General features: G+C 39.8%; 2 protein-coding genes across 3 annotated transcripts; both read right to left on the minus strand.

Moving 5' to 3' along the window:
- Positions 1-19,202: 19,202 nt before the first annotated feature.
- Positions 19,203-21,264, minus strand: LOC131499058 (zinc finger protein 420-like). 2 transcript variants are annotated; one of them, XM_058706758.1, is made up of 2 exons: positions 20,987-21,264; positions 19,203-20,902 (listed from the first exon to the last, which is right to left on the minus strand). In XM_058706758.1, the coding sequence occupies exons 1-2, from the start codon at positions 21,103-21,105 to the stop codon at positions 19,219-19,221; spliced, it is 1,803 nt and encodes a 600-aa protein (XP_058562741.1). In that variant the 5' UTR covers positions 21,106-21,264; the 3' UTR covers positions 19,203-19,218. The 2 variants fall into 2 exon arrangements, with proteins under 2 accessions (XP_058562741.1, XP_058562740.1); XM_058706757.1 differs by having other exon boundaries at positions 19,203-21,264.
- A 155-nt stretch (positions 21,265-21,419) lies between these two features.
- LOC131500121 (KRAB domain-containing protein 5-like) lies at positions 21,420-41,710 on the minus strand. The gene is made up of 5 exons (XM_058708872.1): positions 41,696-41,710; positions 37,032-37,158; positions 36,434-36,529; positions 21,531-21,938; positions 21,420-21,484 (listed from the first exon to the last, which is right to left on the minus strand). Exons 1-5 carry the CDS (start codon positions 41,708-41,710, stop codon positions 21,420-21,422), a joined length of 711 nt encoding a protein of 236 aa, XP_058564855.1.
- Between the last annotated feature and the right edge of the window lie 30,379 nt (positions 41,711-72,089).

The following is a 72,089-nucleotide window of genomic DNA, read 5'->3' on the forward strand; positions in this document are numbered from 1 at the left end:
GTGGGAATGCAAATTGGTGCAGCCACTCTGGAAAACAGTGTGGAGGTTCCTCAGAAAATTAAAAATAGACCTACCCTATGACCCAGCAATAGCACTGCTAGGAATTTACCCAAGGGATACAGGAGTACTGATGCATAGGGGCACTTGTACCCCAATGTTTATAGCAGCACTCTCAACAATAGCCAAATTGTGGAAAGAGCCTAAATGTCCATCAACTGATGAATGGATAAAGAAATTGTGGTTTATATACACAATGGAGTACTACATGGCAATGAGAAAGAACAAAATATGGCCCTTTGTAGCAACATGGATGGAACTGGAGAGTGTTATGCTAAGTGAAATAAGCCATACAGAGAAAGACAGATACCATATGTTTTCGCTCTTAGGTGGATCCTGAGAAACAACAGAAACCCATGGGGGAGAGGAAGAAAAAAAAAAAAAGGAGGTTAGAGTGGGAGAGAGCCAAAGCATAAGAGACTCTTAAAAACTGAGAACAAACTGAGGGTTGATGGGGGATCGGAGGCGGGGGAGGGTGGGTGATGGGAATTGAGGAGGGCACCTTTTGGGATGAGCACTGTGTGTTGTATGGAAACCAATTTGACAATAAATTTCATATATTGGGGGAAAAAAAGAAATAATAGCAGAAATCTTGGTAATCCTGGAAGGAAACAGACTTCCAGATCCAGGAGGAGCAAAATGGATAAAAACAAAAAACTTCCTCTAGGAGACTCCTAGACTTCCTCTAGGAGACTCATTCAGACATAACTCACCTGCAGATTGACAATGAGGAAATGAAGAAACACATAGCATGCAATGGATGTCAAAAGAAAGTCAGAGTGGCAATACTTCTATCAGACAAACAAGACTTTTTTGTTCTTCTATTGTATTTATCCTGCTTGGTGTCATAGTAATGCTGGTCTCACAGGATAGTTTGGAATGTGGTCCTGATCTTCCACGCTTTATAGGATTTTGAAAAGATTACCTTTAGCTATTATTTTTTTTAATGTCAGTTAGAATTGACCATGGAATGCATTGATCTTGGGCTTTTCTGTGCTGAGAGATTTTTGATTCTGAATTTAACTTTCATTCTTCTTTTACCTATAAGAAGATTTCTAAATTTGTGGGCTTAAGGTTCACAATTTAATCTTAGTAACATTTTTAGGAATTAAGTGGAATTTTTTTAATGTTCATTTATTTCTGAGAGAAAGAGAGAGAGAGAGAGCAGGCAGAGAAGGCGCAGAGAAAGAGGGAGACACAGAATCAGAAGCAGGCTCTAGACTCTGAGCTCTGAACACAGTGCCTGACCCATGGGTCAAACTCACTAACCCTGTGATCAGGACCTGAGCTGAAGTTGGATGCCCAACTGACTGAGCCACCCAAGAGCCCCAGAGGATTTCTTTTCTAAGTTACTTGTTAGGATACAATTGTTTATATAGTTGAAGCATTATCAATTTGTTATTTTTCTGGTTAAACTGGGCATTACTTTCAATGTTATGTTATTTTTTATTCTGGTCTCTATTTTATTTAGTTCTGATTTATCTTTCTAAATAAAATGATTTCAGATTTCCATTTGTTATTTCTTCTCCTACTAAATTTCAGCTGTCTTCCTTTTCTCGATCCTTTTGGTGTAATGTTGTTGACTTCAATGTTTTCATTATTTGAAGCATTTATTTAAAAAATAAATTTTTAAAATTTAAAACCTTAAAAAATAGGAAAATCGAAAGTAGTGAAAAACCTACCAGGAATGAAACAAGCAATGACCAAAATAATATAAAATAAAAATAAGGATTCTTTAGAGTTTTCTAAAGATCATATCATCTGTGAACAGAGGTTTGTTTTTTTTTTTTTTTTTTTTTTTTTTTTTCAGTTTGTAGCCTTCTTTAGAGTAGTGTATTCCTTTGATTCGGTAACCTGGCAATGCTGGTACCACAGAGTATTTTCATATTTTCTCTTTTCACTTCTTGGAAATACTTGAAGAGATTTAAAGTACTTTCTCATGAGCTGTTTGTTTGAATTCTCCAATGAATTCATCAGACATAGGACTTTTCCTTATTTGGAGTTAGTTTGATTTTTTTGCTTTTCGTTTGTTTTGCATGGTTATTATTACTCTTTAAGTCTACATATTTGTCAGCAGTAGTGATTTTTTTTTCAATGGAGTACAGGTCCTTCTACCATTTTTTTTAATTCATTCTCATCCCTTGGTATATATTTGTGGGCATGTAAGTATCCTCTATTGCCGCTCATAATTATTTTTATTTCAGTCGTATCAGTTATAATATGTCTGCTTTCACTTCACTGCTGCCTTTAGTTAGTCTTTTCTCTTTCATTTTGACTTGATTGAAAGGTCTATCAATTTTGTTCATCTTTTCTGAATGCCAACACTTCCTATGGTTGATATGGTCTTAGTTTTACTGTATCCTGTCTTAAGGATTTCAGTTTTATGTTTAAGTTTCCTTCTGTGGTGATTTTGGGCTCATGTGGTACTTTTCTTCATTATTCGAGGTATAGGAAAATGATTTGCACGATAGCATGACAATACTACAGAATTATCTATTAGGCTATATGGTCAGTGTCTTCTGTGCAAGGTTATGTGTCCATGGAGAAATGAAGTCCTGATGATTCATTCTCAAACATTTGGCTGACGTTTTCTGATTGATTCTAAGGATGCATAATAGAAGTCTTCAGTATATTCATCTGAGAGTAGTAAGTAGGATGATTTTACTTTTCTGTTATTTGATCTCTTTCAGCTGTATCTTCACAATGCACCCAGAATTTCCTGCCAAAGCCATGCTTAGAACCTTCTCTCCAAAAAGTGTCAGTGGGTGAACATAGTACCTATGAGAATTTACACTTAATGATAGACTGGGACAACGATGGGGAGATTGAAGGGCATCAAACATATCATGACGGACATTTCCAAATGGAGACATCTGCCCATGAGAAGAATCTCACTGCCCCATATGGTGAAGGATATAAAGCATTTTGCAAAACCTCCCCTTGTAAGTTAGCTACTTCTACAAAGCAGTGTGTTTCCGTCACCAAAAACTCAAGTCAAAGATTCATATTTATTTGTCGAAACAAAATTTGGAAAATTTGGGAAGTTACCTCATTCAGGTGGAAAATAAGTATTTGAACCAATTTGAAAATAGGATTGAAATGACCTTTCAATCAACTCTTTCTGAAAACCAGATATTTAAAAATAAAGAAGAAAGTGTTAAGGGGTGTCAATTTGACACAAAGAAGTCAACCCTACAAAACTATGAGAGTATTTTCAATGGACATAGAATTGCTCCTTGTAGTGAATCTGAGAAAACATTTAACCAGGGCTCAAATGTTAACAAATGTCTGCGTACTCATTTGCCAGACAGCCATTTTGAATGTCATAGACGTAAGGAAGTCTTGTCTCAAAGATCTAAACGTATTATACAGAAGAGTACACATATGAGAGAAAATCCTTATAAATATAATGAATGTGGGAAAGATCTCGAGCAGTCTTCTGATGGTGATCATCAGACGATGTGTGAGGGGAAACACCCATACACATGTTATAAATCTAGAAGTGTGTTTAGTCAGTCACAAAGACTAAATACACATGAGACAATTGGTACTGGAGAGAAAAGGTACACGGGTAAGGACTGTGGCATAGTCTTTCATTGGCAGTCAACACAATCTCAACATCAACAAATGCATGCTGGAGAAAAATCATACAAATGTAGAGTGTGGTAAAGCCTTTAAGGACTGGTCATCACTAAATAGAACTGGGCAAATCCATAATAGAGAAAGACTTGACAAATGTCAACAATGTGGCAAGGTGTTTACCAGGCACTCAATTCTTATTCGCCATCTCAGAATTCATACTGGAGAGAAACCTTACAAATGTAAGGAATGTGGCAAGACCATTACCGGACACTCAATCCTTACTCAACATCTCAGAACTCATACTGGAGAGAAACCTTACCAATGGAAGGAATGTGGCAAGGCCTTTAGCCAGCCCTCAATCCTTACTCCACATCACAGAATTCACATTGGAGAGAAACCTGATAATGTAAAAAGAATGTAAGTCAGTCCCTATAAGTGGTGCCCAGCCCTTACGGGACATCAGAGAATTCCTATTGGAGAGTAACCATAAATATGTAAAGAATGTGCAAGCTCTCCCTGCAAGTCACATCTTACTCCACCTTCTAGCTATCACATAGTAGCCAAAGTGTGAAATGGAAAGTGGCCACACCTTTACCTGGAACTCAACTTTTGTTCGATATCACAAAAGACACCCTAGATGCAAACCCTAGATGTGATGAGTGAACAAAGACCCTCATTTTAAATATACACTTTAGGAAACACAAGAGACTGCATGTAAGAAAGTCACTGGAAAGGTAGATTTACAAAAGTATTTTATTGAACATCAAATGTCAATGTTACAGAAATCAAGTAGAAAGGAGTACACCAGTCACTCTATTCAGACATTGCTTCAAAATACTTAAGGAATAATACAGAGTTAGACACTTGGAAAACATATATGCTATTCTGTTTCAAAAGATCTAGGGGATAGGTTTTTGCATAGGTATACTTAATTTGAAAATGTGCTTTTTTTTTTTTTTTTTTACATTGACCCTATTTGGGATTTGTAACTAGCAAGTATTAATGTATTCCTACTCTCAAATCACTTCAGAATATTCATTTCTTCCCAGTGGGTGTGTGAAGCCATGTGGCTGACTGTTGTTGCAACAAAGGTATGAGATGCCCTTCTTCATTAGGCGGGACCCAGGCATGTCTAATTTTCCCAGAAGATAAAGGACAGTATGATGCACAACATCTGAAACAAATCTAAATGGAGATGCTGTTTGTGGTTATACCATTGATGTAAGTTGTCCTGAGACAGGTGTTGAGAACACCATTTTCCATTTATTAACTCTAAACACTTCCTGCATATTAGAAAGGAAATGTTTTACGATAAGGTCTTAAAGGCAAAGAGGTGGCAGTCCAGTGCACTGATACATCTTTATAACAGCAATAGTCAGAGCATCTGAGTTGATGTGGCTGCATTGAAGACATCTTCACAGATGGCAGCCAGAGCCTAGCTACCTCTTCCCCCAAATGGCATAAATTGTACATCCACATCTCTCAACAATTACCTCCGGCCCTACACTTACGGAAATCACTACTCCCCTTTCATTACATCAACACATAAATGCTTTTTTACCACTTGTATTCTAAATTTTGAACAACGATTTGTTGAGTCGAGTGGATTTTAAATGCGTAAATTGGTCTGTGTGAACTTAATATATTATAATTAATAAAACGTAATGGTTTTTAATGTATTAACATGGATGTGTAGTGAATGAACTGTGATCCCACCAGCAATGGGATGGGCTAACCATCCTCTTGTATTTAAGGCTGTAGGTAACTGATGGAATCTATAACTCATTTCCTAACACAACGACATAACACACCCAGTAATCCGTTTTCTCCACGGCCTTAGGATTTACATAATGTATCATTATTTTCCCCCTCGTTTATCCATGATACCATTTTCTCCTCTTTGTGAATACTGTGATGTTATTATGGATATATCACAGATTCTTCAGGGTTACTGTTGACCTTTTACCTAAGGTACTCCGTGAAACCCTATGTGGCATTCATTTTGCACAGCCAGTACATATGTTTTTAAGTTTATTTATTTAATCTGAAAGACAGAGAGCATAAGCATAGGAGGGGCAAAGTAGTGAGGAGAGAATCCCAAGCAACTCTGCTGTCAGCACACAGCCAGACACAGCCTTCAGACCCATTAACTATGGGATCAAGAGCCACATGTTTAACCTACTGAGGCATTCAGGTGCCCCTAGCCAGGAGTTTTACAGGGTCTTGACTGACACCAGCCCCTCTCACTAGTACATTCCTTAGACAACACCCTACAGACTCACAAGATAATGTAACTTTTGATAGGACATTTTTATCTGCTGTTGTGAGCAACTGGGTCTGATTTTCCCGGTGCTTACCCCTCTGTGTCCCCTACAGAAGGCACAGAGGTTGCTTAAACCTGTTTTAGTCTGAATAGTGAAATCTGGGCTTAGTGAGGGTCTCTAAAGCATGCCTCCATGGCAGCTAAGACAGCTATGTGCCCCCAGTCATGGCGGGGGTGGGGGGGGTGTTGTTTTCATGTGTATATGAAGTAAACATGTACATATGCTAGTACTGGGTATGTAATAGATACCCCATAAGTAGGAGAAACAAATTCCAATAGCAGTGATAATGTAGCCCAGATGACACACAGAAAACATACAAGGTAAAGAATTAGCATGGTGGATTCTGCATGTGGAGGAAACACCTGTCCCAGGTTGCACAACTGAGAATGCATATAGAAACATAACTTCTACTTGTTTTATTTCCCAGTTGTCACCATATCTCCAGTGCTATGTTTGTTCATTTTTGGTGCCAGATTTGTAGACATCACAAACATTCTTCTGTGCCTGTGTTGTGGTGAGAGTGTCCTCACTAGCTGCTTAGTTGAGATGAGAGATGTAAGACCGTGGGTATTCAGACCTGTAGCGCTGGGATGCAGGGTGGGAATATGAGTAAAACATGATGAAGCCATAATCCTCAGAGAGAAAGATAAGCCTTATGAAAATAAAATCTGAAGGACTCTTTCTAATGCAGGGAAATACCTGGAGGTGGCTCCCTTTAGTCACCCAGGGTCCTAGACAGCTCTTGGTGATGTCATCGGATGAATAAGTGTCATGGAGATAAGGAATTGGCAAATATTCTGGGTTTCTGAAGATTGGGGATGTCCTCCTTTATGATTCTTCATGATGACACTGAATTCCTTTCTCTTACTGAGGCCCAGAAGCTGTCAGATGACAATGATTACTGGTTTGCCTAGGTGTAGATCAGAGGCAGTGGATGGAGGAGGGGAATTAGATGATGCAAACGTTTTGGGCATAGCTTTAAAATGTCACATAGCAGAGTAGGTTTTGGAGATGAAGAAGACTTCTGGACACTGTAATGGGATCAGCAGGATGTGTGCTGTGGTTGTTTCCTTCCCCTATGTTCATCTGTTTTGTTTCCGAAATTCCACATACGAGGGAATTCATTTGTCTTTCTCTGGCTGACCGAGTTCACTTATCCTAATTAATTCTAGTTCCACGCACAACATTGCAGATGGCAAGATGTCCTTCTTTTGGATGGCTGCGTAATATTCCATTGCGTATATATACCACATCTTCTTTATCCATTCAACCCTCCATGGACATTTGGACTCTTTCCATAATTTCGCTATGTTGATAGGGCTGCTATAAATATGGGGGTGCACATGCCCCTTCGAATCTGTATTTTTTTTCTAATCTGTATTTTTGTATTCTTTGGATACATCCTAGCAGTATAATGGCTATGTCGTAGGGGGGTTCTATTTTTCCCTTTTTGAGGAAACTCCATATTGTCTTCCAAATTAGCAGTACCAGAATGCATTCATACCAAGAGTGAATGAGGGTTCCCCTCTCTTGGCATTTTCACCGACATCTGTTGTTTCCTGAATTCTTAATTTAGGCATTCTGACAGGTGTGAGGTGGCAGCTCACTGTGGTTTTGACTTGCATTTCCTTGATGATGAGGGATGTTGAGCATCTTTTCATATGTCTGTTGGCCATCTGGATGGGTTCTTTGGAAAAATGTCTACTCGTGTCTTCTCATTTCTTACCTGCGTTATTTATTTTTGGAGTGTTGGTTTTGATAACCTGTGTATAGGCTTGGTTTACTTGCCCACTAATTGGGATGTCATTTCCAAATATCTTTTCTAATCTCTAGGTTGTCTTTCAGTTTTGCTGATTGTTGCTTTCGCTGTGCAGAAGGTTTTTATCTTGATGAGGTCATAATGCTTCATTTTTGCTTTTGTTTTCCTTGCCTTTGCCAACATGTCTAGTAAGAAGTTTTTGTGGCCGAGGTCAAAGAGGTTGTTCCCTGTGTCCTCCTGTAAGATTTTGATGGTTTCCTGTGTCACATTTAGGTCTTTCATTTGTATTGAATTTATTTTTGTGTATGGTATAAGAAAGGGGTCCAGTTTCTTTGCTTTTTAAGTTTAATTGTTTATTTTGAGAGAGAGGGAGCATAAGCAGGGGAGCGCTGAGAGGGAGGGGAAGTGAGAAGGAGAGAGAGAAGATTCCAAAAGGGATCATCCACACCAACAGCACAGAGCCTGACACAAAGCCACAACCCACGAATGACGAGATCATGACCTGAGCTGAAATCCAGACTCAGATGCCCAACCAACAGAGCCAATCAGATACCCCAGAAGATGGTCTACTTTCATTTTTCTGCATGTCACTGTCGTTTTCCCAACACCAATTGTTGAAGACACTGTCTTCTTTCCTTGAATATTCTTTCCTGCATTGTCAAAGATTTGTTGACCATATAGCCGTGGATCCCCTTCTGGGTTTTCTATTCTGTTCCATTGATCTACTTGTCTGTTTCTGTGCCAATTCCATACTGTCTTGCTGATTACAGCTTTGTAACATAGTTTGAACTCCAGAATTGTGGGTCTTCCTGCTTTTCTTTGCTTTTTCAACAACACTTTGGCTATTTATGTTTTCTTCTGGTTCCATACACATTTAGAATGGATTCTTTCAGCTCTGAAAAAAAAAAAAAGATCAGTGTGGTTTTCCTAAGGATTGCATTCAGTGCATACATTGCTTTGCAGAGTATAGACATTTGAAGAATATTTGTTATTCCAAGCCATGAGCATGCAATGCTTTTCCATTTCTTTGTGTCATTTTCAGCTTCATTCAGAAGTTTTCTATAGTTTTTAGAGTACAAATATTTTACCTCTTTGGTTAACTTTATTCCTAGGTTTCATGTGTTTTTTGTGGCAATTATAAATAGAATTGATCTCTTTCTTTATTTTTAAATTCTTTTTTTAATTTACATCCAGGTTAGTTAGCATATAGTGTTCTAATGATTTGAGGAGTAGATTCCAGTGATTCATCCGCTATGATAAACCCAGTTCTCCTCCCAGCAAGTGTCCTCCATAATGCTCACTATCCATTTTGCCCATGCCCACATTGCAACCCCTCCAGCAATCCTCAATTTGTTCTCTGCATGTAAGAGTGTCTTGTGTTTTTCCCCCTCCTTGTTTTGATATTATTTTTGCTTCCCTTCCCTGATGTTCATCTGTTTCGTATCTTAAATGCCTCCTATGAGTGAAGTCATAGGATATTTGCCTTTCTCTGACTGGCAAATTTTGCTGAGCATAATACCCTCTAGTTCCGTCCTTATAGTTGCGGATGGAAGATTTCATTCTTTGTGATTGGTGAATAATACTCCAGTGTGTGTGTGTGTGTGTGTGTGTGTGTGTGCGTGTGTGTGTGTGCATGCGTACACACACCCCACATCTTATTTATCCATTCATCCGTCAATGGACATTTGGGCTCTGGAATAGATTTCTTGGTTTCTCCTTCTCCTGCTTCATGACTAGTGTATAGTTATGCAAATGATTTCTGTGTTTTGACTTTATATCTTACAACTTTGATGAATTCATATATCTGTTCTAACAGTTTTTTGGTGGAGTCTTTGGGGTTTTCTACATAGAATATCATGTTTTCTGTGAAGAGTGATAGTTATATTGCTTTCACGCCAATTTGTATGTCTTGTTTTTCTTTTTGTGGTCTGATTTCTGAGGTTAGGACTTCCAGTACTATGTTGAACAAGTGGTGAGAGTGGACATCCCTGTTTTGTTCCTGACCTTAGAGGAAAAGCTTTCACATTTTCCGCAGTAAGGATGATATTAGCTGCGGGTCTTTCATACATGGCCTTTCTGATTGTTGAAGTGTGTTCCATTTATCCCTACTTTCTTCAGGGTTTTTATCAAGAAAAGATGCTATATTTTGTCAACTGCTCTCTATAAACCTTCCTTTGTAATGATAGTAGCCACTACATTAATTAATTGTATTTTTGGATTTTCACCTATTTTTTTATACTTTTGGATAACAATTTTCAACTGAGTACTTTTGAAGAGACTGTAGGGTGTTTGTTCTTGTTGTTTATTTACTTTTGAGAGACACAGAATCCCAAGCAGAATCCAGGCTCTGAGCTCTCAGCATGGATCCAGACGTAGATCTTAAACACACACTATAACATCATGACCGGAGCTGACTTCGGACGCTCAACCAACTGAGCCACCCAGGCACCCAGAAGACTGTATTAGTTTTAATTCAAATAGGAATCAGTCATATGTCAATTGTCAATAACATTATATGTGTATTTGTTGTGTCAATATTACCCATACATTTTCGGTATATGACTTATCCTGTTTGTTTCTTTTCATGGTAATTTGTCAAAGGTTATTTCACCATGGGTAGCCTCTCATATGGTATTCTTGTCATCACCTATTTGAGGGTGAATTTATATTCTTTTTGTGTAGCAAACAGGTTTTTGAATTTAAGGTAATTTTTTTTACCTTGGGTTGGTAATCTTATTTATGTGAGTTCTTCCTTCCAAAACCCTGGGAAATGAGTATGATATGTTCATTTATCGAGGAGGGTTTGGTTGCTGGGTGAGCCTTCCTGGGAGTAGAGATTTTTTCTCTTCTTTTGCATTATCTTAAAAATAATATTAAGAATAATATTGGATGTGAGGGCACAAGTATACACAGCAGAGTGGGAGATAGTAAGAAGGCTGAAATAGAGGCTCTGAGGAAAATTTGATGGGCCAATCATTTGCATTTGTGTATTTGGTCAATTTGAATGTGTAGACTATCAATGGACATCCCAGAAACGGAAGATGAGATGTGACATATTACCTTGGAGGCACAGTTTGAACCATAAAGGTGAAACTGCCTCCCCAAACTGTAAGTCCTTTCTCTCTTCTATGTGAGTTTGAATGTCAGGAAAGAATGAATGCCAACTTGGGCCGCCCAGCAGGTAGAAAAGTCAGGAACTCTGTTCTCAAAAAGGAAGATCAGAGACTAGCAGTGGAGCTATGGAGAACAATTTTGTGGTGTAAGAGGTAATTTTTGACAGAATCTGAAGGGACAAGTCTCTGTTAGACTCTTCATGCTCCATGTAGGCAGAGGTACTATTGGTGATCCATATTGTGGGGCAGCTGAGCTATGTACCCACAATACTAGGTCTGAAGTATGAAACCGGCAACTGGGAACATGAGAAGTTCCACTAGAGAGGTGGGACTGATGGTTGGCTTATGAGTTTCTACTACACAGGGTTGTCCTGGGTAGCCAGACCCCACTCCCCATCCTTCTCTGCGGTCCTGTGCATTGTGGGAAGGGCCTCATCTGGCTGCTGGAGGGCTTAACCTGCATTCTCTTTGTGAACATGTGGCAACTTTGGCAACAGGAAAGACAGAATTGGGAGAGGACATCAAAAACTCTTGGTGTGATAAGGCGGTCTGGGTGACTCAGTCAGTTGAGTGTCCATCTTTGACTCAAGTCATGATTTAGCAGTTTGTGGCATTGGGGGCTGCTTGGGGCTCTGTGCTGTCAGCCCAGAGTCTGGAGCCTGCTTCAGATTCTGTGTCTCCTTGTCTCTCTACCCCTAACCCATGTGCACTCTGTCTTTGTCTCTCTCAAAAATAAATAAACATTAAAAAGAAGAAGAAAAACTCTGGGTATGGTTACAACATTGTTCAGAGGGAGGACTGGTCTGGACATAGACTCTGGTGTCAGTTTATCAAAAATGTGAACTCAGGAAAAAAAAATTAAATTAAATTAAAAAATGTGAACTCAGGTGTGTGGGCTTGGTTGAGATGGGTTACAAGGCTGGTGCTCTGGAGAGCTGGGATGGTGGGAAAAGGAGCACATGAATGCAGGTTTTGGCCCTGGAGGAGCTGTTGGTGCCGCCCATCCTTTGTGCACATGTACAACATTTGTTGGGGAAACTGTCGGTGCAGGAGGTGTGGAGAGCCTTTACCAAGGGTGAAGTCTGGGCAAGGGAGGGCAGAGTCACTCTGGTGTCCTAGGTGCCTGTGCAAAGGGGATGGTGAGATGCTGGGAAAGGTGTCATCCTGAGTCTTCTGCCCAAGTTGCAAGGGGGCAAGGTGTTCAAGCCACGTGTGAAAAGCGATCAAAATAAAAAGAGGTACTGTGTAGGGTTCAAAGATGAACTGATGTACATTCCAGTTTTCAAAACTTCATTTGGCTCTTTGATTTGTCTATTCAAATAGGCATGGTCTATCTGTAGGAAGTTGTGGTAAGGTTTTTACAGAGACGATGTGGAAACAAAGCAAGGGCAGTGTTTGATTGGATATATCTTAAGCATTTCCCTTCTTTTTGGGAGTCCTAACTGAATGCAATTATTTGCTCATATTTTTTTCCATTCAAGTGCAATACTGAGAATTAAGTTGTGGTTTCCCTAGAGAGGCTACCAAAGCATTAGAGCCTCCTCAGGTTATGGCTTCACTATTTATTTAACAGTGGAAACACATTTGGTAGGATACTACCAGATTTATGTTTTTTATTGTTGTTTTTGCTATCATTGTGTTTTTTGTTTTTCTTTTCTTTTCATTGTTCTTTTTTTCTTTTTTTGAGAAAGAGAGAGAGAGAGAGAGAGAGAGGACAAGCAGGGTTAGAGCGGCAGAGGATAGAGAGAGTCTTACCAGGGACCATGCTCAGAGTGGGGCCCAATTCACGACTGGATCCCACAACCCTGGGAATATGAGCTGGGATCCAAATTCCAATTAGTTTTCATCTGACTGAACCACTAGGGCACCTTGTTTGTTTGTTTGTTTGTTTGTTTGTTTGAATCCATTTACCAGTGTGATTTAGCAAGTGTCCACCCATTGTAAGAATGGTTCTTATGGTACAACAATCCCATGTCCCAGAACCACCCAATTAAGTCACATGTATACGAAGCAAAGATCCACATTTCAACGTGTGTGTGATAACAGAAGACAGATACATTCAACCGTGCAGTTGTATAAAAAAGTGTTTCCACATGGAGGTTTCCCTTACAATTACCTTGGGATATGAGGTGTTTCTGTGTTGCAGTAGATCCGTTTCTACCTGTGTGAAAATATCACCATCATGTAGCATGGTTAAGGAAAGCATTTGATAAGGTCGATGTGACAATACTTATGTAAACGTTGAACCAAGTGCAAAATATTTTAGTGTCTTTGTGTTAAACAATTACAAATGCAATTTACATACACTGTGAAACTGCATAGTAGTCAGGATCCACCTCAACCTGACAAACTGTTATGAAGATCGATCTATTATTGATGTAGGTAATTAATGGAGATTTTTACTTGATTTAAATACTTTATGAGTTTATCATTTTCATCTGACAATTAATGACATGTATATATGTAGTTATTTCTATAACTACCATAATCCATTGCATACATTGAGGAGGTATAAAAACATAATTCTGTTGTTAATAAGCCTGAAATCCAGTGGACTTGGGTAAGCTTTCTGTGGAGGACACTCTAATGTTAAAATCAAGATTCATCAGGCATTGGATCTACTTGGGAACATCTACAAGAGCAGTCACTTCCAGGACCATTCAGGTTGTTGGCAGAATCCATTTTGTTACCATGGTTTCCACATGATCTCCATGGGCACACCTTGTGCATGGTATGTCCAAAGAAGAAAAAAGTGTTGAGTCTCACTGTTTACTCAAGATTTCAACTGTGGTCCTTCATTGTCTATTCAGTTGAAAGGATTACTGGGTGTTTTATAGAAGTAAGGTTTTTGCCTCATGGGCTGAAATTCAAAACCGTTCACAATTGTGAAATCAGAGAATTAATGGGTAGAATGAATTCATGACATACAATGGACCCTGCAATTGTCATCTCCCCCAGCTCCACCCCTCTCCTCCTTTCTGTCCCACATTGTGACCTCAATCTCTCCACTCCTGGAGCCTCTAGATATCCATGAACCCTGACTCTTTCTCTGCAAATGACACTTCTAGTCTTCACTGCTCTTCTCAGTCCATCAGATGCATTTTTTAATTTGGCTATGTTTATTTAATTTTGAGAAAGTTTGAGCAGAGGAGGGGCAGAGAGTGAGGGGGACAGAGGATCTGAAGTGGGCTCAGCCCTGACGTGGGGTAAAAACCCATAAACCGTTAGATCAAAACCTGCACCAATGTTGGACACTCCACCTACTGAGGCACCCCAGCACCTATATTTCTTTCTCATTTAAAAAAGAAAATAACATGTTCATTTGCTTTTGAGAAAGCATGAGCAAGGGACAGGTAAAAGGAGAGAGCGGCAGAGGATCCGAAGCTGGCTCTGCATGACAGCAGCGAGCCCTATGCATCAGGTGTATTTAAACCTCTATACCAACAAAGAATGTTTCATGTGATCCCAGAGCCCTCATCCCGAATTTTCTCCCCTTCCACTGCCCCTAAATACTCCATTCTCCATTCTTTCCTCCCTCCCCATTCCAATACGTCAGCCCACTTCTTGTGTATTTTATGTCCACAGCTCTCGTATACCAGCCAACATTTATCAGGAGTCTTTAGTTTCCTCATGACCCTGCACTTATTATCCCCAACCCTACACTTCTTGACTCTTTCTCATGATCCCTCTAGTCTCCTGATGCCCACCGTTCTCCCAGCTCTCAAGGTCCCCGTTCACCAATGCTAACTCCCTGTGCCCATGATGTTTCCTAGGCATCATCTTTCCTTTCCACTCTTTCTCTGGTTGAGCACTGACTTCTCTCTGGACTCCATTCACAGGCAACTACCTCCTTTCCATCCCTATGTTCTTTAACCCTTCATAGACAGAAAATGTTTGTATGCTCTCAACCCAACCTTGCCACGTCACTGCCTTTAGCCAATTAATTTGTCATCCATTATCCCCCTCCTTCCTAGGATTTCTTTTACCCTCTCATTCTCCCCACCCATATAGCCCAGCCTTACTGTCCCTGCCTACACTCCACTCCCAACCTCAAACTGGTAGTGCACCTTAACCCCTCAGTCATATTTCACAACCTAGTGCCTTTTAGCCTTAGTGTGGGTTACATAGTGTGTGTTAAATAAATATGCCCGAGTGCTAACCCTCAGTACCTGTAATAGTACCCTTATCGGGCAGTATGCTCTTGGCTTTACGTTAAAATGAGGTCATGCTAGATATGGATCAATTTTACTCCAATGACTGGTATCCTTATAAGAAAAGAAAAATGAAGACAAACACAGAACAAGGTGTGATGATGAAGGCAGTGGTGGAGTGAGATACATCGACAAGCCAAGCCAGGCCAGGGACAGCTGGCAGTCCCCAGGAGTTAGAAAGAGCCAAGTCTCACTTCTTGGGGTACAGTGTGGCCCTGCCAACTGCTCGCTTCAGACTTCAAGAACCCACAGAACTGTGAGACAGTAATTCCTCAGTGTGCTTAGACTAAGAGACCAATGCGGCATTGCTCATTTTAGCCAGCCTATATTGTATATATGCAGCATATTATCTACGCAACTGACTATGGACACAAGTTATTTTCATGTCTTGGTTATTATGAATAATGGGGCATGTTGCTTAGTTTTTACATATTTGTGAGTTTTCTAGTTTTGTCGTTTTACCTGACTCTAGTTTCATGCCATTGTGGTTGAAAAGCTGCTTGATGGGATTTCACTCATAAGTTTATTAAGACTTGCTTTGTGTGCCAACATATAATCTATACTGGAGAATGTTCTGTGTCCGTGTGAGAAGAATGTGTTTTCTGTTGCTGTTGGATGCAATGTTGTAAGTCCGTCTGCTGAATGTCCTTGAAGTCCGATGTTTCCACATTGATGTTGTGTCTGACTACGCAATCCATTATTGAAAGTGCAGTGCTGAAGTCCTGCTGTATACATATACAGGTGCTTTTATGTGTGGGGCGGGGGATAAATATTTATACAAGTTCCATCCTTTGGTGGAATTCATTCCTTTATTTTTGGAGTTTTGTTCTTAGCAAAAGCAGCTTATATTTATTTCAAAAAACTATAAAAGTTGACTATATATCTATAAAAGAAAATTAATTTAAAAATAATTGATGCGTATGTATGCAAATGTGACCAGATCAACACAATTCAATGCACAATAAGACTATTATGTAACTCGTGGAACAAAAAACAAGACACAACTAAATGGTTTGTCAATACAAATGCTACACACATTTACAAACCTACAGCTGTAATGCAACACAAAGAAATCCTAAGTACATGGTATAGCTACCTTTCTCCTACATTAAAGGAGTGAATGTCTTCTATGTAGTAAAGAGACATATGATGTATAAAAACCTTAGTCACATGTAATTTAACCTAAAATGTGGGACCCAAGTGGAATGTAAGGTTAGCTTATGGGAAGATGTACATTTCAGAAAGAACTCAACTTGAAATAAATCTGCTATATTGACACGGTGACCCATAAAAAACCCATCATTGCAAATGTATACACAGAACTGCCCAGAAATATCAGAAATCTTACTGAGAGGTATTATGGTTGAAATAAAAAATAACTTGCTTGATGGGTTTAAAAGAGCAGATAACAATGAAATTCATATAATATGTGAGTGAAAAAAACTGCAAGATATAATAGCATGTTTGAAAAGTGAATAATCTGGGAAAGATGTATTAGTCTGTACAAGTTGGTTTTGATGAACTATTGGCTGCTTTTGCAGTAAATTACCAAGATTGTCATTGCAACAATATTTTCCCACACACTTCAAAATCTGGAAGCAATAGTCTTTCTCACATTGTCATTTAGTGTTCTTTTTTTTTTTCCCCCAGCCCTCTAAAGGTAGCAATCCGTTTTTGAATACCAAGTAGACATTTCGAGGAGTCATAAGATACAGATGTTCAGAACATAACACAAACTACAATTCAGGCATCTGCACAAACACCACCCACACTTATGGAAAAAGGTGTTTCTTTTCAATGTGTCAGTACATGAGTTAAAGAACCATACTATTATTGTCTTCTAAAACCAAAACGGGGGCAAACTTTGCTGCCATTCTGCCAAACAGCACATTAACTAAAAACTCTGCACAAACTGACCCTTTTGTTTAATACTGACCTTTGCCATGTCTTATTATAGTCCTTGCATTCAAGTCTATTTTGTCTGAAGGATAGCTACCCCATTTCTTTGGGTTTCCAATGGCATGCAATATCATTTTGAATATTTGCACTTTCAGGCTGAGTGTGTTCTGAAAGCAGATGGGAGTCCCATGAAGGCAGCATAGCATTGGGTCTTGGATCTCTTTCCATTCAGCCAATCTCTATCTTTTGATTGGGGAATTTAGTCCCTTTATATTTAAAGGAAGTATTGCTCCAGGCATGGAGTTACTGTTGTCATTCTTCTCATGGTTTTCTGGCTACTTTAGAATTCTTGCTCCCTTTCTTCTCCATTTTCTCTTTACCTTTGTGATCTGATGATTTTCAAGAATAGTAAACCTTGATTCTTCTCTCTTTATCTTTTGGGTATCAATTAACAGTTTTGCTTGGTGGTTACCATGAGGACTCAGAAGACATGACAGTCTATTTTAAATTATGTACAGCTTAGGGGCGCCTGGGTGGCGCAGTCGGTTAAGCGTCCGACTTCAACCAGGTCACGATCTCGCGGTCCGTGAGTTCGAGCCCCGCATCAGGCTCTGGGCTGATGGCTCAGAGCCTGGAGCCTGTTTCCGATTCTGTGTCTCCCTCTCTCTCTGCCCCTCCCCCGTTCATGCTCTGTCTCTCTCTGTCCCAAAAATAAATAAAAAACGTTGAACAAAAAAAAATTTTAAATTATGTACAGCTTAATTTTGCCTACTGAAATTCTTTCAGGCCTGAGGTGATTCTTCAAACATGTGAATGTAGAATCCTAGCCATCTTAGGAAGGTTTTGCTCTTCTCTTTCTGATATCTGTGAACATTTCTTCCTTTCAATCACATCAGTTGATATTCTGTACTTGTAACTATCGCTATGATGAACCTGCAGCACGTTTTTCAGTGGACTGACCCTCTTTCCCTTAAAGACCATTTAGTACAACTTTTTATTTGTAATACACACTTGTAGTTGAAATAAATGGACAATGGTATCCTGAACACCTCTTTCATGATCATTACAGCAAGGTTAGAGGCACAGAAAGTATCTCCATTTAGATTTGATTCAACTCTTCTTCACCTTCCATGGAAAATTACATATGTATGAGTCCCACCTAAGAAAGAAGGGAACTCATATCATTGATGTAGCAAGACTCAGCCATGTACATTCACACACCCACTAGGAATAAATGAATTTTCTGAAGTGATTTGAGAATAAGAAGTATATTGATGTTTACTAGTCACAAATCTTAAAAAGGTTAATGTAAAAACATTGAGATTATACCTATGCAAAAATCCATCCCTTTTATCATTTAAAGCATAATAGCATATACATTATCTAAATGTTTAACTTTGTATTATTCCTTCTAGTAAGTATTTTGATGTAATGTCTGAATACACTGACTTATTGCTTTCTGCTGTGAATCCTGTGACACGTGTTGACATTTTATGTTCAGTTACATATGTTTTTAAACGTACTTTTCTTTCAACTTACTTTCCTTTTGGTACTCTCTGATGTTTTCCAAATGGTGTATTTATGAAGAAGGGCTTTCCTCATGCATTCGGTTTGTATGGTTTCAACTCAGCATGCATTTAGGGATATTGAATAAGGATTGAACACCAGATGAAAGCTTTGTCATTCAATTTACATTTTAGAGATTTCCTCTTATAAGGGAATTATGATGTTGAATAAGTTAGGACTTCCACCTAGGGGTGTGCCACATTCATCACATTTTCAATGTTCCTCCTATGTATGAACAATGTGATGGTGAGTAAGGCTTGAGCCAAGTGAAACGTTTCACCACATTCTCTACAATTGTAAGGTGTCTCTCAAGTATGAATTTGGTGGTGTGGAATGAGGCTTGAGCACCATTAAAGGGCTTCCCAGATTCTTTTTTTTTGTGTAAAATCATCTTTATAACACATTCTCTGACAAGATATCAGGGATCAGCATTGGTTAAAGTCTTGCCACCTTGTTTACTTGGGTATCATTAATCCTCAATGTGGATTCTGTGATGTGGAGTAGCGTTGAGCCCTCCTTAAGAGTTCTCTCGCTCTTGGGGTGCCTGGGTGGCTCAGTCAGTGAAGCATCCAACTTCGCCTCATGTCATGATATAGCAGTTTATGGGTTGGAGTCCTGCATCAGGCTCTGAGCTGTCTGTGCCGAAACCTCGGAGCCTGGAACCTGCTTTTCCTTTTGTGTGTGTGTCTGCCTCTGCACCCTCCCACTCATTCTGTCGAAGAAAAACTTTTTAAAAAGTGGGGGGAAAATTCCTTCACAGTCTTAAACTCTGTAACATTTGCTCCAAGATGATTTCTGTAATCTTGAATAAAGGATGATTGGTGATTAAAGCCTTTTGCACACGGTACATTGGTAAGGTTGGCTGAAGTATGAATTCTGTGATGTTGATGAAGTTCTGAGCATTTGGTAAAGCCCTTGCCACATATCTGACATTGGTAAGGTTTCTCTCCAGTATGAATTCTGTGATGGACTTTAAGTTTTGACTTAATCCTAAAGGCTTTTCCACATTGTTGACATTGGAAAGGTTTCTCTCCAGTATGAATTCTGTGATGGTAATTAAGGTTTGACTTCAACCTAAAGGCCTTGCCACATTCTTGACATTTGTGAGGTTTCTCTCCACTATGAATTCTCTGATGCTGACTAAGGGATGCTTGCTGGCTAAAGACCTTGCCACATACCTGACATTTGTAAGGTTTCTCTCCAGTATGAATTACATGATGCTGAGTAAGTGTTCTTCGCTGGCTAAAGACCTTTCCACATTCTTGACATTTGTAAGGTTTCTCTCCCGTATGCATTCTGTGATGCCGAGTAAGGGATGATAGCCGCATAAAGGCTCTGCCACATTCTTGACATTGGTAAGGTTTCTCTCCAATATGGATTTTGTGATGCTGAGTAAGCCTTGAAGGTAAATTAAAGGTTTTGCTGCATTTGTTACATTGGTAAGGTTTCCGTCCGGTATGAATTATGCGATGTAGAAAAAGGGTTGAGTATCTGCTAAAGGCCTTACCACATTCTTTACATTTGTAAGGTTTCTCTCCGGTATGAATTATGTGATGTTGAGTAAGCTGTGAGTACGCTTTATAGGCCTTGCCACATTCTTTACATTTGTGGGGTTTCTCTCCAGTATGAATTCTGTGATGTTCAGTAAGTTGTGAGGAACAGTTAAAGGCTTTTCCACATTCTTGACATTGATAAGGTTTCTCCCCAGTATGGATTCTGTGATGCTGAGTAAGGGATGATGGGTGGCTAAAGGACTTGCCACATTCTTGACAGTTGTGAGGTCTCTCTCCAGTATGAATTCTGTGATGTCGACTAAGGGATGATTGCTGGGGAAAGGCCTTGCCACATTCCTGACATTTGTAAGGTTTCTCTCCAGTATGTATTCTGTGATGCTGAGGAAGGGATGATCGGTGGCTAAAGGCCTTGCCACATTCTTGACATTTGTAAGGTTTCTCTCCAGTATGTATTCTGTGATGCTGAGGAAGGGATGATCGGTGGCTAAAGGCCTTGCCACATTCTTGACATTTGTAAGGTTTCTCTCCAGTATGTATTCTGTGATGCTGAGGAAGGGATGATCGGTGGCTAAAGGCCTTGCCACATTCTTGACATTTGTAAGGTTTCTCTCCAGTATGTATTCTGTGATGCTTAGTAAGGGATGATTGCTGCTTAAAGGTCTTGCCACATTCTTGACATTTGTAAGGTTTCTCTCCAGTATGCATTCTGTGATGTTTAATAAGGTATGAGTGACATTTAAAGGCCTTGCCACATTCTTGACATTCATAAGGTTTCTCTCCAGTGTGGATTCTTTGATGCTGAGTAAGCAATGATTGCTGGCTAAAGGCCTTGCCACATTGCTGACATTTGTAAGGTTTCTGTGCAGTACGGATTCGCCTGTCTGAATGGAGTGATGACCCATCCTTAAAGGTTTGACCACCTTCTTCACAGTTGTCAATTTTCTTTGCAGTATGCGTTTGCTGATGTTGAGATAGTGTCGAGTGCCTGTCAAAGGTTTTGCCACATTCCTTGCCAATGTACCTTTTCTCTCCAGTACCACTTGTCTTATACGTATTTAGGCTTAATGATTGATTAAACATGTTCCCAGATTCATTATATGTGTATGGGTTTCCATCCCCATGAATCCTCTGATGATCAGCAATACTGGAGGACTGCTTCAGAGCTTTCCCACATTCATCATATTTAGAAGTAATTTCTCCCCTCTGTGTACTCTTACTATTAGTATATTTGGAGTTTGGATAAAACACTTCCTCATCTTTATTAGATTCAAAATGATTTTCTTGCAGAGTCCTCAGACGTTTGCTAACATGAGAGCCCTGGTTAGACTGCGCCTCAGATTCACTGTATTGAGCCAGTGTATCTCCAATGAAAACGGACTGGTAATGTTGTAGGGTCACCTCCTCTGTGAAGCACCTCCCAAATTGAGACGTCCTAGGCCTTTCATCTTCATTTTTGAATCTTTGAGTTTTAGAAATATTTGACTGAAAGGTCAATCCAATCCCACTTTCACAATGGTTCACAGCATTGTTTTCAGTGTGGATGGGGTAACTTTCCAAATGTTCCAAATTTTCTTTGCACAAATATGTATGTTTGCATGTTTGATTGGAACTTCTGCTTACAGATGCACACTGCTTTGCACAAATAGTGGATGTAAAAAGGGCGGTTTTCCAAGATGTTTTATGTCCTTCATCATTTGGGGTCATGAGGTTCTTATTATGGGCGGTCATCTCAATTGGACTACGTCCTTCATGAAACTTCTGATGTGCTTCATTCTTTCTACCACTGTCCCAGTTTATCATTAAGTGTAAATTCTCAAGGGCATGATGTTTCCATGTACCCAGTGACACATTTTGGGAAGAGGCTTCTATGCATGGCTTTGGCAGGAAATTCTGGGTGCCATGTGAAGATATAGCTGAAAGATAGCAAATAACAAAAAAGGAACATCATTCCAATTACTACTTTCACATGAAGGTACTGACAACTTCTAATATACAACCTTCAAATCAGTCTGAGAATGTCAGGAAGATGGTTGAGAAGGATTCATCGGGACTTCATTCTTCCTTGACACAGAAGATTACACACAACATGAAAACGTAGCCTAATAGATCATTCTGTACTTGTTTAATGGTGTAGCACAAATCATATTCCTGTGTCACAAAGAATCAGGAAATTACCCTATGAGCTAAAATTTAGAAGGAAGCACATTTAATTTAAAAGTCAAACAGAAATTATGAAAATACGATATAGCAAAAGTAGGAATAAAACAACAGGACAAGTTTGTTTTCAGAAGTAACCCAAAAATTGGACAGACCTATAACACCGTCAAGTAAGGATGAAAAATTGAAGTTCACCTAAAATCAGAATTGAAGAACTAAAACAAGACACAGTACATGTGATATCATAGAAATAAAAGTAATCATAATTGGGAAAAAGGATAATTACATGCTAACAAATAGGTATCCAAAAAAAAAAAAAGTACCTATTTCAAATAAGGTATAACCTACCTGACATCATCATGGAGAAAAAAATGTAATGAAAGAGGAACCTGGGTGGCTTAGTCGGTTGAGCATCCAACTCTTCATTTTGGCTCAGGTCATGATCTTAGGGTCATGTGATGGACACCCGTATCAGGCTCTACCCTAAGCACGAAGTCTGTTTAAGATTCTCTCTATCTCTCCCTCTGCTTTCTCTCCCACTCACTGACTCTCACACTCAAAAAAAAAAAGAAAAGAAAAGAAAAGAAAAAAGTCAACAGATCTACAACTACTAAGTACTTTAACACTGTAATAAATAAAGTCCCAATGGGACACCTGGGTGGCTCAGTTGGGTAAGCATCAGACTTCAGCTCAGGCCATGATCTCACAGTGCGTGAGTTCGAGCCCCTCATCGGGCTCTGTGCTGACAGGTTAGAGCCTTGAGCCTGCTTCGGATTCTGTGTCTCCCTCTCTCTGCTACCCTCCCCTGCTCATGCTCTGTCTCTTTCTGTCTCTCCCTGTCTCAAAAATAAATAAAAACATTAAAAATGGTTTTTTAATTAAAAATAAATTTAAAAAATAAACTCCCAGCAAGGAAAACTCTTATGCCACATGAATTCACAGAATAATTCATAGACACACATGACAAAGTACTTGAAATCGCCCCAGACATTTCTAGGGAGTGAAGAGAAGGGAGATTATGAAAACCCTTGATCATACCAGCCTTAACAGGTTATCAAAGCTGAAGGAAGATGCCAGAAGTATAGAAGACTATGAATTACCATCTGTGGGGAATATTCATGCAAGTGCGCCATAAAACTAAGCAAATAGGGGAGCCTGGGAGCCTAAGTTGGTGAAGCACCCGACCCTTGACTTCAGCTCAGGTCATGACTTCAGTCGTGAGATCAGGCCCCATGTCCAGCTCATTACAAACTGAAAAACCTGCTTGGGATCCTCTTTCCTCCTCACTCTCTGCCCCTCCCATTGTCCTCTTCCTTCCTCTCCCTCTCAAAACAAATAAACAAATGAAAAACAAACTGAATCAAAAGCACATTTTACCATTTTACGACATAATCAACTGGGAATTCTTCCTGAAATTCAAGAGTGTTTCACCATATGGAAAACTATCGAGTTGGGACTGCACATTACAGACTAAAGATCACAAAGAGAGGATTATCTTAATTGATACAGGACAGGAAGTGAGCATATTGGACACCATTTCATGATTAAAGATATTCAATAAGGAAGAATCCAAGGAAACTACTTCATCCTAATAAAGATCATGTATGTGTGAAAAGCTGAAATCCAACATAATCGATGAGAAGGCCAAAAGCGCCTCCTATAGGATCACAAATAAGATATTGAAGCAACTTTCCCATGTCCATTCCACACAGTACTGGCACTATTCAGAACAATTAGGAAAAAAATACATAAAAGGAAACCAAATTGGGGGCGCTAGGTTGGCTCACTTAATTGTCTGACTCTTGGTTTTCAACCTGGCACTATGTGAGTTTGAGCCCCACATCAGGCTCCATGCTGACAGCACAGAGCTTGTTGGGGTTCTCTCTGTCTCTCTCTCTCCCTTTCTCTCTGCTTCTCCCGACTCCCACTTTCTCAAAATAAATAAACTTAAAACAATTCTAAAATGGAAACAACTTGGAAGAGAAAAAGCAAAATTATCACTGTTAGAGGATGACATTATCTATACAAAATCCAGGAAACTTTTTTTTTGGTAATCATTATTATTCATTTTTTCCTAATTTTTCTACTAGACCCTCCACTTTCAATTTTTTATGCTATAAATGATTGAGTTAATTATTGTATTTCACCTTTTTCTTTTATTACACCTCAATCAACAAAAGAATGAAGAAATTTAGCTAAAATTCTGTAAAAGGAAATGCTAAAGAAAAATAAGAAAGAAGTAAAACGAAGACCCAAATAAACATAACATTGAAAGTAATTCCATTTCTCCAATACAACAAACAAACTTAACAATACTTTAAATATATTTACAGTGAAAAAAAAACCCACCAACGAAAAAGAAAAATGGAAAAGAAAACGAGGCAACAGTTACACACAGAAACATATAGTGTGATAAACGATTCCTAAAGCAAACATACACTAACATATTAGACAATTTGGAAAAGACCAAGACCACATGCCTTCACTGGTCAATGGACCAAACTTTTAAACAAGTAATTCCTTGGATGCCCCGGTGGCTCAGTTGGTTTAGCATCCAACTGTTGGTTTTGGCTCAGGTCATGATCTCACTTTGTGAGTTCCAGCCCCACACTGGGCTCTGCACTGATAGTGGGCATCCTTCTTGGGATTCTCTCTATCTCTATCTCTCCTTACCTCTTCCTTCTTATCTCTCCTCTCAAAATAAATAGTTATTAAAAAGGTAATGGAGAACATTATATTTTTTTAAAAAAGCAATTGCTGATAAAATTCATCAAAATTCTACAAATAATAGAATACAGGGAACCCATTGAAAATCATTCTAGGTGGCAGGCATTACCCTGGTACCCAAGAGGACATAACCACAATACAAGAACAAAAAAAGGCTAGTTTGTCAAATATAAATATTGCTACACTGGCCTTCTTTTGACATCCATTTGCATGATAACGTTTCTCTAGCCCCTCACGTTCAACTGGCAGACAACTTCAGGTCTAAATTGAGTCTTTTGTAGGCAGCAGATTAATCGGTTTGGGTTTTTTTTAATCCATTCAGACACCCTATGTGTTTTGATTGGAGTGCATAGTACATTTCCCTTCAAAGGAATTATTGACTAGATACCTATTTGCTACCATTTTATTATTACTTTTGGCATTGTTTCTGGAGATTGTTTTCTGATACTTTCTTGTCTTTCTCACTTTTGGTCTCTCCTCTGAAGTCAAATACTATCCTTAAACATGTCTTGGAGGGCTGTTCCAGTGGTCACAAACTCCTTTAGTTTCTGTTTGACTGAAAATCTCTCTCTCTCCTCTAGTCTGAATGATAGTCTTCCTGGATAGACTGTTCTTGGCTGCCTATTTTTCCCCTTTCAGCATTTTGAATCTGTCATGTCCCTCCCTCAGGGTTGCCAAGTTTCTGTTGAGAAATCTTGAGCTGGCCTTATACTTTTCAGGATGGGTGAAATACTTCCTCTGTGTTGCTGCTTTTAAGATTTTGTCATTATCACCATAGTTTGCTAATTGGATTCCAAGATGTCTTGGTGTTGGCCTCCTTTTGGTGATTTCAATGGAGTTCTGTGCCTCCTGAATCTGCAGGTCTGTTTCCTTCAACTGATTAGGGATGCTTTTTTCTATTATTCCCTGAAGTAACTTTTCTGACGCCCTTGCTCATCTTCTTCTGTGACCCCTGTAATATAAATCTCATCACTTTTGAGGGAGTCCCTGATTTCCTAAGGCTATTTCATGTTGCATAGTTCTACTCTGTCTCTCTGTCTCTCTCTTCCTTAAGTTTCACTATTTTCCATTATTTTGTCTTTAAGGCCACCAATTTGCTGCTCTCATTCTTCCAACATGCTGTTCATTGAATCAAGTGCGTTTCTCATCTCATTTATTGCATTTTACATCACTCTTCCTTTGCTAAGCCTCTTATCTCTGTAGTAAGAGCCTCACTGCTGTCTTCTTTTCACAAGCTCAGTGAGAATCCTTATGACAGTTGCCTTCAATTTTCCATTTGGAATGTTACTGATACAGTGTTTCACTGAAATCTCTGGCCACGGCCATATCTTGTTGTTTCATTTTGGAAAAATTCTTCCATCTTGGCATTTTGTCTACATCTCCACCACCCTCTGTATGTTAAAATAGCCACTTATGTCTCCTGCTCTATCTTTGACGCCAGTGGTGTGCAGAAGCTCTCCTGCCAGTGTTTGGACCCTGTCCTCAATGGGGCGAGTTTTGACTGGTTATGCTGTGGTCTGCTTGTGAGATGAGACCAGACGTCAACTCTACCAGAACTGAGGCCATGCAGAACTGTGTGGTCACATGTGGTGTGGGCAGCAGATTATGCAGGTCCCCTGAGGTAGGGGCCAACCTTGCTGGGATTGAGTCAGGCTTGACTGAGAAGGGCAGTTCCACCAGAGCATAGGGGCTTGGGGCTTGTTGTAAGCAAGGCGGGCAGCCAGTGTCCTCGCTGAGCCCTTTCTCTCAGGGTGCTCTGTGTTCATGCTGAGGAACATGGGAAGGAAATGGAACCAGTCAGCTCCTTTGTTCCCCATCATGCACCTCATTGAAGGGCCCCTAGAATATCAAATAATCTCACTCATCTGTGCCCCAAATGCTCTTCACATTGCTGTTTCCATGCTGTCTACCCCCAGGTTGTGAGCCTACCTTCTGTCCAAGACAGAGCAGTACCTTCCTGGATCTTTCCCAGCTAAGCCGGTCGACCTTGAAAACTTGAGGCTTGAAGCCACACTGTAAGAATGCACAAAATGCAGGCCTTCTCCTTTTCCAAGACAATGACATTAGGGAAATGTTCTCCTTGTGCATTCTTCTTTGAGCGCCACTCTCTCTCATCCTTCTCCACAACCACAGCTCCCTGCTTTCAGCAGCACTATAATCTGTTGCTCCCCCAGCCAAATCTCTATACTTCCTACAATCTTCGATGTGCCTCTTCTCTCACATTAGCTGGGTAATTCCTCTGTCAGTCTTAAGGTTGCTTGTTGGGATACTTAGGACGGTTTAGTGGTTATCTAGATGTGTTTGTGGGATGTGAGGAGGGTAGGGTACTCCTAGTCTGTCACGATACTATCTTCTTCTCGGAAGAATCCCTATTTTTTTTAAATTTTAAATTATTATCTTTTGAGACAGAGTGTTTGTGCAAGTAAGTTAAGGGCACAGGGAGGCAGAGACTCTCAAGCAAGCTGCATGTTAGGTGTGTAACCTGAGGCAGGTCTTCATCCCATGACCCTGGGATCATGACCTGAGCCAAAAACAACAGTCAGACATTCCACCAACTGAGCCACCCAAGTGCCCCTAAAGAATCCTCATTTCGAAAAACCTGCTAAAACTCAAGCAAATTTTACAAAATTGGAGATCACAAACCCAACAAATAAGAATTCATGGTTTATACACAACAAAGAACAATCCCCCCCCCAAATATAATTATAGTTACAGTAGCATCACAAAGAATAAACTACTTAAGACTTGACATAATGCTAGAGGTCAAAACTGGTGCAGAGAAAACTATAAAATACTGTGAAGGAATTGAAAGAAGAAGTAAGTGAAAACACATCCATGTTCTTACATTGGAATACTTCAAATTATCCAACTGTCACTATACTCAAAGTGATCTACTGATTTCATGCGACCTCCATCAAATTCCCAATGACATTTTTGGCAGAAAGATCACAACCAAATGGAACATTCACATGGGTATGGCAGGATAATATATACCCACAATAATCTTGAAACATAAAGAGTATTCTGGTGGCACCAAACTTCCTAATTTACAACATACCACAAAATCAGTTGTCAAAAAGTACTACAGAAGAAAACAGACACAGAATAATAAAAAAGTGATGGTGAGCTATGCGTGCACTTGAATGTCAATGTGACACTGTCAGTGTGATGTATGAAAACAAACAGAGTGTCTTCTTAAAACTCACATTCTGATTTCAAATTTTATGTGGGGTCTGAGTTTCTACATTTCTCACAAACCTGAAACTCATGCCAACATCTTCACTTCAAGAGCCACACTTCTATATTCCAAGAAAAAAAAAGCACAGAAGAAATCATGGAGGACTTTGAACTTGAAGAATAATGAGGAAATTACTAAGCCTCATATCATGAACAGAAGCAACTATTCTCCTTAAACACTTACTACACAGTACAGACCATTCTAACAGTTTTGCATGAATTCGCCCATCTATCCCAGTAATCTATGAGAACAATAGTGTTGTTTTTCATCTTTCAAAAGAATATCTGGCAAAATTGCAATAATAGTATAATATGTGTCTTTATCCAGATTATCCGACTTTAAATTCATCTAAGAGGAACACACCAACCATTATACAGAGACAATCCTAAAAGTACGTTTACCGAAAGTTTCAACGTGGTGATGGTCATGCAAATATATTAAAGCCATGAAACTGAGTAACATAAGAGAAAAGTGAAGATTCCACATAAAATACAAAAATTACCAATTGAATACAAAAGAATAAAAGTGATAGAATGAAAAATGTTTACTCTCCCTGAAACTAAGAAATGTTTTCAGTGACATACAGATTATACAACTATTTGTGGAGAAAGGTTTTTGTGACTCGCAAATACACCACAAACACACACACTCAGAAATACAGAGGAGGACAGAAGGAGGGGAAGATGGCAGTGTAGGAGATGCTGGGCTCACCGCGTCCTGCTGATCACTTAGATTCCACCCACATCTGCCTAAATAACCCAGAAAACTGCCACAAGACTAGCAGAATGGACTCTCTGGAGCCAAGCGTAGACAGGAGGCCCACAGAAGAGGGTAGGAAGGGCGGAGAGGCGGTGCGCACTACATGGACTGGTGGGAGGGAGCCGGGGCAGTGGAGGGGTAGCCTGCCCTGCAACGCAGAGCCCCCAGTCTGACTTGCAAATGCAGAGGGGCCATACCGAGTGTTTTCTGACAGCCAAGCGGGACATAACATCTGGAATGTCATAAGTCAACAGCTCTTCTCGGAGAGCAGAAGGGCTAGAAATAATGGGAGGAATAGTTGTTGAACCCTGGAGGACAGAGCTCAGCTCACCAGGGAACAAAGGTGCTGGCCAGCACCAACTCCCTCGCCCATCCACCTGCCGAAATTCCAAGGGAACCAGTTCCTATCACAGAACTTGCTTGAACTGCACAAACACCCACACTGTGCTTCTGTGGAACCATCCCTCCAAAGGGTCTGCCTGCCTCCCAGTGCTGCAGGGCCCCGCCCGCATCGGACCTTGGAGCACCAGAGGCAAAGTGAGCTGAGCCTGCCCCTCTTGCCCCTGTGCACCGTGCGGATCCACCCCGGTTAATACGCCAGATCCCCCAGAGGAAGCACCACAAGCCTGGCAGTGTGGAAGTAGTCCAGACAGGGGCCACACCACTACACAGTGAGTCCTGCCCCTGGGAGAGGGGAAGATAAGGTACACAGCAGTCTGACTGTGGCCCCGCGGTGGGCTGGGGGCAGACATCGGGTCTGACTGCGACCCCGCCCACCAACACAAGTTACCCCAGAAAGCACAGGGGAAGAGCCCTGCAGTTCTGTGCCACTCCAGGGAATATCCAAAATGACAAAACGGAAGAATTCTCCTCAAAAGAAATGCCAGGATGTAGTGACAGCTAACAAACTGATCAAAAACGAAGAAGCAATATAACAGGAAATGAATTTAAAATAATAGGCGTGCCCGCATGGCCCAGTTGGTTAAGCATCCAACTTTGACTCAGGGCATGATCTCGGGGTCCGTGAGTTCGAGTCCCGCGTGGGCTCTGTGCTGACAGCTCAGAGCCTGGAGCCTGTTTCAGATTCTGTCTCCCTCTCTCTCTGACCGTCCCCCGTTCATGCTGTCTCTCCCTGTCTCAAAAATCAACTAAATGTTGACAAACAAATAAAATAAAATAAAATAAAATAAAAGCCATAAAATTAATCGTTGGGCTTGAAAAAAGTATAGAGGACAGCAGAGAATCTATTGCTACAGAGATCAAGGGACTAAGAAACAGGAGGAGATAAAATATGCTATAAATGAGGTGCAAATTAAAATGGAGGTGACCACAGCTCAGATTGAAGAGGCAGAGGAGAGAATAGGTGAATTAGAAGAGAAAATTACGGAAAAAGAGGAAGCTGAGAAAAAGATTTAAAAAAAATCCAGGAGTATGAGGGAGAATTAGAGAACTAAGTGATATGAAGAAACGCAATAATATATGCATAATTGGGATTCCAGAGGAGGAAGAGAGGGAAAAGTGCTGAAGCTGTACTTGAAGAAATCATAGCTGAAAACTTCCCTGATCTGGGGAAGGAAAATGGCATTGAAATCCAAGAGGCACAGAGAACTCCCTTCAGACGTAACTTAAATCGATCCTCTGCATGACATTATCATAGTGAAACTGGCAAAGTACAAGGATAAAGAGAGACTTCTGAAAGCAGCTAGGGATAAACATGCTCTAACATATAAAGAGAGACCGATAAGACTCGTGACGGATCTATCTACTGAAACTTGGCAGGCCAGAAAGGAATGGCAGGAAATCTTCAATGTGGTGAACAGAAAAAATATGCAGCTGAGAATCCTCTATGCAGCCATTCTGTCATTTAGAATAGAAGGAGATAAAGTTCTTCCCAAACACTGAAGGAAATCATCACCACTAAACCAGCCCGACAAGAGATCCTAAGGAGGATCCTGTGAAACAAAGTACCAGAGACATCACTACAAGCATGAAACCTACAGATATCACAGTGACTCTAAACCCATATCTTTTTATAATGACCCTGAATGTAAATGAACTAAATGCTCCAACCAAAAGACATAGGGTATCAGAATGGAAAACAAAACAAAACAAAGCAAGACCCATCTATTTGCTATCTACAAGAGACTCATTGTAGACCTGAGGACACCTTCAGACTGAAAGTGAGGAGATGGAGAACTATCTATCATGCTACTGGAACTCAAAAGAAAGCTGGAGTAGCCATACTTATATCAGACAAACTAGACTTTAAATTAAAGACTGTACCCTTCATAAGTATACAAGAATTGAGATCATACCATGCCTACTTCCAGACCACAATGCTATGAAGCTTGAAATCAACCACAGGAAAAAGTCTGGAAAACCTCCAAAAGCATGGAGGTTAAAGAACACCCTACTAAAGAATGAATGGGCCAACCAGACAATTAGAGAAGAAATTAAAAAAATATATGGAAACAAATGAAAATGAAAATACAACAATCCAAACGCTCTGGGATACAGCGAAGGCAGTCCTAAGAGGAAAATACATTGCAATCCAGACCTATCTCAAGAAACAAGAAAATTCCCAAATAAAAAATCTGACAGCACACCTAAAGGAAACAGAAGCAGAACAGCAAAGACAACCCAAACCCAGCAGAAGAAGACAAATAATAAAGATCAGAGCAGAAATAAACAATATAGAATCTAAAAAAACAGTAGAGCAGATCAATGAAACCAAGAGTTGGTGTTTTGAAAAAATAAACAAAATTGACAAACCTCTAACCAGGCTTCTCAAAAAGAAAAGGGAGATGACCCAAATAGATAAAATCATTAATGAAAATGGATTTATTACAACCAATCCCTCAGAAATACAAGCAGTTATCAGGGAATACTATGAAAATCTATATGCCAACAAACTGGACAACCTGGAAGATATGGACAAATTCCTAAACAGCCACACACTTCCAAACTCAAACAGGAAGAAATTGAAAGCTTGAACAGACCCATAACCAGCGAAGCAATCGAATCAGTTATCAAAAACCTCCCAACAAATATGAGTCCAGGGCCAGATGGCTTCCCAGGGGAATTCTACCAGACATTTAAAGCAGAGATAATACCTATCTTTCTGAAGCTACTCCAAAAAGTAGAAAGGGAAGGAACACTTCCAGATTCATTCTATGAAGCCAGCATTACATTGATTCCTAAACCAGAGACTCAGTAAAAAAAGAGAACTACAGCCCAATATCCCTGATGAATATGAATGAAAACATTCTCAATAAGATACTAGCAAATCGAATACAACAGCATATAAAAAGAATCATTTACCATGATCAAGTGGGATTCATTCCTGAGCATCAGTGCTGGTTCAATATTCGCAAATCAATCAACGTGATACATCACATTAGTAAAAGAAAAAATAAGAACCATATGATCCTGTCAATAGAGGCAGAAAAAGCATTAGACAAAATTCGGCATCCTTTCTTAATAAAAACCCTTGAGAAAGTCAAGATAGAAAGAACACACTTAAACATCATAAAAGCCATTTATGAAAGCCCACAGCTAATATCATCCTCAATGGGGAAAAACTGAGAGCTTTCTCCCTGAGATCAGGAACACGACAGGGATGTCCACTCTCACCGCTGTTGTTTAACATAGTGTTGGAAGTGCTAGCATCAGCACACAGATAACAAGAGGAAATCAAAGGCATCAAAATTGACAAACATGAAGCCAATCTTTCACTTTTTGCAGATGACATGATACTACACATGGAAAACCCGTGATAGACTCCACCAAAAGTCTACTAGACCTGATACATGAATTCAGCAAAGTCGTAGGATACAAAATCAATGTACAGAAATCAGTTGCATTCTTATACACGAATAATGAAGCAACAGGAAGACAAATAAACTAATCCCATTCACAATTGCACCAAGAGGCATAAAATACCCAGGATTAACCTAACCAAAGATGTAAAATATCTGTATCCTGAAAACTCTAGAAAGCTTATGGAGGAAAATGAAGAAGATATGAAGAAATGGAAAAACATTCCATGTTCATGGATTGGAAGAATAAACATTGTCAAAATGTCAATACTACCCAAAGCTATCTACACATTCAATGCAATCCCAATCAAAATTGCACCAGCATTCTTCTCAAAGCTAGAACAAGCAATCCTAACATTTGTATGGAACCACAAAAGACCCCGAAAGCCAAAGTAATATTGTTGAAGAACAAAGCGGGAGGCATCACAATCCCAGACTTTAGCCTCTACTACAAAGCTGTCATCATCAAGACAGCATGGTATTGGCACAAAAACAGACACATAGACCAATGAAATAGAATGGAAACCCCAGAACTAGACCCACAAAAATATAGCCAGCTAATCTTTGACAAAGCAGGAAAGAATATCCAATGGAAAAAAAGACAGTCTCTTTAACAAATGGTGCTGGGAGAACTGGACAGCAACATGCAGAAGGTTGAAACTAGACCACTTTCTTACACCATTCACAAAAATAAACTCAAAATGGTTGAAGGACCTGAATGTGAGACAGGAAACCATCAAAACCCTAGAGGAGAAAGCAGGGAAAAACCTCTCTGACCTCAGCCGCAGCAATTTCTTACTTGACACATCCCCGAAGGCCAGGGAATTAAAAGCAAAAATGAACTATTGAGACCTCATGAAGATAAAAAGCTTCTGCACAGCAAAGGAAACAATCAACAAAACGAAAAGGCAACCAACGGAATGGCAAAAGATATTTGCAAATGATATATGAGACAAAGGGCTAGCATCCAAAATCTAAAAAGAACTCCCCAAACTCCACACCCGAAAAACAAAAAATCCAGTGAAGAAATGGGCAGAAAACATGAATAGACACTTCTCTAAAGAAGACATCCAGATGGCCAACGGGCACAAGAAAAGATGCTCAACATCACTCCTCATCAGGGAAATACAAATCAAAACCACACTCAGATACCACCGCACGCCAGTCATAGTGGCTAAAATGAACACATCGGGAGACTATAGATGCTGACGAGGATGTGCAGAAATGGGAACCTTCTTGCACTGTTGGTGGGAATGCAAACTGGTGCAGTCACTCTGGAAAACAGTGTGGAGATTCCTGAAAAAATTAAAAATAGCGCTACCCTATGACCCAGCGATAGCACTGTTAGGAATTTACCCAAGGGATACAGGAGTGCTGATGTATAGGAGCACTTGTACCCCAATGTTTATAGCAGCACTCTCAACAATAGCCAAATTATGGAAAGAGCCTAAATGTCCATCAACTGACGAATGGATACAGAAAGTGTGGCTTATATACACAATGGACTACTACTTGGCAATGAGAAAGAATGAAATATGGCCTTTTGTTGCAACGTGCATGGAACTGGAGAGTGTTATGCTAAGTGAAAGAGGTCATACAGAGAAAGACAGATACCATGTATTTTCACTCTTATGTGGATCCTGAGAAACTTAGGACCATGGGGGAGGGAAAGAAAATAAAAAACAGGTTAGAGAAGGAGGGAGACAAACCATAAGAGACTCTTAAATCTGACGACAAACTGAGGGTTGATGGGGGATCGGAGGGAGGGGAGGGTGGGTGATGGGTATTGAGGAGAGTCCCTGTTGGGATGAGCACTGGGTGTTATATGGAAACCAATTTGACAATAAATTTCATATTAAAAAAAAAAAAGAAATACCAATAGGTATTTTGAGTCTTCTATAGCATTAAAAGTCTAGGTCTCCTTTATGTTTTGTGCTGGATTACATTCACAATTTTAAGGCATTTGAACTAATGTGATACACATTTTCTTTATTTGCAGCAACAGAAAAGAGATAAGGAAGAGTATCTATGGGACATGAGGGCAGAATAAAATGGAAGTTTACAGGGCAGAACTTTCATTCACAATCTCTACTTTAAACAGCAATTCCTACAGCAAACATAGGAGGAAATCTTCATTTTCCAAAGCAGACAACAAACAAGGTGAAATGAAGGAGGAAGCTTCCAGAATAAATGAGATGATTAGTGCACATCTTCCCATAAAGATACTTAATGATAACAGAGAAAAAATATCAACCTTCTAGTGGAGGGATCCAGCAGAACACACAGGAAATAAGGAACCTGTAATGGGTGACACTGGGATCAGGTGGCTAATGTTCTTCAAAGAACACAGAATGACAGCTGTGAAATAAATGTCCAGAACAAATATGTAAATCAGTCTAACACCGAAAAGGAAAATAACCATTTTATTCAAATATCAAGCCACTATTCCATGGCAAACAATTCAAATGGTCATCTTAGAGAGACTTATGGAGGAAGAAGAGAGAACAGGTAACTAAATGATATCAGGAAAACTCTGCAAGACCAACAGGTCAACCCAAATGATCTACCTCATACCTCATGATGCATATGCCATGTCAGAATTTTCATCTAATAAGTCAGAAATGAATCTCATAAAGAGCCACGCAGAAAGTGAAAACATTTATGACAAAGGCACAGGAAGTTTCTATTATACAAGAAAAAAGATGAAAATTATGAAGTTACTGAGAAATAACGTACCCATTGAGTCTTTATGGTGGGCTGTGAGTTCTAAGTTCTCAGTGTTGTAGTTCCCCTGTGGTATTAATGTTGGTAGAAATATTAGAATACACATGGACAAATTATTTCACCATTGAGGAATGGAAGACATAAATTGGAAATTTCTTATTATCATTCATAAGAAAAATAAGCTTCTGAAGTGAAATAGAGCATAAGATTTTCTCATTTTAGAAAATGCTTTTTTATCTGAGGGAATTACTGAATCTCAGTTTTGTATGATTAAGCCTAAAGCATCAGTGGGGTGCCTGGGTGGCTCAGTTGGTTGACCATCCAACTTCAGCTCAGGTCATGATCTTGTGGTCTGTGAGTTCAAACCCCACATCAAACTCTGTGCTGACTGCTCAAAGCCTGGAGGCTCCTTCAAATTCTATGTCTCTGTCTCTTTCTGCCCCTCCCCCACAATTGCTCTGTCTGTCTGCCTCTCTCTGTCTCTCTTCTCAAAAACAAACATTAAAATAAAAGAAAAAGATTATAGCCTCAGGAACATTGGAAAGCATAAACCGGAAATCACGTGATCCCTGTCTCCAGTGCTCCTGGGATTTGGACACCAAAACCCACTCTGTCCACCACTACTATGACACACTTCTCACAAAAACAGAAACTGGGAATGACTTACAATAGAGTTTCTCAGAATAGGGAGAATTCTCCAGGGCCTTCAAAGCAAAGGAGAAGCTTTCAGACTTTGGAGATACTCAACGCACAAGGGGAGTCTCCTGGCACTCACTGTGGATGTGATGGACCATCACTGGAGCAGAACAAAGAATCCTTCGAGAATGTAAGAGTATGACGGGTTGGAAAGCTGATGTCCCGCTATGAGTGGGACAGACATAAAACTGGGCTTCCAAACTAATTTCCATTCAAGGAGAGCTACTTGAGCCATATTTTAAATATTTGCATATCACCACTGTCATCTGTTTTGTTCATGCCCACCTACCTGCTGGTGAGGCTACCGTCTTCTTTCTCTTCACATCCCAGAGCTCCCTCTTTTGTTCCAAAAAAATGACCAGGTGAGGTTTCGACACAATGAGGCCTGATTATCAGAAAAAAAAAAAAAAAGAACATGCCTGTTTCTCAGATTCTTTCACCCCAATACTGTGCTCAGTACATGAGAAAGGACATTGTAGAATTCCAGAAAATGATTTCTGAATGCTGTTGCCCACAAGCCCCTTTAGTATACTTGACAGGAATTTCCAACCTTCACATCGTGACCTCACGTCCAAGTACTACCACGACAGGAATGAGTAGCAGTTAGGAGCTTCAGTGGGCAGTACCATTTTATGCCACTCAATGTTTACAATTACCACTCATCTACAGATGATGATGCTCTTACCTCACGGTAAAGAAGGGGAATCTACAGCTGGAAAGGAAACCTCATGAAGATATTTCTCTATATCTACAAAATCTACTTCTTTCTCTGACTGCAGGGATCTGAATCCCAGTCATGCAAAGAGGATGTTTCCAAGAGACAGTCTTCCAAGGAAGGAACAAACCCGCGAGTGTGGTTTGGGAAGTCTGGAAGGAGTTATCCTCACCCAAGAAGAGGAGGTGTCCATAGGTCTCTAACATCACATCCCTGTACAGTTCTCGCTGACTCTGGTTCAGGCATCCCCATTCCTCCTGAGAGAATTCTATGGCCACATCCCTGAAGGTCAGCAGTCCCTGCAACAAATACCATAGTTAGCAAGTAGCCATAGGCAGCATTCATAATGGTACCTAAGATGCAAGAGGGAGTTAATGTCACCAGCTGGACCCCAAGACCTGACCTCCACTGCTTACTTGTTGATACCCACTGCCCTTAGTCCCTCATTTTATTTCACTTGTTCTTTCAACCTTATCTGTTACTTCAGGCAACAACACCCCAGGGCCATGATCTCTTGTGATGGAAACAGAAAGTATACAACAAAAGGTATGTCACCTGAGAAAGAGCTTATACCCACCCTGTCTGAGCTCATCCCCTGACTCACTCCTAAGCAGGTAGACAGTGGTGTCAACCACGGGGAGAGGATTGTTACCATGACCTCATTATAATGCTAAACTCTCCACCTAAGAGCGAGCACAAACCTCATTTCCTATGTAACATCCAGAGTAGGTATGGAACTGCTTGTTTGCAAAAAGTAAACATTCCAATGTGTATTTACTTATCTTTGAGAGAGAGAGAGACAGAGCAGGAGCAGGGGAAGGACAGGGAGGGAGACAGAATTGGAAGCAGGCTCCAGGCTCTGAGCTGCCAGCACAGAGCCCAGTACAGGGCTCGAACTCACAAAACGCAAGATTTCAAGCACACAGACTGCATGATCATGACCTGAGCTGAAGCTGGATGCTCAGCCAACTGAGCCACCCAGGCCCTCCTGTATACAACTGTTTTCTTCAGGCCCAAGTGTAACCTGATCTGCACCTTTACATAAGGTGATGGGCTCTCCCTCTAATTCTCCACCCTGACTATATATGAAACCATTCCCTTCCCGGGGTCTCTGCTTTGGAAGTGATTCCCTGTGATCTCCTTAATTGTTGAAAATCACGTTTCCTTTGTGTGACAACCCCAGCTGGTATAGATTCTATCTGTGACTCACCAAGAAGTGAATTCCTGTTTGTTTAGGTATATTGGAAAAACTGGTTCTGACTTTGAGGAGTTTCCTGCTTTCTGCAGGAAGAACTTTTTCAACACAATGATATGCTTTCATCTATTTTCTTACTTTGAGGTAAGAACCAGTGTAAATATTGTGTTTATTCAAGCGAATTTATAAAATGAAGGCATCAACAAAGGCATCCATATTTTTAAATACTATATTCACATCACGTAGTATACCTGGTGTCTATTTCTTAGATGGAAAGTCTGGGTGTGTTACAATGTACGTAGCATATTCTAATATGAATTACAATTTCACAATGGTGCATTGAAGAGCTTTATTTTTTTTAAGTTTATATGCTTATTTTGAGAGAGGGGGAGAGAGAGCAAGTGGGGGAGGGGTAGAGAGAGGGAGAGAGAGAGAATCCCAAGGAGGCTCCCCACTGACAGTGCAGAGCCTGACTTGGGGCTCCATCTCAGGAACCATGAGCTACTGACCTAAGCTGAAATCAAGAGTCAGATGCTTAACTGACTGAGCCACCCAAGTGCCCCCAGATTCTGCATTGCTGACAAGACATTAGCCTATTGGCCAGGGAATAGATATTTGAATAACAAAGAGCAAGAATTCAAAGGCAGGAACTCATGGAGTACTTGGAACTAAATGGGTTTTATAACAACCACAGGTTCTACTAGAATAGCAAAAAAAGGCAACAAGGCGCCTTTCTGAGCATTTCCTACTTAGTAGATAGCATCTACTCATTTTTCATAAATTAATGGAAAATGAATAATAATCATAATTATAAACAATTATCACCTATGAGAGCAAACAGGTTATTCTATTTCTCTGTGGATATTTTGTCAAGCATCCAGTACTTGGAAGAGATTCCGTTTTAACCCGGGTTATCTGACCTAGAGTTGATCTAAAACGACACAGTGGTCAATATCCAGACGGGACCCTAAAGCAACGTTAGTAACACGTGTGAAAGCTGAAAAGAATTATGGAAACCAGAAAGTGTCCACACCAAACTGATCTCCTGTTTTACACTTCATGCACACACCCATACATTTAGAAAGCAGTTATATACATATTAAAAGTGATAGAGTGGAGGGGCGCCTGGGTGGCTCAGTCGGTTAAGCGTCCGACTTCGACTCAGGTCACGATCTCGCGGTCCGCGGGTTCGAGCCCCGCGTCGGGCTCTGGGCTGATGGCTCAGAGCCTGGAGCCTGCTTCCGATTCTGTGTTTCCCTCTCTCTCTGCCCCTCCCCCGTTCATGCTGTGTCTCTCTGTCTGAAAAATAAATAAACGTTAAAAAAAAAATAAAAAAAAAAGTGATAGAGTGGAGGGCCACCTGGGGGGCTCACTTAGTTAAGCATCTGACTTCTGATTTTGACTGAGATTGTGATCTCCAGGCTCCTGTGTATGTGCCCTACATTGGGCTCTGCGATGATAACAGGGAGCCTGCCTTTAAATTGTCTCTCTCTCTTACTCTCTCTCTCTGCGCCTTCTCCACTTGTTCTCTCAATCTCCCCGTCTCTCACACAAACTGCAGGAAACAAGGGAAGAGCAGAAAATGGTCGTGGAAACTAAGAAACATCTTCAATGACATTACACTCATAAATCTAGTTTTGGATAATGATGCTTAGGTCTTTTATTCACACTGTCAACACAAACACATTGAATGATATACATAAACCAGCTATTATTTCTGAATCTAGTATGATGAGGGATACAAACAGGAAAATGTGCACCTCCACCAGAGAAGCCTGACCTAGAGCCTGCAGAGTTTTAATAAGCATCAAGTAAGTGCTGGTTGCTACATTCTTAAGGGGTCTCCTGACTGCCTATACATCTCAATAAGTAACGTTGAACTGAATGGTAATCACCAGAGAAATCCTGCAGAAGCAGTTTTACACTCAGAAATTCAAAGGAAGGCCTCCTCAGTTGCTCAGTGGGTTAAGCCTCTGTCTCTTGGTTGTGGTTTCGGTCATGATCTCACAGTTCATGAGTTTGAGCCCCCAGGAGGGCTCCATGCTGCTGAGTATGGGGAGCCTGCTTGCGATTCTTTCTCTCCCAAATTTTCCCCGTTCCCCCCCCCCCTCACGTACTCTGTCTCCTTCTCAAAATAAGTAAATAAACTTAAAAAAAAATAAAAGGAACATTTGTGATCTAATACTGCGTGCAGCTCCCCTTCCCCCCAGGACATATAAGCTTCATGAAGCCACCGTATGGCTCTCTCTGCCCACAGGTCCAGTGTCTGTGCGACTCCAATAAGCTATCTTGCATCATCCAACATCTCCAGAATTGTTTCTTGACCATTGTGCTTGATGATCCCACCATATACTGTTTCATTAAAAGCTTTTGTTTCAATCCTCATTTCTGCTCTATTCTGTTTCAGGATTCGAAGGTGCAAGCATGTAAACTATGGGATTCTTCTTTTCCTGTTCTGAAAATACAAACTAAATAGAAGAATAGATTTGCATCAAGAATGTGGAGTAAACTAACAGTCTACAGGATGGAGGTCCCAGTGATTTAGAACCTCCACTCCCAGAAGTCATTATCTCTACTACACAAAGGTGAGAGCCTTCATTGTCCAGTGGCAACGGGTGGGATGTGGGTTGGGAGCAAGTGGTCAAGAAAGGATTCTGGAGACCTCTTTGGTCAAAAAAGCTGTTTTCATGAAAGCACAGGGAGAGGAATTGTGGGCGCCAAGGGCTGCAGTAGGATTTGAGGAGACACTGCAGGTATGCTTTAAGTTGGAGGCATAGAGATAAAAGAAGTTTCTAAAGCATTTTCAGATAGTCAAGAAGACTTACAGGATACTGGCAGTCTGGCTCTCCTCAAGCTGAGCTTCCCTTTTGCCTCTGGCAAAGCATTCACATGAAGGCAATTGTGAATTCCTTGAGCAATGTCATACTCTGCCTATATCTAGTGTTTATCAATGGATGGCAAACTGTAAGAAAATTTAATCCTGTCGACATTTCTTTTACCTCTGTTCCTTTCATCAGAAACTACAGGCAAAGAGAAACTTTGCCAGAAGAAAGATTGTTCCAGTTGAAATGGGATGGTTTCTGCATATCACTCGGTAAATCTACCTAATGAAATAAATTGAAATGAAATTGTAATGAAATAACCTGAAAATGGGGTATCTTTTCAACATTCTAAGCAGCAAGAGTCTTCCTTTTATCTGACAACTTTGGAGTTAATCCGGGCCTCATATCTATCCTGTGTATTTGTGCATTTTCTTCATCCTGGTCTCCAGAGAGGTGATTAAGCATCCAGATCTGACCTAAATGGGAACTGTTTTCCTTGAGTGCTATGCAGGACCAGACTCCACCAGCAGCAGGAATCTTGGACTCAACGCCTTCCCCTGTGGATCGTTCACAAAGGGAATATTTTCAATAATTGCAGAACTTTAATTTGGAGTTGGAGAAGGGGGAGAAGGCTCAGCGATACAAGGTAAGAGTGTTCTAAGAACCTAATCTTGAATATCATCTGAAAAGGTTAAAAATTGGGTGAAAAAATAAAGCAGAAATCTCAGAACTAGAAAAACCAACATTTGTGATTTCAGTTTGCATGGGCCTTCAAGAGAAAAACAGGGCAGGGTCTCTGCCCTCAGATGCACAGCTTACCTGAGAACTGGCCATTTCTTCTTTCACCTGGTCCCCTGGGTTTCTTCTCTGAAGATTTTGCTGGAGATCTCACAGCTGCATCAGCAGAAAATGTCTTCCAAGCCACTAACACAGCCTCTACACCTGTAAACTGATCACCTGCAGGCCAGACTTTGAAATGTAGAAAAGGCCCAACTTCCTACTCCTTTGTGTAAAAAGCTATTCAGAACCTTTTGAGCTCCTAATTGGATGCCAACCTCTGAGTTTTCCTCTTCTCCTTTCCACAGATGCTTCTCCTCCCACAGATGCCACTACACCCCACAAATGCTGCTACACCATAGGCACACTTTGTTACACCAGCCTTGATCCTCTCCAACTCCTATAGAGGAGACCCTGCCACCTCTCCTAGAGCCAAAGCCTGCACTCACCCCTCCTAAATTATTGGGAAACCTTTGTGCTTCATCCTGGATTCCTTTAGAATCACCTGGAGCACTTAATTAAAACAACACCATTGTTTCAACAAACATTGATTGACAGAAACTGGTGGGGGGGGGGGGGTGATATGATCATTTTTTGAAATTCCACAAGTGATCCTATTGGGAAGTATTTAGGAAGTTGACCAGACAAAAAGCACGATCATAGCTATGGTTTTTGTCCATATTTAAATCCATGCCTTCTCCACTGATCAGAGTTTCTGGAGATTTACACATCCCCCCTCTTCCTTCTATGCAGTGGGAGACACCCTTCCACAGGGAGCTTTCCCTTATACATGCAAATGCCTCTTTCAAAAGGGTTTCAGACCTTTTCCTTTGTCTCCTCCTTTAAAGTAATCCTTATGCCAAAGAGACACTTTTTGGAATGGTAAAATGCTCCCATTCAGTAGCAAAGTTTACTTTCCTAAGTCACCGCTAAACAGTTTTCCCAACTGAATGCATTTTTTAACTGCTTCCAGGAATATTTGAGATTTCTAATTCCTCATTATTTTCACTGAAATTTGGTGTTATCCTCTTTTCCTTATTTTGGCCATTCTAGAAAATATTGAGTGGTTTCTCACAGTAAAATATAGAGTGATCTAAGACAGTTGTGCTGCTGCCTGAAACTGAAACCACTTAAAAGCATAAAGTTGAACAATTCAAAATGGTGACATTAAAACATCAACAAAGCTTCCTATTAAACTTAGTAACCTTTTTTCTCTTGGGGAAACCTCCCATCTTTCCTTCTTAACCACCTCCCCCGCCGCCTTTTCTTTTAACCAAAGAGTACCAAACTGGAAATATGATGACCAGTGTTTGTAGCACAAAAACAACTCTTGTCAAAACAAGATGGATCCTGTTTGTCCCTATAAAAATCCCCAGCCCCTTCCTCTGGGTGGGCTTGCAATGTTGAAGGCCTTAACCTACTTCAGCCTCTTCTGCCTGGGAAAACAATAAAGCTCTTATTCCTCTTTTGCCCAAACTCTGTCTTCACATTATATTTTAGCTCTGAAGAACAGAGGTCAGTTTTCAACAACAGGATGAATGTGTACGAGAAGGAAACATTTTCCTTCATCTGTTCTCTATTCTTTGGCCAGTCTAACAATTAAACTGACATCAGGCAGGTTCAAAAGAGAAAAAAAGAATTTCTTGATGATGGGAACCTCAAAGATTTGAGGCTCAAAGACAGGCAATCGATGCTTATATGCCATTTGGAATGAAGGAGAAGGGGGTGGGGCTTTACAACTCAAGGAGGAACTATATCTACATGCAATGAAAAAGGAAGAGCAAATGTTTATCAAACATGTTTGCACTGCCACGCAGATAACTCTTTATAAATGGTTCATCGCTGGGGACACCTGAATGGCTCAGTCAGTTAAGTGTCCCTCGTTGGCTTAGGTCAGGAACTAGCAGTTGGTTAGTTTGAGCCCCACATCGGGCTCTCTGCTGTCAGCACAGAGCCCACTTCAGATCCTCTGTCTCCCTATCTGCTCCAACCCTGGTCATTCTCTCTCTGTCTCTCTGGAATAAATCAATAAACTATAAAAAAATAAAATAAAAATTAAATGTTCATCTCTGCTATTAACTCCTTCCTAGTAGAGGTCCCTCATCTAATTTATTCTTGGTATATGTATCAGCCTCCCGAAAGAAGGACATTTTTCCATTGCCACAACTTAGAGGTTGCTAGAGGATATTTTGTTAAGTTAAATAAACCACATACAGAAAAATATATACTGTATGAAATCACATACACGCAAATCTTAAAAATGGCAAAATTATTACAGATTAGCAAGTTTGTTGCCAGGGGCTGAGGATGGGGGAAATGTTTAGATGTTGGACAACTGGCAAAAAGCACTAATAATGCAGGATGTGTGAGAAGTGAATGTTTACACCTCGGTGAGTGTGCTTAATACTAGTGTATTGTACCCTTGAGATTTGCTAAGAGAGGCTATCGGAAGTGTTCTCAAGACACACGCGTACACACACACATATTAACAATGGGAGATGAGGGACATGTTTATTGGATAGATGGTAGTAATGACTTTGTAAGCAGGACCCAAGGGTGCAGGAGCACCTGGTTCCAGTGGCCCCAGACAGACCCAGTTCTGCCACTCATGGCTGACCAAATCCAAGGGCAAGACAGAGGACTTTTGTTGCCTCAATTTTGACCTCAAACTTGCTCACTGGGTTCCTTCCAGCTTGTCTCCTGGCTCAGGAGGAAGACCCTGAGGACAAAGTATCCCTCAGGGGAACTGGAACTACCCCTCAAGCCTCAAGGACTGCCCTGAGCCAGAAAGACCCCACCCTAGACTGACTCCTAGACAATGGCAGACTTCACTGTCTACCTGCAGGTCCTGACTCCTTTTGCCCCTCCACCCACCTCTCCCCTTTTCCCTTCCATACACCTGGAAGTGTATCCAGCACTTTGGAGACAGTCCTTGAGACATTATTCAGCCATCTTTGCAGTGTCAGCCTCCCTGAAATAACTTCCTCTCGTGTTTCGCCACCTCTCATCTCTCTGCCTTTGGATTTTGTCAGTGGTAAGTGGCCAAATACGGTCTGTGTGGGACCCCCGGAGTCGGCAAGAACACCGGCGAGATGAATGGTGATAAAACAAGAAGGAGATTTTCTTCACGGAGGCCAACACTGAGAAGAGAGGTGACCAACATCTCAAACACTGTCCCCAACCTGCTGAAAATCCTTCCAGGTTTATATAAAGAAAATGTAGGACGAAGGGTGGTGTACATGCAGGTGGTGAAGGTCAGGCCAAGCACTGCATTGCTGTGAGGCATGTGGGGTCTTGCTGGCTCAGGGCAATGCCTGTTGCTGGAGGGGGTAGTTTCCTTTCCCATCCTGGGATGCTTTGCCTGCTGGGGCTTCTTCCTGAGCTAAATGCTGACCTGGAAAGAAGAATGGAATCCGCTAGAAAGTACAGACGAAGGTCAAAAGAGAGACAGTTGAAGGCACTGCTGGGTCCTCTTTCCATTTCACAAAGTCTATGTATATTTACTTTTTAACACTTGACTGACCTCTAGATGTTCAGAAATGGAAAACAGGGTGATGAATGGGTTGGCTCCTGAAACTCCCATGGAGCACGAATGTCCTATCCCCTTTTGGGGGTGTCAGAATTCCTGTCTCTTTCCAGTTCTTCAGGCTGAACTAAGAAGTTGACATGAGACTGGGTGGCTCAGTTGGTTGAGCATCCCTTGGTTTTGTTTGTGAGATCAGGGATTGTGAGAGCAAGCCCCACATCAGGCTCTGCTGTGACAGCACAGAGCCTGTTTGGGATTCTCTTTGTCCCTCTCTCTCTGCCCCTCCCTGGTTCTCACTTGCTCTCTCTCTCTCTCTCAGTCTCCCATTCTCTCTCTCTCAAAATCAATAAACTAACATTTTAAAGAAAATCGAGACTGGCAAAGACTATCCTTGTAACCTGTTTCTTTTCAAAAGAATCAATTGACATCGAAGCTCAATATAGACCAAGTGAACTTCAGCACATCTATCTATTTCAGTGCCTCAGCCTGGAAATGTCTATTCATTATTGACTCCCTACAAGCATTCTTTTTATATGTATCAGCTGACTCATCCGCCTGCATTTTCTTCTGTACCAGGCAGTTCACTATTACACTTATGACTGAAAACACTTAAATATGCTAATGGATTTCCTTGAGCATTTCATCTATCAAGACATCAACATTTCTCCTAGGACACAAGGCACGATGTTCAACACTTGGTCTCGAATGCCTGCATTCCCTAAAACCTAGCTTTCCCTACACCTTCACCTGTGGTCAATCACATTAAAGTTCAGAAACAGTTTCCCTTACCCCTATTTCTTGAAGGACCTTTGAACTGTCTTTGTGCAACAGTCTTCAAACTTCATGCCCAGATAAATGTTGCACAACTATAATCTCTCATATTGAAAGATACACATTCAAAGATAATTTAAAGTATTTCTTCAATATTACAGGACAAACTGTTATATTACTGATGAGATTCTGGCCTGATTGCTGGGGCCATTAACAACATATTTGAACAGCTATTTATATGATAATTATAAATGGGTTCATTTTATGCCTGTAAATTATTATTTATTACTAGAATGGATATATTTTGGTTAGCTTATTAACTAATTTATTTTGTGTCTGTGTATGTGAGAAAGAGAGCACAAGAAGGGGAGGAGGCAGGGAAGGGAAGACAGAATCCCATGCCTTTAGCACACAGCCTTATGTGGGGCTGGAACTCAAACCATGAAAACAGGACCTCAGCCAAGATCAAGACTCTGAGGCTGAACTGACTTGTGCCACCCAAGCGTCCCTAGAATAGATTACTTTAGTCACAATTTTACTTACAAGGTCACTGATGTATAATTGACCTTAACACTCTTGGAGGCATGAATATATAAATGGTTGACAGGAAGAACAACAGACTACATTTTTCTCATGAGATGGGAGGTTTTGTAATTTCTCCAGGCTACAGAGAAGAGCGTGAACAGGTAGTGATTGTCAGTCAGGATAAATATCCTGACAGTTGGGAAAAATGCCTTGATTAAGCCCCAGTTTTTACTTCCTTCCAGGTGGCCTACTGAAAAACAGAAAATTTGTAATGATGAAACAGGGTATAGAAAGTTGCAAAGATGCTCCCTAGGACAAGGATATTTGGGGTAGCTGTTATCTCAGGACACTACCTACTTGGGATTACTTCCTATCAATAGGTTGGCTCCTCAGCTTGTGCATGCACAAAGCATTAAAACCATAAATGAGTCCTAAACACAAAATATATGAGGTATAAGGATCATCATGCAGTATAGATGATGTGCAAGCCTGCAAAAAAAAAAAAAAAGTCTTAAGAAATGTAGAAAGAGTTAAATCATACAAATATCTTACTTTGGCCACCATGGATTGAAACTAAGTTGTTCTTTGTTTTTAATGTTTCTTTATTTGAGGGAGATTGTGAGCAAGTGTGAATGGGGGAGTAGCAGAGAAAGGAAGAGAGGCTCCATGTTCACTTTGGAGCCCCATGTGGGGCTTGAGCCATACCCATGAGATCAAGACCTGAGAAAAATCAAGAGTTAGACCCTCCACCAACTGAGGCACCCAAGCACCTCTAATTCCATTTTTAGTTATTTTAAAACCTCATACTGTTCTCCTGAATGGCTGATGCACCACTTTGTTTTCCCACCTACAGTGCAACAGGGTTCCCCTTCTCTTCATCCTCACCAACACCCATGGTTTCTTGTGTTGTTAATTTTACCCATTTTGGCAGGTGGGAAGTGGTATCTCGTCCGTGTTTTGATTTGTGTTGCCATGATGATGAGGGATGTTGATCATCTTTACATGTGTCTGTTAGCATTCTGGCTATCTTCTCTCAAAAAGTGTCTATTCATGTCTTTTGCCCATTTCTTATCTGGGTTGCTTGATTTGTGGGTGTTGACTTTGAGAAGCTTTTATAGATTTAGACTTTTCATTCAAGTCTCAATTGCTGAGTCTTTCCCCTCTTTTCAAATAATTGGGTAAGGTTTGTCCTGTTTTAGTAAAGCATATGCACTTTCAACTGTAAGAGAGAAGTTTGGAATCAAACTTCAGAAATGAACAAACAGTCCCAGAGAGTCTCAGAATTGGTACTTAGTTTCAGGTTTTTGATTCCCAGGATGTCTTGAAATCTAGTCCTTGTACTCACAGCAGGTGACTTAAATATCTAAGCTGGTTTTGAGCAAACTGCAATTTTTCTTTGGGCACCTTATGTCTCTTTAAAGCCACAAGTTTTCACAGGTGTGTGCTGGTGTCATGCAAAGAACCTTGAGAAGGGGAACAGAGAATGAAATTATGTCATACTATAACAAAGGAGAGCCTGCAGAAAACTTACTGTCATGTAGTATAACATTTAAGGTTGTCACATATAGAATGGACCCTCTGTGGAACCCTGAGGCGTTACTCAACAGGTGTATTGCCATTCCTCCCAACTGAAGGTAAAAAGTACTGGCTATCCTTATCAACTGGACTATTTTGAAAAGGACTGCATGGGTGTTTCAGGGAACAATCAGTTTTCAGTGGGAATCGACATCACTAGTCGATGAACGTTGGGAACAAAAGATAAAGACAGATAGCAGTGTTATTTTTTGCTCAGGGGTCCTAGTCAAACTTCCATCCTCAGCCTTTGGGTTTTCTCTCAGGTAAAATAGGGGTCATACAGGGACTAGTATCCCCTTCCCTTGCTAGGACTCTCCTTACCCAGAACCTCCTATCCCCTGGAACCTCCACCCCATGCTCTCCAGCCCCTGCCCCCCATGGCTGCCATGGGCCGAAGTCCTGGCCTTCGATGCAGCTGTGGCCCAAGATGGCTTGAGCATGACCATTGATCTAGGGCATAAGCCTTGTATTCCTCTATTATGTGCTTGCTGCCCTGTTGGGTTTCCTTATTTATGGGGCAATGATTAACTCAGGGCAGAGATTTTGACGGATCTCTTTGAAGCTTGATGAGTGATGCACTGTGGAGTGTGCCAGTATCATTTGAACATTTTCCTCACAAGAAGGTTGGTAGCTCATCGAATAGGACTGATCATTTGATCAGTACCACTAACCTCAGCTAAAGTGCCATGAGAGACAGAGCATAGAAAACACGTTGAAATGTCATTTATTTCCCCTTGTTTCCAAATGTGGTTACTACTGTCAAAATCTAGATATTTTCCCCTTTGCAGGAAAAAGAATTTCTGCATGACATTTTTCAAAGAAATCTCAGTCCAGTAAATGAATTGGGGCAGGTAAACTAAGGAGAAATGGGTGTGTAATGCTCAAAAGGCCTAGACACAAAGGAATAAATTCATAGACAGGGACCCATTGTTATTTATGGGAGACCGATATTTTTAGCTCTCTGAGGCAGGGGCTGCTGGTAGCACTGGGTTTGAGCACTAAAAGTGTAGGTCAGCTGTAAGGACAGAAACAGTTTTATTCCCAGTGCAGAGAGTAGTTTCTCCAAGCCAGTTGACAGGGAGGACTAGGAAGATGCCTTTGGTTCCTTGGAGCCCTGTCATTGGGAATTAGGGAGACATGGAAAAGGTCGGCTAAAGAGCTGAAGGTGTGTTTGGCTCTTAAATTTGTAAGTCTCTTTTTTCCAATGTCCAGAAACTCTGATCACTGGAGAAGAAATGTGTTTAAACCTGGATAATAACCATAGCCTTCCTTACTTCCCTAAATGGTTCCCAAAGGGATCCCGTGTGGAGTTTCAAAACCGACCCTTGCTGTTGCCCCCCCTCCTCAGATTCTGTCAATTTGTGTGGATTGAAACAACAGTGTTGGCTTAATTAAGTGCTCCAGGTGATTCTCTCTGAGGCCAGAGTCAGTTGGCAAGGCTTCCCATTAATTCATGAGATTTGAGTGCAGGCTTTTGCTCAAGGAGAGGTAACTCCTCTACGTGTGTGTGGGAGGATTAGGTCCACCCAGCACACTGTTCCTATGCTGTAGCAGAATTTGCAGGTGCCTGTGGGAGTGGAAGCCACTGAAAGTATAGAAGAAAAACTCAGAATTGGGCTCCAAGTACATAGTCTCCGTTTCTGAAAAGCTCCTGACACAAAAAACTAGGAAGTTTTGTCCTTCTGCATTCCAAAGTCCCGCCTGCCAGTGAGCATTTTTCTTTTGAAGACGTTCTGTTGGTGCCTTTAAGGGCATTTTCTCCTGATGCATGTGTGATTTGTCCACAAATACCTTCTGAGAAAGAAATCTAGAGGACAAGGGGAAAGAAGAAGAAATGCCCAGCTCTCAGGTAAGCCTGGTGTTCCAGGTCGAAGTCCGTGTTATCTTTTCCCCCTAAAATTCCATGCATTTATAAATTGCAAATGTTGGTTTTTCTGTGTGTGGTGTTTCTGCCTTATGTTTTCACCAAAGCTTTACAACCTTTTCAGGAACGATACTCAAGGTTGGATCTTTAGAACTTTTCTCCCCTATATGCAGGAATCTACTCTATGCTCTCAAACAAGGCTTTCACTAGGACATCAACACTTGTCACTTTGAGGTAAAGTCCTGCAAGTATTGCAAACATTCCCTTTAGGACAGATCCAAAAGGGAAGTTGTTGAGTCCAAGATTCCAGTTGATGATGGGGTCTGGTGGTGGGATTTCATTCAAGGAGAACCGTTCCCCTTTAGGTCCCCCATTTAGTACCTCTCTGTAGAGCAGGATGAAGAAAATGAAAAATACAAGGCCCCCAGTATCTTAGGAGGCCTCTTAAGCATATGGGAATCCTTCTGGAGACCTCCCTTTTGCCTTTCCCTCCCCTGGCTGCATAGTCACTCTTCACAACCCCACTGTGGATCTTGGTGCCCACAGGTCCTCTTTTTGTGTTATAATAAAACGAACTTTTTGCACCAAAAAATAAATGCAAAAAAACAGAGAATGGATATGAGGCCTGAATAACTTGGAAAGTTAAAAAAGCAGGGGGAGAGCAGTCTTGGTTTGTAAAATGTGAAAAAGATACTCTGTTTAAAATATACTAGACATTACAGGACAGGGAAACAGCCGTCTAAATGTGGTGTTTCTCCCATTTAGATGGGGCTCCCAAATATGGGGCAATGATCCTGTGGAAGCTGAGGGCATGAGTGGTGAAAAGAATTCACCTGTGGCAGAATAAGATTTATGAATACACCTCAAGGGAGTGGTGGGCAGGACAGCAGAGGAGAGGCTCTTGCCTTGAGGCAGTGACTTCGGGCTGATTTTGCAGGGGGAAGATGAGTATGTATGGTGACTTATGGAATTTGCCCTCATGTGGTAATTCTGCCTGGTTTTAAGTATCCATTTGTTAGTTAGGGCCTATAGATATTTTAAGGCAGGTCACCTGCTGGGCCTGCCTCTCTTCAGCCAGGTGGGCCCTGTGGACTCTACAATCCATTGCTTGAAACCGTTTGCCTCAAAGCAGCCTCTACTGAAAGTATATGTGATTGAAGTTTGTATAAATACACTGTATTCTCTCATAATTAGACTGATAATCTGATTTAACAGAACACACCAGTGATCATGTGTCCTTTGGTGTTTCTTAGGCACTGATAGCAGTTTGTCTCCTTACAGTTGTTGTTCACTTCTTTAGCTGTCCTGGTTCTCTATTCCAGATTTCTCCCCTATAACGTTCATCTTTTCCCCCCATCTTTCCTAAAGATCTTAGATTTGCTGAGCGATGTGCAGAAACCATCACATTTCAACTGGAAACTTCTTTCTTCTGAGTTTCTCTTTGCTTGTAGCTTCTGATGATAACTAAGGCAAAAGAAATGTAGCTTGAATTAAATTTCCTTATAACTTTCAGCCCATTGATAAAGGATGTCATACTCTGCCTGTCTCAAGAATTGAATTAAAAAAAAAAAACATGAAGGCACAATAGCAGCTATGATTTCCTTCAGGAAGGGCATGTTCTGCCTGTCTCAGGTGTCTATCATTGGGCTGCAAGGTGCAAGGAAGTTTTATTTAAGCTAAGTGTCTCTTGACCTTGTATCATTCATCATTTTCCTCATTTAACACCTTTGACCCTTACATCTTTAAGGTTGTTAAAGTGGAAGGTCTCCTCTTCCGTAGCTTCTTCCTGATGAATAAGGGCATAGAGATGTTCCTACCTATGAGGGAAGATCGGTCAGTTGAGAATTTTAGTAGGAGTTAGGAAAGGCTAAGGCAGCTGTCTTTAGAGTTGATAACATGTGGGAGTTTCCTTGAGGAGAAAGAATCATCTGTCCCCTTGATGTTCTGCCACTGAGTGTCATCACCAGGTAGAGAGAAAAAGGAGAAAACAGCAAAACATGATAGAATAACAAAAAGAAAAAAAGCCCTAATAAATGTTTATTTTACTCCACACTCTGGTCACAGAAATACCTTTTATTTACTGCTTTATATGTTGAGAAAATGAAAACAATAATCACATAATTGATGTATTTGTGTGTCTTAAAATCCTCAAGATAATAGAGTCATAGATAGAAAGTGCAGCAGCTGGGGTTGTCACACAAAGGAAAATTGATTTGCAGCCGATAAGAAGATCAGAGGGAATAACTTCCAAAGGAGACTCTCAGATCAAGGGTGTGTGTGTGTGTGATGATTTCCTTTTATTTTAGATTTGGGTGGATAATGAGGAAGTGGAACCTGGTCATTTTATGTAGAACTGGACATAATGTCACACATGTGACTTAAGAGAACACTTCTATGCATACTTTGTGTTATGTAGGTGAGGTTTGTGTTCTTCCTTGGATGGAGATTTTGGTATTACAAGAGGTTAAGATAGCTGTCCTCACTCCATGTGTTAACTCCATCATCCATATACATAAATATGAGTTGGGTTAAGCTCAAAGTGGCCTGCCCAAGCTCTTTCTTAGGACAGTCATTATATTTTGTTGAATGTTTTCTGTTTCCATGACAGGAGACTGTGTCCACAGGGTGTTTTGCCAGAAATAAAAGTTAAAATAGAAAAAAGAGGTTAAGTAAAATGAGGAATATGGTCAGTGGGTACATGCAGGTAAGTGGTGAAAGTCAGTTCTTGTAGTCTATCTGGTGACAATAATTCCCTCTTTCATCTTAGGTACCATTATGAACTATGCCAATGGCCACTTCTTTGTAACTGTGGTATTTATTGCAGGGACTGCTGACCTTCAGGGATGTGGCCATAGAATTCTCTCAGGAGGAGTGGGGATGCCTGAATCACAGTCAGAGGGAACTGTACATGGATGTGATGTTAGAGACCTATGGACACCTCCTTTTCTTGGGTAAGGGTAACGCCTTCTAGATTTCCCACACCACCCTCAGAGTTTTGTTCCTTCCTTTGACAACTCTCTCTTGGAAGCTTCCTCTTTGCATGACTGAAATTGAGATTCCTGCAGGAAGGGAAGGAGGTAAGGATTTGTAGATGTAGAGAAATATCTTCATGATGTTTCCTTTTCAGCTTTAGTCTCCCCTTTTTTTTCACCATTTCTGAAGATTAATGTCAATTCTAAACATTGAGTGGCATAAGATGGTATTGCCCAAACTTTAAACTCCAATTTTTATTCCTTATTGTATTGGTAGTACTTGGAATGCAGGTCATGATGTGAATATTTGAAACTCCTCCTGCATGTTCTAAAGGGGCTTTTTCGTGTGCAGCTCTGTTTGGGAAATCATTTTTTTTAGAATTCTCCTTTGTCCCTTCTTGTTTGCTGAGTACAATACTGGGTTGAAAGATAGAATCTCCAGCGATAATTATATGACTTCTTTCTGATAAACAGGTCTTGTTGTGTCAAAACCAGACCTGGTCATTGTTTTGGAACAAGAGAAGGAGCTGTGGGGTGTGAAGAGAAAGGAGACAGTAGCCTCACACCAGGTAGGTGGAAGTGAAGCAGATGACACAAGTGAGGACCAAATGTGAAGGAGGAAGATGGGTCTTAAAATGTTGTTCAGGTAGCTCTCCTTGAATGGAAATTCATTTACAAAGCCAAGTTTTATGTCTTTCCCTCTCCCAGAGGGACATCTGCTGTCTAACACATCATGCTCTTTGATTCTCCAAGGACTGTCCTTCAGCTCCATTGAAGGTCCACCACATCCACGGTGAGGGCCTCCATAATCTGAGAGCTTCTCCATTGCTGTAAGAGCCCTAGAGTAAGGAGATTGAGCCATATGTCAGGCTATGAGCTGAGAATGGAGCCTGCTTGAGATTCTCTCTCCCTCTCCTCCTGCCCTTCCCCAGCTCTCTCTCTCAAAATAATAATAATAATAATAATAATAATAACAACTAATAATAATAATACTCTACCTGTGTATCAAGTTTAGATTTTTTTTTTTTTATCTTTAATTGGGTGTCGTACCCAGGACATGCTTTGGTACCATTCTCATTAACTTTTGTGTCTTCTATAATATTTTCTTTGTGGTTTACATAAAGGTTACTTAAAACATCTTAAAGATATAAAAACCCATTTTAAACTGATAATTGCATACAAAATTATTCTACTTATAAGCTCCATCCCTGCACCCACCTTAAGTTACTGATATCACAAATTCTATCTTTTAATATGTAATTTATTACCTAGATTTATGATTTTTGTACTTCTTTAAGATTTGTTTATTTATTTATATAGGGAGAATGAGCAGGGAAGGGGCAGAGAGCAAGGGGGTCAAAGGATTGGAAGCAGGCATGGAGCCTGATGTGGGGCTCAGACTCTTGAACTGTGAGATCATGACCTGAGCTGAAGTCTGATGCTTAATCCACTGAGACACCCAGGTGTCCCTGATATTTTATACTCCTACTGAAAAAAAAAATACTGTAGCAGAAATTAAAGTGACTTGTGCTACCTCATTACAACATGACAGGTTTCCATAATTGTGCATTTAAAAAAAATTCTTAATGTGTTTTTATTATTGAGAGAGAGAGTGAGAGAGCGCAAATGTGGAAAGGCAGAGAGAGTCAGAGACACAGAATCTGAAACCGACCCCAGGCTCGGACTGTCAGCACAGAGCCTGATGGGGGGTAGAACTCATGGGCCTTGAGATCATGATCTGAGCCAAAGTCAGTCGCTTAACCAACTGAGTCGCCACCCAACTGAGTGGGCCAACTGAGTGGCCCAATTGTGTAAATTTTTATATTTAGCAGAGAGTTTTATGTTCTCATGTGGTTTCAGTTACTATTTACAATCCTATTATTTCAACCAGAAGGACCTCCTTTAATATTTCTTATAGGACAGGTCTACTTGTAAACTTAGAGGGGTTTTTATTGGGAAAGTCTCTATTTCTACATTCGTGGAAAACGGTTTTGCCAGGTAGGGTATTCTTTTTTTTTTTTTTTTTTTTTTTTTTTAATTTTTTTTTTTTAACGTTTATTTATTTTTGAGACAGAGGGAGACAGAGCATGAACAGGGGAGGGGCAGAGAGAAAGGGAGACACAGAATCAGAAGCAGGCTCCAGGCTCTGAGCCATCAGCCCAGAGCCCGACGCGGGGCTCGAACTCACGGACCTCAAGATCGTGACCTGAGCTGAAGTCGGCCGCTTAACCGACTGAGCCACCCAGGCGCCCCTGGTATTCTTAATGGATGTGTCTTGACCTTTCAATACTTGAATACATTGGCCCACGTACTGCCTCCATAAGGTCTACTGAGAACCCCAATACCAGTCTTACAGGAGCTCTCTTGTAAGAGATGAGTGGCTTTTTCCATGCTGGTTCAAATTTCTCTTTTCACTTGTGAGTTTTGATAGGTTAAGTATAAGATGCCACTGTGTTCATGTCTTGACATTTATCCTGCTGTGAATTGACTGAGCTTGTATCATTTGTCTCTTCTTTCCACATACAGACTTGACTTCTTGATGTCAATGCTCTGCCCCTTTCCCTCCCCTCTCTTCAGGAGTTCCCTTAATGTACATATTGAATTACCAGTTGGTGTTGCATGAGTCCCTAGACTCTGTCCTTTGATTCTTCGTAGATAGTTTAATACAAGAGTACTTTAGGTTGTCTGATTCTTTTTTCTGCTTGATCAAGTCTGTCACTGACCCCTTAGTGTATTTTTAAATTCAGTAATTATACTTTTTGTCTCCCAATTTCTTGTTAACTGTTGGTTATAATTTGTTTCCTTGGGTTTACATTTTGGTCATGAATAGTTTTCTTGGTATATTTTAGTTACATATCTATTTTTCTTCTTCCTCCATAAGCATCTTTATGATGGTTATTTTTAATTCTTTTCAAGCAATTAATACTACTTTATTAATTTAATACCAGTTTTGGAGATATATTTTGTTCCTCTAGTTGGAACACAATTTTCTATTTCTTTGTATCCCTTTATATCTTTGGTTGATATTTGTGAATTAAAAAAAAAAAACAAGCAAACAAAAAACCCTACCAAAGGTAAAACAAAACAAAACAAACAAACAAAAAAACGTACAGCCTCTGGGCTCAGGATTATGGACTTTTGTTGTAGAGAAGAACACAAATTATAGTAATTCTGGGGACAGTGACACATTCTGGGCATTTGTCATGTCTGAATTTCTGTAACTGCAAAGTTTAAAAAATGTAGTTACTCTTTAGAGCTTGTGATACCTTCCTCTCTCTGTCTTCAGCTCTGTAGTCTCTCCAGTGTTTGAACAAATGCTCACCTTTTGTCTGAGCAGCCACCACAGTGTATCCAGAGGATGCTCTCATTTCTTCTGTTTTCCATGCCGTGCATGACAGAAACAAGTCCCTCAAGACAACAAAGAAACCAGATCGTTGAGCATACATTTGTTTCTCTCCTCGACAGAAGGAAGACTTTTCTCACAGTGTTGCCATGGAGTGTCAGGAAGGGTGAGCAGCTGTTGTAGGCAAGTGTCCTACACGTTCTTTGTTTTTTCAATGTGGATCTGCTTTTACACTTGTCTGGATGTGCTGTGTTCTGCTAACTGGCTTCTGGAGCACTCAAGAAGGTTCTTTGGTCTATATTTTGTCTTCATGAAAAAGTAAAGTCCTGTTGCCTACTATTTCTCTAGTCTGCTGATGTCCTATCATGGATATTAATTTTGCATATTAGCCTTTTTACATATATGCCTGTCAGTGTAGTAACTGCAGTGACTTCTTTTGTATCTTTTAGTTGTATCTTTCTGTAACACCCTAGGCTTGTTGGCACCGGGAGACTCTCCTGTACCAAAAGAGAGTCATTTGGTACAGTGATATGGGAAGAAGTAGAAGCTGTGTCTCCGAGTATTTCTACTTAAGAAAATGATGAGGAAGATGAAGGGGGTATAAGAAATGCAGAAAGTATATTATACTGGATGTAACCAAAAAGAGACAATTACTTGTAATGAAATCCTACTGCTAGAAGATATCAACTATAGAAAACATTTGGGGGAAAACCCCTCCTTAAGTCAGTTATATTTGCAGAACAATGTCTTTGAAGTAAAATCCAAAAATCCATTTTTAAACCTACACATTCTCTGGAAGGACATTTGGAAATGCAGGAAAATCACCTCGTCCATACCAGAAGTAATTGCTGAAAGCACTTCAGATATAAAACTGGATTAATTCCGCAAATTTGGCATTTGAAAAGGAAGATAAAAATTCTAAATACAATTGATTTGAGAAGTCCTGTTTAGAGGGCTCATTATTCTTCCACCAACGCATAATTCCCCCTGTTTCAAAGTCTCTAATTTTGATAAACACGGGGGGGGGGGGTGGAGATTATCCAAACATCAGTGTTCAATAGCTATCATATAATACTAAATTTGGAGCAAGCATTTATGTGCTGTGTTCTTAGGAAGGCCTTTAGTGAGGACGCTATCATTTGGATTACTGAGGTGTTAATAATGGAGATAGAATTTACAAAGGCAATGAGTGTGGGAAAAATATGAATCGAGGGTCAAGTCCTAATAAACATCAGAGAACTCCATCTCCAGAGAACCAGTGTGAAAGTAAAAGCTATGGAAAAGTCTTCTATGAAAGCTCAAATCTTATCGTACATTATATCCTTACTGCAGAGAAGACTAGCAAATATAACACCTCTGGGACAGTTTTTTTTTTTTAATTAAAAAAATTAATTGTATTTTTTAAATTCACATCCAAATTAGTTAGCATATAGTGCAACCATGATTTCAGGAGTAGATTCCTTAGTGGGTCTTACCCATTTAGCCCACCCCCCCTCTCACAATCCCTCCCATAACCCTCAGTTTGTTCTCCACATTTATGAGTCTCTTTTGTTTTTCCCCCTCCTTGTTTTTATATTATTTTTGTTTCCCTTCCCTTATGTTCATCTGTTTTGTCTCTTAAAGTCCTCATATGAGTGAAGTCATATGATTTTTCTCTTTCTCTGACTAATTTCACTTAGCATAATACCCTCCAGTTCCATCCACGTAGTTGCAAATGGCAAGATCTCATTCTTTTTGATTGCCGAGTAATACTCCATTGTATGTATGTGTATGGACTCTTTCCATACTTGGGCTATTGTTAATAGTGCTGCTATAACCATCGGGGTTCATGTGTCCCCTCAAAACAGCACACCTGTATCCCTTGGATAAATGCCTAGTAGTGCAATTGCTGGGTCGTAGGGTAGTTCTATTTTTAGTTTTTTGAGGAACCTCCATACTGATTTCCAGACTGGCTGTACCAGTTTACATTCCCACCAGCAATGCAAAAGAGATTCTCTTTCTCTGCATCCTTGCCAACATCTGTTGTTGCCTGAGTTGTTAATGTGAGCCATTCTGACAGCTGTGAGGTGGTATCTCATTGTGGTTTTGATAACTCTGGGACAGCTTTTAACTGTTCTTCAAAATTCGCTCAACAGCAGAGATTTCATAATGGGAAGAAATCTAACAAATTTAAACAAGGCAAAGTCTTTACCACTCAAAACTTATCAACCTAAGGAGATACATACTGGGGAGAAGGTTGACTGATGTAGGTATATATGTAGGTGTACACATACACAAAAATAAATAAATGGCAAAGTTGTTAATCACAACTAAAAACCTCCTGAACATCAGAAAAACATACTGAGTGAAACCCTACAAATGTAAAGGATGTGGTGAAGTGTTTAGTTTGTAAGTAAAAGTATTCAACATGAAACATACTGGGGAGATAACTTACAAATACCAAGAATACTGGCAAAGTCTTTACCTGGAACAGAACCTTAAGTAAAGAAAACATACTGGATAGAAACCCTAGAATGTAATGAATAAGGAAAGACTTTGGATTTTAATACACACATCAGTAAAAACCAGAGTCTTTATAAAGGATAAAAACTTGAAATATGTAGACATTTGGCAATCTATGTAATGAAAAGGCAAATCTAAACAAAACCAGAGAATTCACAGCAGGAAGCAGTAAGTCAATACCACTTTTCAAACATGCTTCTAAATCAGAGTGTTTATTACAGAAAAAAATCCAAAGTTAAAATACCGAGATCACTTACATCAGTGTAGGATAAGGGGCACTAACCCCTCTACCATTGGAAATCTCTGTGTATCTTTTGAGTCCCTAGAACTTAAAACCATACCTACTTTTCCATGGAAATAGTCTATTGTTGAGGCTCTGTGCTGACAGCTCAGAGTCTGGAGCCTTCTTCAGATTCTGTGTCTCCCTCTTTCACCCCTCCCCTGTCTGTCTCTCTTTGTCCCCTGCTCTGTCTGTCTCTCCTTCAAATATAAACATTAAAAAAAAGTTTTTTTTAAGTTAGAGTTTAAGAATTTAAACTTATAAGTTTTAAGAATTTAACTTTTAAGTTAAATTCTGAATTTAAATGTTTTGCTAATTAGTGTATAGAAAAAATACGGTAGCAACTCATAAAAATCTGAGTAGATCTTCATAATAGCAATTGTTACAAGTCAAGAATATTATTTATGCAGTTAAAATAAAGACATTTTCACAGATATCTGAGACTAGTATAGCTAGTCTTCTATAAAAGGATGTAAGATTATTGTAAATCTACTTTTACTCAATAATTAGCCTTAATTTGGGTAGCATGGAAAGTACAACTCACAGATCATATCAGAAGAACAAGAATGGTTCTTGAAAAACCGTAATGTGCATTTTGGCTAAGGTCATACAGTAATTTTGCAGTAGTTTGCTTAGAGTGTATTTGAAATTAATATATACCCATTAATAACCCTGAATGGATTTTACACTGTGTAATGAAAGAAGTGTTATCCTATACCAACCTTAGCTTACCCCACCTTCATCAAGGTTGCAGGTAAACAGACAGTAACCCAAATTACACTTGACCCTCGTACAGCATGGTTTTGAACTGTGTGGGTCCACTTATAGGCAGATTTATTTATAGTACAGTACTGTAAATATAACTTCTCTTCCTTTTGACTTTTTAAATATTTTCTTGAACTTCCTTTATTATAGGAATACCATATACAGCAACTATAACATATTAAATATGTGTTAACTATTTTTGATAAGGTTTCTTGCCAATAGTAAGCTATTAAAATAACGTGTTGGGGAGTCAAACTTGTACACGGATTTTCAGCTGCATGGGTGGTGGGAACACCAAACACCTGCATTATTCAAGGGGTGCTTTTTAAGCAGTGGGGTGATATCACTAATAATCTCTTTTCCCAGTGGTCTTAAACCTCAAATTATTTGAACTTAATTTTCCCAAAGTTTACATATTATATCTTTTCTTCCTTTTTGAAAGTGCTGGGGCATTAGGTGCTTTTAATAAGGATGATATAGGGCTATTACTGAGAGTGTAGCTGGACAATTTCTGAATACTGCTGACTTGGAATCCATAATGTATAACCAGGCTGGCTGCAGGGGGCTTGAACTGACTCTAGCTCCACCTAATAGCAAACACACTAGAGAACAGCCCCACAGTCACAAGCAAATATAAGTTCTTCATAGGAATTCCCCGATCATCATTTGTATAAGAGTTCCCACACTCAGTATATTTACCTTGTGCGTCTCTTAGAGAAGAGCCCCACAGAGTCTGCAATTCTCCCTTCATTTTTATTTGAATTGTGCATTCTAGACTTAGCTCAGGAATTCTGAAGCAGTTCAACCATGTGCCCTAAAAAGGCATCTGCCCCAATCCCTGCCATTCTCTCTGCCTGCACTCAATCTTGACCTCTCCATGTTACCCTCATGGCATATTGTGTACATTCTCCATTATCTATGAGCAGTAAATTATTTCAATTTGTTGTTGTTGTTGTTGTTTGTTGATCCATGGCTCACAAAATAATACACAGGGGTTCTACTTAACAATTGTTAATTCAACAAAGTCATTACAAATATAAGACTTATCTACAGAATTCTCAATCACTAGTCTTATCCTATGTGTTTTTTAGTTTTGTTTTGTTTTTGCTTGTGTGGTTTTGGTGAGCATACAGAACAGAGTTTTATGATTTTGATATGTCCAGAATGCAATATATTATATTAAGCTAAAGATGGATTTTGGAGTGATGGTACTAATTAGGAAGAAGTATGCATGTGTATATGTGTGTATGCAAACCTGTATCTTCAGAAGGAATGGGAATATTAGTTCAAATGAGGATATTTCAAATTTCAAAATTGATGATTTCCTGACAATCCAAAATGTTACAGATTTATAATGGGAATAATTCTCTCTACATTGTTTGCATTAAACTTATATCCCCTAAATCTCTGTGTATCTTGGTTTGAGAATCTCCCCATACAAATCCTGTCTTATCTACCTGGCTATTAGTCATGTAGGGTCTACTCTGTTTTCATGTTCCAATGTTCGTGAACTGTTGCTTATATGACTTGCTCAGGGATTTTAAGATTATTTGCATGAAATGACATGGTGATCAAATGTTAATTTGAATATAGGAGTAATTCTACAGGGAGCATATTCCATGTAGTTTAACCGATACATTTCCTTCCTTCTCAATTGGAGAAGAACACTGAGTAAGATTTCTTTAATGTTCTTTTCCCTTCTTGGAAATGATACCATCCATGTTACTCACTTTAGTAGGACAATTTGATGAGGTGAAAACTTGGAGAGTCATGTGTTGCTTTCACATTTATTTCAAGGGAAAAAGACATGGACAGTGCTAAGAATTTAGTAGATATTCTAAATGTAGGAAGAAAACAATATTCTATTAAGATTGGTGCAGTCCAAGATAAGAAATAAAAAACATCTAGGCTGAAGCATTGGCACAAATTCTTTTTGTGGGGAAGGACATCTGTCCTAGGCTGCATGAGAGACTGAGTTATAGAAGGATAAATTTTACTCATTTTCTTTACAAATCATCTCCAGTTCTTCTGTCTCCTCATCCCCATTCCACTGATGTAGCCATCACAGTGTTTTTCTTTGCTGTGTTAAGGAGAATCTTCCCTTCCCATGTAAGCCCTGTAGGCACTTGTTTATTCTTAGTAGCTTGGAATTTTTAATTTTTTTAAGTTTATTTAATCATCTTGTGAAAGAAAGACAGAGAGACAGAGGGAAAGAGAAAGAATCCCAAGCAGAATCTGCACTGTCAGCACAGAACCTGATGTGGGCTCAAACTCACAAAATGTGAGATCATGACCTGAGCTGAAGTCCGATGCTAAACTGATGGAACTACCAGGTGCCTCTAGAATTTGTTAATATAATAGGAAATCGTTGGTAATTAGATCATTTGAGTCCATCTCTAATATTTAAATACCATTTTGTCACCACTTCCCTGGAAGAACAGAAAAAACACCATCAATGGACAACAGGATTATTTCAGGCACTTGGTACTGAGAGAGTTATGAGGACAGCTAAAACATGAGGATAGTATACTTTGAGAGGAAGATAGATCTTACTAAAAGCAAATATGGAGCAGTCCTGAAAGGCAAGGAAGGACAGAGTGGGAGGCTCCCTTTGGTCACTGTAAGGTCTTAGGAAACTTCTTGTGACAGAGATGTGGACTTGGGAACCAACATGGTGGTTTTCTGGGATTGAGGGAAGTCAGATCCTTTTTTTTTTTTATGATTTAATGAATTCCCCAGTGGTACTAAGGACTAGATGCTGTTGGATGCCATAGGTAACTCTAGTTTGACAGACCCAGATGTATGGGGGTTGATGGAGAGGGGATATTGGATGACTTAAACATTGTGGGCATAGCTTGAAGATGTCATATGACAAAGTTGATGTTGAAGAAGAAAGCTGCTGGACACTAATAGAACCAGCAAGACCTGTGGGTAGTTCCCGAAACCACTGACATTGCAGGTATATAAGCCCAACATAGGTCTGACCTGGTGTTGATGGGTGACCTTCCAAGGATCCTGACCCACAGCTGGCAGAAGCCTCCTTACTTCCACTTGGCCCTGTGACAAGTTTAATCCTGTCTCTGAACTGTGTGCAGAGCACTGATTAGTCTGGAAGTAGGTCACCAGTCACCAATACTGAGCATATTTCTGCTCTAAACAGCCTACCCAGTTTTTAGGCTAGATGTCCCTATGTTGTTTCATGGCCTAGGCTGTCCTTACACCCATTTGGACCTGAGTGGAAAGAGAATGTCTATCAGTTGTAGAAACCAGTAAAATAAAGTAGGGTAGCATGTTCTACTCCCATTTACATTTGTTCAATGGAAGGAGAAGAATTCATTTTCACTACCTGTTATGTTGGGGCATTGAGATTTGCCCAGTGATGTCTAATGTGAATAGTTGCCAATTCAGTTTCTTCTGAGAAGTACTGAAGTGGGGACTACCTATGTCACCATCCTAATGATGTCAATCTGTCAGTTCTCTGTGATGAATGTTTTTATGTCTCATGAGCTAAAAAAGAAAGGTTTCCCTATATACATGTGTTTATATTTGTACATGTATACACACACACATATATATGTATGTGTTATATATATATTTATATATATTTATATTTATATATACACATACACGCACACAGATATATGCATATATACATATATACACATAAGTATATATGTGTGTGTGTATTTATTTATTTATATTTGGGGGGTATATATCTGTGTGTGCGTGTATGTATAAATATGCATACACACAGATTGCTTGTTATCCATGAAATAAAATATTGAAATAATGTAACTTAATATTGAAAATAACACTATAATTACAAAATCCTTGTTTGTTAAAAATTATTTTATATGATATATTGCCTTGCTGGTTGTTTGGTTATGACTACATGGTTTTTGTTTGTCTTTTTTGTTTGTTTTTTCAATTTTATCATCCTGTTTTAGGTATAGTTCTAGGAAAATTCCAATGTACTATCTTCAAGCAAAGTTTAGTGTTACCAGGAACATAGTGTTTATTTATGTTAATATTCCAGTGAAGATATTGGGGTTTAGATTTACCACATTTGTTTTTCTTACATCTTATATACATTTTTTTTTATTTTCTGTTACCTGTGTTTTCTTGTATTCATATTCAGAAAATACTTCTACATATCATTCTATTTCTGTGGACATTGTGTACTCAGTAACATATTGCTTTAGACAGAAATTAAAGCATGCTTTTTTTGAAGTATGCTTTTAAAATCTAGTCACTGTGTAAAATTACTTTCTACATTTAGTATCAATTTGTCAGTATATATACATTGATACTTATCTATTTACTTCTATTTTTTAATGGAGTTTTTTTTTTTAAGTAAAGTCACATGTACAATTGATAAGTGAACATCTCAAGGGAATTTCACAAGCTGATCACATCTCTGTAAGCCACTGAGATCAAGAAACATAAATGTTTGTCCTCTATACTTCCTTTTCATGATTAGTGGGTTTTTTTTCATTTTTAGAAATCTTCCTTTATATTGAGACCACAGAGTCACATTCCTTTTTCTTTTTCTAAAAATACCATTATCTTTACAATTTCAATAAGAAATGTATTAAAAATCCCTGTGTTGTGTGGTGTGTGTACTGACTGAGATTTTCTATTCTTTTCTTTTTCCCCCAACATGGCTAACAAACTACAATGTTAATGAATATGTTGTATTGTGCTTTCTTTTCATTTGCTTGCATAAGTCATTTCTTGACATGGATTGACATCAGCGCGATCTTAGAACAGAGTTTTGTTGTTTCTCTGTCTTTTTCTACCTCTGGTGATGTTTAGAAATCTCACAAGATGACATACTCAATGTCAGTTTTGATGTCAAAAGCCTTAAATGAACCTCTTTGCTTATATCAATGCTTATTCCTCTATATCCATGACAGAATGACCTGCAAGGTCTTGACAATAGCAATAATTTCATGTCACAGACTCTAGCATATGTAGAATACTGGCAAACCAATTGCTCGTTTACCATTATCTCTCTCTTTACTGAGTGTACATTGATTTCTAGATTTTTTTTTTTTTCCAAAGAAATGAGTGTAGTCAACCCATTGGTCATTGTCTCTAAAGGAGTCTGAACCACAGTGAAAACTTTTGGGTGAAAAGATTTCTGCCATGATTTTTGATGCACAATTTCTGATATGTTTGTAGAATGGCCAGGGGTGTATCCATTGTGGTACAATGTGCATCTTTGGTGACTTCCAGACCATTCATATTAGCCCCATCAACCTGGTTGGAAGGAGCTTAAAGTAAAAGCTTCCAGATACATTGAGTTTTTAATTTTCCTCTGTATGTCACTACAAAATGAGCAGCAAAACATCATGAAGGCAAATGTATTTTGGGTACTGTTCTGAATATCTGAAGAAAATCATATATTTGCTATATACAGCATTGTTACTATTTCTTGAGATCATGTTGTGACCTTATGAACTGGATGAACATTTCTTTGATTTTCATCCAGTACAGGTAGAAGCAGTAGGTCAAGTGCATTCATAAGATCACTGTCTCATCCATATCTTCATCTAGGTTCAGAGCCATCCACAGTATTTTTGTCCTTGTGGTCACCCCTCTGTTTGATTTCACACAGTGTCCTCCACCTTTTATCTCTGTGTTGTACTTTTCAATATTCCCTATAGATGGTTGGTGAACACATGTCCTAATTCTGATCTGTTTTGCACTATCAGCCCTTTTATTGCAATGTGCCATGATTTCATGGTATCTAGGACCTGCTCTGCCTGGGTAAGGAATACAAAATTCTCTCATCTTATCAGATACATGTAAGTCCTATGCTTTTGCACAGTTCAGGTGTTTCTTCATCCATCTCCCTTAGAAAGTTCACTACAGAAATTCAAGGTAGACCATCATGGGTAGTAGGATATCTTTACCTGGTTGAATGTAGTACCCACGGTGACATTGAAAAAGTGAATGCTACAGGTCACCTGATTTTTCTGCATTGAATCTTGCTGATCACAGTCTTGGAAAATGTTTCGTGGTGTAAATTGAATAGGTCTTATTCCAGATCCTGTGACAGGTTAATGACAGAATTAGTGCTTGATGAGGTGGTGTACACATGGGAAAATTATGCAGGAGCCAAAGCAAGGTCAAACTGGTGGATATTGCCGAGAGATTCTTCTCTATGAGTTTAAGTTTCTCTAAGGGTTATGTATAGAAGCATTGAAAGTTCTTATTTTAATTTTTTTTAACATTCAGTTTTGAAAGGCAGAGAGACAGAACGTGAATGGGGGAGGGGCAGAGAGAGAGACACAAAGAAACAGAAGCAGGCTCCAGGCTCTGAGCTATCAGCACAGAGCCCAACGCGGGGCTCGAACTCATGGACTGCAAGATCATGAGCTGAGCCGAAATCGGCCACTTAACCAACTGAGCCACCCAGGGTGCCCCGAAAGTTCTTATTTTAATGTCATTCCAGTTATGTGTGTGTGTGTGTGTGTGTGTGTGTGTGTGTGTGTGTACATATATATGTAAATTTTTGGAATATAATGGTAGCATCTTGCTCTTGGATGGAGGACAGATTTGTTTCTTGGGTATGAAAACACATGTCTCCTTCCACAGCAATGTTCAAGCAGATAAGCTAGATGTTCATTTAAGATACTAGGGTTTCCTATGCTCAGGGTCTCACAGATGTAACACAAACCCACTGCATGTGCAGCATCTACCCATAGGAATTGAAGGTGGGGGCTGAGAAGTGAAATTAAAGTGATCAAGAAGTTGAAGGTGTTTGCTGTGTCGTGACCCATAAGATCCTTAGATTTCGATCTAGGAATTTCCTGTCTTCAGCCAGGATTGGAAAATTGTTACAGACCAACTTGTTACATCATGGAATGTGTGCAACCTTGGAATTTTTACGGTTCTTGAGATTATGTGTGGACTTGGTTCAAAACAAAGTCAATATTCATGGGTATATTTCTCCTCTTGTTTCTGTGTTTTGTTGTTTAGTTGTACATAGAAGTTAAATCATATGGTATTAGTCTATCTTTGACTTATGTCACATAGCATAATACTTTCTAGGTCTATCTACTTTGTCACAAATGGCAAGAAAGGACAACAAAGGTAGAAACAGCTATAAATATCTCTGATTGACTTTAATAAAGCCCCTTGGAAGTATGAGCATGATACCTTGCTTACAGAGTTCCCAACAGCCTTAGCAGGTGAATCAAAAACTTCATTTCCTAGGGGCGCCTGGGTGGCTCAGTTGGTTGAGCATCCGACTTAGGCTCAGGTCATGATCTCAAAATTCGTTTTTTTGAGATCGTTTTTTGAGATGCAGGTTTGAGCCCTGCATCAGGCTCTAGGCTGACTGCTCTTGATCAGAGCCTGGAGCCTGCTTCAAATTGTGTCTCCTTCTCTCTCTGCCCCTCCCCCACTCATGATTTGTCTCACTCTGTTTCTCAAAAATAAATAAATGTAAAAAAAAAAACCTTCATTTCCTAAAAGCTTCAATAATGCTTGGATATTTTGGAGACCTCAAGAATACAGGAATTCACCCAAATCTATAGGTATTGCAGACAAAGTCTGATGGCAAGTATTTGGCTTGTTTTATACACTTGAAAGGCTATTAATAGTTCAATCTAGTGATTCCTCAAGAAAAATTCCAGTAAAGCTGATTTTAAAGAATCTATAGATAAAAGCTCTATACTTGTTGCACTCGTGAAAATAAACAGGCTGAGTTTTGTTTTGTTTTGTTTTTTTCTTAAAATATACTTAGTTTGCAATCAAATTAGTGTCAGTTTGGCTCTGTTTGGTAAAAAATGAGGGTGACTAGAGTGAAAAAAATTTTCAATAATCCATCTTTGTAGGTATTTCATTTTAATACTATTCATCATAACCTGGACCAGATCCTGATTTCTTCTAGTGTCCTCCAATACGTGGCTAGAAATTCTGCAAGTAACACATTTATTAAATGTTTGTTTATTGATTTTGAGAGGGAGCATGAGTGAGGGAGGAGGAGGAGGAGAGAGAGAAAGAGAGAGAGAGAGAGGAAGAATCCCAAACAGGCTGCTCACTGTCAATCAGGGCAAAGTCCAAAAGGGGGCTCAGTCCAAGGAACAGCTAGGTGAAGACCTGAACCAAAATCAATAGCCAGACACTTAATAGGCTTGGCCACCCAGATGCCCCTCTCCCCAAAGTAATATTTTTATTTGTCTCCTACCTTCCTGACTTGAAATCATTTGAAAACTAAAACTGCCTCTTTTCCTGAAGCTCTGCAAACTTAATATAAGTGATTTGATGTAAAGAAATTGTCGTAATAGCTCATATATAGGCAATCTTAGTGCTGTGGTTCTATGGGCCACTGAAAAGATTGCCAGAAGTGTTTGCACTGTAATACAGGAAGATCTGTCAGGTTGTCCCTACCTGCCCTACTGTATCTGAAGATGATTCAAGTCTGACATCTAGATGTCTGTGCCACTAGCCACCCTTAGAAGTCAGAAACTGATTTAATAATTGATCTAAATATGAAGCATAGTTTTTACTTTGTTTTCATATAAATGCTTCATTTAAGGGGCGCCTGGGTGGCTCAGTCGGTTAAGCGTCCGACTTCAGCTCAGGTCACGATCTCGCAGTTTGTGAGTTCGAGCCCCGCGTCGGGCTCTGGGCTGATGGCTCAGAGCCTGGAGCCTGCTTCCGATTCTGTGTCTCCCTCTCTCTCTGCCCCTCCCCTGTTCATGCTCTGTCTCTCTCTGTCCCAAAAATAAATAAACGTTAAAAAAAAATTTAAAAAAAAAATAAATGCTTCATTTAATAACATTACTTAAACCACAGAACTAACTTTGACAATATACTTGTGTTGTTGCCTCCTAAAATGATTTTGACTAAACTGATCAGTCAGGACTAAACTGCTGGATCAATGACATGAGACTGTCACATCAACTTTTAATATCAGAAACTCCTCGGGAAGTTTCTATGGGGGAACTGATGGGTTTAGGACAGTCTTTCCACCTCTAATCCCCACACTGTACTACTTTGTCCTGTGGATAATTGGAGATGAAGAAAGTTGAGAACCTACAGGTTCGAAAGAACGTTTCCCCCTTTGTTAACCACACAGAAGAATCTATATTGGGGGTCCTCCTGGAATAAGAGTTATTAACAGGGCCAAAGCTTATCTCAGTGACCCATCTGTAAGGTAGGACAAACATCTATTTACCAAATATGTGCTTTTCTTATCCCTCTGTGAAAAGCATTAATTTCCTACAAAGAGCTAGACTCCTACCCATAGTTCACCATTATATTTGTACATCATCTTTCCGGCCAGTCTTTAGAATTGCATGTTTATGTGAATTTCCTGTACATACACCTATTAAATTTGATTTTCTCCTGTCAGTCTGTCTCATGGCAATTTGATTCCAATCCAGTTAGAAGGACCTTCAAGACAACAAGAATTCTTGTTCTCTGACAGAGAATTTGATTTAAATGCCTCATTTCTTGGCATCCCATTTCAAGTATAAAAAGTATAAAAAGATGCTGGAGCGATAGGACGTACTTGTAGAGGAGTTGATATTTTTGAATTCAGTTTTTGTCACTATTTCAGAAGGTTCCTTATTTATTTCCTGTGTGGATACTATGTAGTCAGTGTTTTCTTGAAAAACTTCTAAGTAGCAGTCAAAATATGTATTCCATTCAATTTAATATCGAAGTTTAATATAGATGGTTCTCTGGAGGTGGATGCATAAATATACAAATTAAGTATTTCAAGGCCACTTGAGCATTAAAATCATCCTTAGTATAATTTCCTATTTACTTAGATACTTGCAAATATGTCATCCATGTGTGTTAAACATGAATCCCACCAGATTGTTGGAAGATGGTTCTCCATCCTTTTCCCCATTGTGATGGTTTATTTTGATTCCTAGTGGGCTTAAATGCTCAGCACCGCCTAAGGGGTTTTAGCTGTGAATGAATGTGCTACTTAGAATGACCTTGCTCCCTCAGGTGTCATCCTGGAGTTTGTTGATTGTATTTTGTGTCTTGGTTTTCTCTGGACTTAACCTGCCTAAATTCAAAGTGCTCAGGATGTTAAGGGACTCATTCTTCAATTCTTCCTCTGAGAGACCAACTAAATTATTTGTGTCGTGAATGGGAATTCCGGTAATGGCTGCTGGGTGCTATTCACTCTGTCCCTGTCTAATGAAGGAGCTAATGTCCTTTGTCTTTGGATTCATTCAGAATCTCATCTACAGAATGCATCAAGCATTTACATTGAAAACACTATGAAGAATTTTAAGTTTCTAAGAGGAAGAGCCATTTCTGACACAGACCTGGAATATGTGCTTTTCCTGACTCTACAGTATATTGGGCCATGCAGTATTACAAAGGAAAATGATCATCCTTTATTAGAGTCCTAACTGAACACCAGTCCATTATGTAACATGCAGCCTAATGGGCTGCAGGTGGGGAACTAGATCAGAAACAGTTCCGCATTGGCAGCCAAGAAACGAACAACACACACACAGAACCAGAACCGGAAAAGATCTCAGGTTCTGAAAACTGTTATAACCAGAACTGGACAAGTCCTAGGGAAAATGAGTTTATGATGAAAGCCAACCAAATAATTAAGAAATTTCTCTGGTGTAATCACACGCTGTTATTTACCAAGAGAGGTCTTCCCAGCTTGATAACTTATTTCTCTCACTGCAAAATGAAAGAACTGTAGTCAAGAGTCATTACAGGGGCGCCTGGGTGGCTCAGTCAGTTAAGTGTCTGACTTCGGCTCAGGTCATGATCTTGTGGTTTGTGAGTTTGAGCCCTGCGTCGGGCTCTGTGCTGACAGCTCAGAGCCTGGAACCTGCTTCAGATTCTGTGTCTCCCTCTCTCTCTGCCCCTCCCCTACTCACTGTCTGTCTCTCAATAATAAATACATGTTTAAATTTTTTTTTTTTAATAATAAGAGTCATTACACATTTTCCTCATCATCTTCTTAAAGGTAACTTTTTCATATGCTCAGTCTTTTAAAACTAACCTTTTGTAGGGTGCCTGGGTGGCACATTCTGTTAAGTTTGTGACTCTTGGTTTTGACTCAGGTCATGATCTCACAGTTCCATGAGTTTGAGCCCCAGAGGGGCTCTGCACTGGCAGCTTGGGATTCTTTCTCTTGTTTTCAACCCCTCCCCAACTTGCACTGTCTCTGTCTCTCTCAAAATAAATAACCTCTAAAAAATTATAAAAATAAAAATAAACTAACCTTGTATGTGTGTGTGTTCGTGACAGCTTAATTCTAAATTTTATCCTGTGTCTTTAATATAGAACAATTGATTTTGACATGAATTTCCCTTACATATATATTTGTAGGTGAAGACCAAATGCACAAAGTCTTGGACAGGTGATGGGTGATGTGTCTATATCAGAAAAAACGTAAAAGGGTCACAAATCCTACAACCCTAAAAAAACTCCTCGCTTTATAAATGCAATACTTCTTGCTCTCTATATAATGGGATATATTAAAAGAACAATGTGTATATTCAGTATGTCAGCATTTCCTAGTAATTTCTCTTGAATCCATTTTTTATACCAAATATTGTACAGTTTAGTGACTTCTCTTCAGGCCAATACTGTCCAGACTGTATAAATTTATAATATAAATTTTTAAAACTCATCATTCTTCTGTATTTAAGAGCTAAGCACATATATGCTTGTGTAGGCTCAGATTTGAAATATATTTCTTTTGAATATTTGAGAAAATGGGAAGTCCTTTCCAGAAAATCTAAGAGACAACAATCCTAGCTTACTGACACTAAGGAAAAAGGACCTCATTCACTCCTTCATGCAGTGATTTACTGGTCCCTAGTGATTTCCAAATTGGATGACTGTAGTAAGCTATCTATGCTGGAACTTCTGAAAGTCAGCCCTGATCCATATTTGTTTTGTGTTCTGCTCTATCAGCAAGAACGATAAATTTGATGCTTTAAAATAGGATGTGTCAGAGGCTTTCTCTAGTGACTGAGCAAAATGATGTCTCTCTTTACTGTTACCCGTTTTCACTATATGTGCTTTATATATCTAATATTTATTTCATTACAGATTAAATTCTTGTTCCTTCATCTATATAATCACAAGTCTAATATTGTATTGATGTGCAAATCAAATTGTGTAATAAAAATCTCACCGGATTTAGGCAGATTAGAAAATGTTATGTTACAAAAAAAAACATTTACAGTTGGAATTCAGACCTCCATTGCACTTCATTGCCTTATTATAAGAATAAGGTGAATTTGAACACTTGTATTGTCCTCAGCTTATCACAAATAATAGAAATGGTGTGCACTTGTGG

This window comes from Neofelis nebulosa, chromosome 17 (assembly GCF_028018385.1).
Source record: "Neofelis nebulosa isolate mNeoNeb1 chromosome 17, mNeoNeb1.pri, whole genome shotgun sequence".
In the NCBI taxonomy this organism is placed as follows: domain Eukaryota; kingdom Metazoa; phylum Chordata; class Mammalia; order Carnivora; family Felidae; genus Neofelis; species Neofelis nebulosa.

Coding starts and splice junctions, on each gene's coding strand:
- LOC131500121 (XM_058708872.1), bottom strand. Junction 21,939..36,433: donor GACGGTAGCCTCACCAGCAG/GTAGGTGGGCAT, acceptor GCTATCTTTCAG/CTATATCTTCACATGGCACC. Junction 21,485..21,530: donor TGCTGTGAACCATTGTGAAA/GTGGGATTGGAT, acceptor TAAAACTCAAAG/ATTCAAAAATGAAGATGAAA.
- LOC131499058 (XM_058706757.1), bottom strand. CDS start 21,105: ATGTTTAATCAATCATTAAGCCTAAATACGTATAAGACAAGTGGTACT.